The sequence below is a fragment of the Neovison vison genome, chromosome 6, assembly GCF_020171115.1.
Source record: "Neovison vison isolate M4711 chromosome 6, ASM_NN_V1, whole genome shotgun sequence".
NCBI classification, from domain to species: domain Eukaryota; kingdom Metazoa; phylum Chordata; class Mammalia; order Carnivora; family Mustelidae; genus Neogale; species Neogale vison.
Window position 1 is genome coordinate 208,263,231 of NC_058096.1, and position 72,089 is coordinate 208,335,319.

The window sequence follows — 72,089 nt, forward strand, 5'->3', positions numbered from 1 at the left end:
TAATGTATTATTAGCCCCAGGGGTACAGGTCTGTGAATCACTAGGTTTACACACTTCACAGCACTCACCATAGCACAAACCCTCCCCAATGTCCATAACCGAACCACCCTCTCCCTACCCCCCTACCCCCCGCAACCCTCGGTTTGTTTTGTGAGATTAAGAGTCTCTTATGTTTTGTCTCCCTCCCAATCCCATCTTGTTTCATTTATTCTTTTCCTACCCCCAAACCCCCCACGTTGCATCTCCACTTCCTCATATCAGGGAGATCGTATGATAGTTGTCTTTCTCCGATTGACTTATTTTGCTAAGCATAATACCCTCTAGTTCCATCCACGTTGTCGCAAATGACAAGATTTCATTTCTGTGTGGGCTGTGGAAGGGCACGTGGTTACTCTGGGAGATCTTGGTCAGATTCTTCACACATCAAGGATCCTTCTGGGCTTGTTTTGGCATCAAGAAGCTCAGGTCCCTACAGGCTGTAGCTCCTCATTGCCCATCTGCTGCTTAAACTAACTAATCCGTCCCAGTGTGTTTGATGTCTCCTATGATCTGGCATTAGCACAAGAGCTGGCCCCAAATCTGAAGCCTACATCCTCCAGGAATCACTGTGTTATCTCCTACGGCATTTCCACTCGAGGCTGTTGTATGGGAGCCCACAAGGTCCCACATAAAGAGGATCCTATCATACACTAGTGGAAAACACTCCTGGAGAGCCACAACACACTAAAGTCTCTGAGAAATCCTCTAGAATAGATCCCGTTTAAGCTTTGTTAACTGTTGGAGGCCACGGCACGGTTGGAGTCGTGGATCAAACCAGGCCCTGACTTGTGCCTCCTTTACAGACGCCTTGATAAGGGGTTAAGGACAGGAAAGCTGAGGAACACTGAGAAAGGGTCTGTGCTATGGGTCGTGCGCTCGCCTTTGTGACTTCCCACATGTTCTCCCTACAGAGGGAACAATACGGTCAGGGTCATAAATTCTTAGTTGGTCCTTGTTGTTCCTGTACTTCCCATAATCCACTCCCTGGTTGATTGTAACTTCTTGTATCCATAGTAGCTAATGGCACGAGCCGTGATTACCTGACATTCATGAGATTTGCTTGTAGTTAATGTAAAAGTTGTTATAGGAACTTGAGGTTATCTGACTAGATACTGATGTATTACTCCTTCTATTGTGGTCTGCTTGTAAGATGTGGAATAAAATCAGCACTGTTGGACATCCTCCTCAGTGCTCCTCCTGCCCCCATCTCTCCGCTTCTCTCTGCTTCTTTTCTTCAACCTCTTACCCTCACGTTCCTGGTCTATTTGTTGCTCCGGCCACGACCGTTAACCCAGCATTTCCCCCAAACTATTTTTAATGCCGGAAAAAAAAAAATTGTTTTCTTTCAAATAACACCTGTTCACATTCTTCAAGACTGGGATTCCTTGGAGCTCTGGAAGTTGGTGGTCTGATGGTTGCTGCGTACATGGACGCAGCACAGGGCAGCTCGCTGCAAACCGCCTTCTGGCCCATTCTGTCATTTTGAGGGGGGTCTCCAGAGCAGCCCACGAGGTTGTCAAGGATGCTCTTGTTACATCAATGCTGTAGATGAGACAAACGAGAGACGTCAAGGGACTTGGCAAAAGCCACAGGGAGGGTGAAGACCAGAGCTGGGCCACAGTGTAGACTACCCACTGAGTACTCTTTTCCTGTGCAGTCCCACCATCTGAAGGACAGGGGCCCATGGGACTTCAGCTGACCATGAGGATGACATTGTGCCAAACCCAGGGAGGTTTCCCTGAGGACCGTGGGGGCTTGCTCTGTCTTGACTCTTCCCAGGAAGGACAAGAGACTTTTGGTGCTTCCTTCAGGCCACTCTGGGCATTAAGCTCACAGGAAAACCTGACCCCAAATGCTAATACCCTATGATCTTCCATATTCTCAATGTCACATAAACTAAAGAAGAAACATTTCAGAGGAAAAACAATCCAAACCACCACCACCACCACCACAGACCAAACACAGGACAACTTAGGAAGATAGGAACAAGGGCAGGAGAAATAAACAAAGACCCTTCAGGAACTAGGAGAGGGCCAGAAGTCTCTTGCAGGAGAGGTCAGGTCAACCCCAGCGGTGAGCGTGTGAAAGGAAGTGATTGCCAGAGTAGCAGAGAGTATGCAGTTCCTTGAATTGCGCCCAGCTTCCGGTCAGCAGGTTCTGGGTGCACGGTCTTGGGGCCCACCTGGGGCACAGAGGCTGAGCTTGGACCACACACCTTCTGGGTCTCCAAACATTTTCCCAGTGGGGTTGTGGGAGGGCTGGGGTCGGCGGCTCCTTGGTGGCCCAGTGTTATCTCTGAGGTCCCCCCATCCACAGCACACTGCCCTTCTGTGAAGCTCAAAAATCTATGGAAGCAAGCCTTCCCCCTCCTAGACGGTTCACAGACTGGAGGGAGGCAGTAGACTTGGCAGGATGTACAGAAAACAGAAAAGCAGAGTCTAGCCTCCGCATTGGCCTCCAACTCAAAGCCAAGCTGGACCAAACCCCACCCCCATGGAGCAGCCATGAGCATGTACCCCGACCACCTCTGGCTGCAGGGTAGGGGCTTGACCTTGGTCCCCTGCTGGGCTCCAAAACCAGGGCTGTGCTTGCCCCAAGGCCCCACATCTCCTGGTCCCCATCTGCCCCAGACCAAGGGCAGTGCGGACGCTGAGGCAGGCCCATTCCCGGGACACCTTCCTCCTCTGCTGGCTGACTTCAGGGTGAGGACTCCTCAGTACGACACCAGACATCCCTCTGTCTGTGTCTGCGTGATGACCAGCAGGCTTCTGCCGTCCTGCCCTGTTCTTCTGTCCCAGCTGCCCTCTTCCCAAATTTCCCCTCACAAACCCTAACAGATATAAAACCTCCTTGGTGTCTGCTTTTCAGGATCTGGGCTAGCACTACCTACATATTCTGTTTAGCCTGAAAACAGACCCCGGGCCCCACTAGACCATTCCTATAAGGCTCTGGGCTCAGCTGCTACTGTCCCTCTAACCATTTTGTGTGCTTCGTTTTGTTCTTTTTTATTCCTCTGAATAAATAGCATAAATCTAATGGTGAAAATTAGTAAATAAATGGGGTGGGGAAGAAAAAACCATGCAGTGATGAGAAATGGTGCAGAAAATACAGTTTTCTCCCCGGGACTATGGACTAGAATACAGCCCGGAATAAGCAGGAGCAAACTTGTGTGACGTCAGTGGAGTAGAAGAGTGAATCCTTTCTTCCATGTTCCTTTATACTCTGAGATAGGCTGCTCTTGGAAATGCAAGTCGGGGGAGGGGAGGGAAAGAGGGGAAGAGAGGAGGAGGAGGAGAAAATAGATAAAATAGACAAGAGAAACAGGAGCTAGAAGGGATGGGAGATTATAGATCGTCACGCTCATTTCTTTCTCCAAACAGCATCCAGAAATGTTTCTCCCATTCGAGAATGGTTCATTTCTGCTTCACTCACGACCTAGGAGTATGGCATGTGGGAGATTTCTACGAACCCCAGGGGCTGGAGGGACACCCAGAGTGGGAGCTCAGGGTAGAGAGGTTTTTGATCGTTTGCTTTCACAAAACAAGATTTATCTGGACCCTTTCAAAATGTGTCAAGCTCCTATTTGGCCCAGTGCCAATCCTGCATGAATTAAGAAACGTGCCCGAGTCTCTGCTCTGGGAAAGATGAAAGAGCCAGTGTGGGGACTGGAGGAAGGGTCCATCAGTCCGGAATGCAGGAGGACACAAGGGACTCAAAGCCGCCGGGAGTGACAGGGCTCGGGGCTGTTGTCCACTGTGGGGGACTTGCTGGAGGGGAGGATGGTTTAAGAATGAAAACAGCTTTTTCTGAGCACTTATGTCACAGCAGAGCCTTTGCAGAGGGCTTCACGTGCTTGGTCTTGAGTAAAAGGTATCTCCCTGAGCCTGTGAGGTAAGTGAGCTTGTTTTTAACATTTCTCAGAGGAGGAACTGAAGCGAGTTGGTTAAGCAATGAGCCCAAGACCACACAGCCAGAACACAGTGGGGCTGGGGCTGGATCCCCCTGCACAGGATCCCCAACTCCATCCCCCAACCCCCACCAACTTTCCCCCCTCCCTGCCCCCTGCAGCTGCTGCCTCCCTGGAGGTCAGCGTGTGCAGCTGGCCAGGACCCCCATCCCCCTGCAGCAGCCCATGCCCAGGATCCAGCCGTTGCAGTCTATATCTGAACACCTGTGCTTTAATTCTACATCTCTTCAAAACCAATCAGAAGAAAATGTGTACATTATGTACGTGGGGCAAAGAGGGGGCTTTGCTTGCCATCACTCATGCTGATTTCCTCCTGGCCTGTCCTGCTTTCTCACTCCCTTGCTTGCTGGTTGCTTCTGAGAGCACTCAGAGAAGAAAGTGAGGGTTGTTGGAGGGATGTGGGTGGGGGATGGGGACTGAGGAGGGCACTGCTGCATGAGCCCTGGGCTTTGTGTATAAATGATGAATCACTGAATTCTACTCCTGAAACCAACATTGCATTCTATGTTCACTAGAATTTAAATTAAAAAAAAAAATCACTCGCATGTGACTCCTCACCTCAAGGGTCTGGGAATCTGATAGAAGAGAGGGAGTTTATCATAGATGGTGGTTGCTTTTTTTGCATCAGCTTATTCAGATACCATTTTTGGACAATCACCTGTATCCATCTGATGAATTTTGACACTTCCATGTATCTGGAAAACAACTGCCACAGTCAAGATACAGAACTTTGAAATATCCCCGAAGAGATTCCTTGTGCCTCTTTGCTGTCCAACCCCCACTTTGCCCCCAACTCCAAGCAACCACATCTTTCCAGCTCTTAAGATCAGTTTCTCTGCAGCCCACTGCCTGAACATAGAGCCAGTACTACATAGTTTAAGTTTTTGAATGGTACTCCTTCAAGGTACCGATTTCTACATCAGGTAAGAAAATGCTAGCTACTCACAAACACAGTCTAAAATGCATAATGAGCTTAAACACACATTTCTGGATCATGTGTAGCTAATCAGAAATCACTCATCAGTGGCGGTCTGCTTCTAGTCATTAATTCAGGGAGCAAGGCACCTTACATACCACCCTAGCTGGCACCAAGATCACAATATATGCAGCCGCCTCACCTAAGAGGTAGGTAAAAGAGTATGGAAGGGTTTTGTGAACAGTCCTAGAAGTTGCTCACATCATGTTTGTCCCATTGCATGGGCTAGATCCCAGTGATACGACCACACATAAATGCAAGAGAGGCCAGACGGGTGGTGTGTCAGTGTGCCCGCTATTAACACTCTCACGTCTGCATACAGCTCTCTGAAGGTGAAAGGAAAGCTAGGAAGAAGAAGGGGCAAGACATACTGACATACGGTGTGACAGCAACACACTACATCTAAGTAACACAAGATGAAAGCTATCATCTTTTGAACAGTCTCATGCCAAGGGTTTACCATGGTTTGTCAGGTTCTTGTCACGATTTACAGGTGTCCAGGTTACAGGTGAGAAAGCCATGTGAGCTAACACGACCCACAGTGGCTGCACGGCCATCCAGTGGGATGGCTGTGTCGTATGGGATATAACCATCCTCTATCAGTCAGGTTTTTTTGCTCATGGAAAAGGCTTCTGCAGGTCACTTTGGCCTGGAAGGGAACTAATATAGGATTTCAGTGTCTTCATATTTAGTAAATATTTTCCAGTGCCCATGGAATATTCCCCAAGATCCAGGGCCTCAAAACTTAAAAAAAAAAAAAAAAAAATTTTTGAAATGACACAGAATACATTCTCAGAGCAAAGCGGAATCAACTGAAAATGAATCATAGGAACGTTTCTAAACACTTGAAAATTAAAAAATGCACTTCTAGATCATGCATAGGTCAAAGAGGAAGTCTCAAAGGAAATAACAAAAATACATAGAACTAGATGAAAACAAAAATATAATGAGTCAAAATCAGCAGGGTGCAGCTGAGGCAGCTCTGAAGGCCAACACACAGCATGAAATGTTTAGGTTAGAAAAGAACAGCCCCAAATCAGTAATTTGTTTCTTTCTCAAGAAACTAGAAAGAGGGGGAAAATTTAAGGGAAAAAAAAAAAAAAACCCAAATCCCAAGGAAGCAGGAAGAAACAAATCAATAAAACTGAAAAAAGAAACAACACACAAAATCAATGAAACAAGAAGCAGTTAAAAAGAAAAAAAAAAGATCATTGAAAGTGGTAAACCTCTAGCAAGACATGAAAAAAGAAAAGAAACAGAGAGAAAACATTAATCACGAATCCATGTCAGGACTGAAAGGAGATATCACTACAGAACCTTCAGCCAAAAAAGGGATCAGAGAGAATACTTTGAACAACCTTATGCTCATAAATGCAAAATCTTACAGGAAATAGGTTCATTTGCCGAGTAGTAACACAGAGAATACATTTGGCAAAATAGTTCACCCATTCATGGTAAATAGTGAACCGTGAATATACATTTCCTTGACATGATAAACAACATCTACAGAGAGCCAGTGACTACATTGCACTTGCTGGTGAGAAACTGGGTGCTTCCCTCTGCCATCAGGAGCGGAGTGAGATGCCCATTCTCACCACTCCTACCCAACCACAGATCCTAGCCAGCGATAAGAAAGAAAAAGAAAAAGGAGGGGCATCAACTGAAAAGGAGGAAATAAAATTTAGTCCCTGTTTGAAGATGACACGGTCATCTGCGGAGAAAATCCAAAAGAATCTACAAAAAAACCTCAAAACAAATGACTAAGTTCAGCTAGGTTGTAGGAAGACAAAAACCCAACAAACAAAAATCCATCACGTTTTTATTTAATGAACTGGAAGCCAAAACTGAAAACACGATACCATTTACAGTTGCTCCAGAAGGCTTCGGGACCGCTCGAACAACACATTTGCAGGACTTGATGCCAGAAACTGCAAAATGCTGGTGAAGAAAACAAAAGACCTAAATAAACGGAGAGAGACAGGCTATGTTCAAGGGTGGGGAAACGCAACATAGTAAAGAGGTCAGTTCCCCTCCCCCCACTCTGCCCCGCAATTATCTATAGGTTTAAAACAATTAAGATTAAAATCCCATCAAGGTCTTTTTGTAGAAAAAGACATAGAGGAGCTGATTATTCTTACATTGACATGGATAATCACAGGATTTCGGACCTGCTGAAAACAATTTTGAAAACAAGGACTAAAACCAGAGGAACCACTTTATCTGATTTCAGGGCGTCATACCTGAAATCAGATAAAGCTACAGTAATCCAGACTCTGTAGTTTTGACAGAGGGACCGATGGATCAGTGGAATGAAACACAAAATGTAGAAATGGACTTACAAAGATGCCCAACTGATTTTTGAGAAAGACACCATGACAGCCTTTCCCGTAAATGGGGCTGGAACAAGTAGATATCCACGAGCAGGAAGAAAATAATAAGCCTCTGCCTCAACCTCATATCTTACACAAAAATTAACTCAAATCGATCACAGCCCTAATTATAAAACGTAAAACTAGAAAACTCTGGATGACATCGGAGAAAACTCTGGATGACATCGGCCAAGTGTTTGTAGACTCGACACTTACCATCCATAAGAAGAAAAACTGATAAATTCGCCTTCGTCAAGATGAAAACCTTTCCTCTGCGAGGGACGCTATTGAGCAGATGAAAAAACAAGCTCCAGACTCAAAGAAAATATCTGTGAACAACATATCCAGCAAAAGATCTGTATCTAAAATGTACTGCACTCTTAGAACTCAAAAGGGAAAAAATCCATTTAGAAAACGATAAAGATATAAACAGACATTTCCAGGAAGAAGACATACAGATGACAATTGGGCATATGAACACATCTTCAATATTATTAGGCATTAGGAAAATGTAAATGAGGGGCACTGGGTGGCTCAGTCAGTTAAGCATCTGCCTTTGGCTCAGGTCATGATCCCAGGGTCCTGAGATTGAGTCCTGCATCAGACTCCTTGCCTGTTAGGAAACCTGCTTCTCCCTCTGCTTGTGCTCTCTCTCTCTCTCTCTTTCTGTGTCAAATAAATAAATAAAATATTTTTAAAAAGAAAAAGAAAAATGGAAATGGAGACTACCGCGAGATATTTCCACACACCTGTCAGAATTCCTGAAATAAAACACAGGGACACAACCAGATGCGGCTCCCCACCCACCCCATTGCTGCTCGTGGATACAAAATAAAACAGCCACCCTGGAAAAGAGTATGGCAGTTTCTTTCTTTGTTGTTGTTGTTGTTTTAAAATAATTTTAATTTTTAATCAAGCTTGTTTTATTATTTTCTTCAGACCTTATTTTATTTTTTCAGTGTTCCAAGATTCATTGTTTACGAGTATGGCAGTTTCTTACAAAACTAAATCATGTGCTTATAGTACAACCCAGCAGTCACATTCTGGGCAATGTATCTCAAAATAAAAAAATATATATTTAAAGATTTTATTTTTTAAGATTTTGTTTAGTTATTTGACAGACAGAGATCACAAGTAGGCAGAGAGGCAGGCAGAGAGAGAGGACGAAGCAAGCTCCCTGCTGAGCAGAGAGCCCAATTCAGGGCTCCATCCCAGGACCCCGGGATCATGACCTGAGCTGAAGGCAGAGGCTTAATGCACTGAGCCACCCAGGTGCCCTATATTAAAAGATTTTTAAATTGAAATGCAGGATGCATCTAGTAAAATGCCTAAAGGACACTAATCTTGGGTTTTTGCAGACGCATACACCCCTGTAATCACCAGTCAGGACGTTGCCGGAAACCAGAATGTTCCTTGACTGGGTCTTCCCAGTCAGTACCCATGGAGGTAATTGCTATTTTATTTCTATCACCATGGATTAGTTTCAATTGCTCTTGAGCTCAATAGAAATGGAGCAATACAGAATACCGCAGCAGCAGATCATACTTTTATGTTGTTGGATAGCACTTCATTATATGAAGATACCACAATTTACCCATTTTATTGTTGATAGGAATTTGGAATTTCTGGTTTGGGACTCTTCTGAATGAAGTTCCTAGCAACACTCTTGAGCATATCTTTTGGGTTCATATGCTCTTCTTTCTCTAGGGTATGTAGCTTGCAGTAGCATTCCTGGCTCTTAGAGAAGCCCTATGTTTCACTCTATATAATTCAGTTGGTGCAGGAGGGAAGTTTTCAGGGTACTCCCTTGAGATACTCTCTCCTTCCCTTTCTCCGGCATGGAGGTGGGGGGAAGGGGACCCTAGGATAGTTTTTTTTTTTTTTGCACGTAGGAGACACTCGACCCATGTTTGCTGGTTCGATTGAGGCTTGTGTTGAAGACTTAGCTACGTAGCTCCCATCAGCCGAACACCCACCCAATGCTGGGCACTTAGGAAATCACATTTAATTCTTGCAACAATCCAGAGAAAGAAATACGATCATCCCTGTTTTACAGATGGGGAAACTGAGGCTTGGACAAGAGGTAAAGAAAATTGCCCATGATCCCCTTGGTTGGCATCTGATAGAGCTATCATTTGAACCCAAGTCTGGCATGCTGGGGTGCCTATTGCTGGCTGGGAGATGCTTGGACAATGAGGGGAGGCAGGGACAGTGTGCAGAGGGTAGAACCTATCCCTTAACCAGGCCTGGGGCAGCCAGTTCTCTGAGGCAGGGGCCCAGGAGAAGGGCACCCTGAAGGCTTTTCTCCTGAGCTCTCCACCAGCATGGTGGTACCCTTTGAAAGGAAGAAGCCTGAGGGTGCCTGACCAGTGCTCTGAATGGCAAGGCAGCAGCAAGAGAGAGACAATGAGATGAGAGAGCAACACAGCCAGGCTGTCAGGACCTCTCCCTGTCACATCCCAGAGTGGAATGCTTGACCCCTCACGTGCCCAACTGGGCTAGAAGTCCCCATGATGCCCCCATCAAGTCCCCTCTACCCTGCTTATCCAGGAAAGCTGGGGCCATGCTCTGGGCGATGGGGAAGGGCGGGGCTTCTGTGTTGTTGGGGAAGCCGTGCTGATGGCATGGCACTCGGTGCTGGTTCCTCGGGCCTCACCATTTTGGAGCAGGACCTTAGCAGCCCAGACCTCAGCAAGACCTTCCATGTCAGGGCCTTGGAAGAAGCCTCTGGCAGGCTCCAAAACTGTCCCCGAAAGGACTGGGTCATGGCGGGCCCGGGGAGGTCATGGCTCTTCGAGCCAGAACCACTGTCCTCTCTACTCTTGCACAGCTCTGGAAAGGGCGGTCCCTTGACTCTGTCTTTCCCAGGGGTAATTTGTTTAGACCACTCCCCTGGGCCCCCTTGAGCTCTGGGAAGAAGGATGGCAAGTCTTTGCCCCTTCTCCCTGGGAGAGTCCCTCCATGTCACTAAGACCACTAAAAATGAAAGTCCAGAGTAGACAGGCCCAATTGGCGTCGAGTCCACCCAACCTGGGGAGGCCCCCCCAACCGCCATCTTTGTAAAGGCCTTTGATGGGACTCTGGGTCCTCCTTACAGAGACATCAGGAAACAGGCAAGACTGGAAGTATCAGAGAGAGGACAGGAAGCTCCAAGCGGGAATTAAAGATAAGAAAGGAGAGCTGTCTGGACAGTAGGGAAGTGGGGGGGGGGGGCCCTGGAGCAGGAGGTGGGGGACATGTTGGGGACACTCTGCAGGGAGGAAATGCTGGTGCAGGACAAAGGAGACCAGGAGCGGCTTCCCTCCATGAGCTTTCCCCTTGGCTGTCCTGGGAGACCTTGGGTCTACAAGGAGTTGGTCTGCAAGCAAAAGAACCCAAGATTCTCAGAAGAAATATTTAAACATGCCCTTCAAAGACAGGGAAGCTTTCAGCGGGTGCTAGTGGGGAGAGGAAACACCAGAAATGAAGGCCAGAAAACAGAACAATCTAGAACCATCCCCCCCCCACTCCCCCTCGAAAGCCCACAGAAGGAAAAGGAAGACCGGAGGGAGGTTAGAAAGTCCAGAAAAGGGAAGTACAAAGTGAGTACAAGATGCCCGCAGAGACCCGGGGCTAGAACTTCTGTGTGTGTGGCAGGACCCCGAGCCCCTTCCCCAGCCGCCGCACCCCCAGCCCCACACACAGGGCAGCGGCCAAGGCCAGCGCCTCCCTTCACGGAGAGGACCAGGCTGATGAGTAGTGGTCTTGTGGTGTGGGTGCGTGCATCTCGAATGGGAGGGAATCCCCGTGTGGTGGGGAAACTGGGCTCCAGCTAGTTGTGCAAGGGGCAGACATTCAAATAAAAGCAAGTTTCTGCCCAGACCAAAGGTCTGTATGCATTCAGATGCAAAATTTCTTGTTAGGTCCCTCTGCCCTCACAGGTGTACCATTAAAGCCCTGCTAACATCCCCCCTCCACACACCCTTTTCCCCTTAGTGCATGGCCTGTGGCTGCCCTGCAGAGGCAAGCTGGTTTCATATCAGCTCTCTGGCAGGGAGGAATGAAAAAGGCATTGATGTGGGGCACCTGGGGGGCTCAGTGGTTAAAGCCTCTGCTTTCAGCTCAGGTCATGATCACAGGGTCCTGGGATCGAGTCCCGCATCCGGCTCTCTGCTTAGCAGGGAGCCTGCCTCCTCCTCCTCTTTCTCTCTGCCTGCCTCTCTGGCTACTTGTGATCTGTCTGTCAAATAAAAAACAATCTTTTAAAAAAAGAAAAAGGCATTGATGTGTATTGTTGGCCAATTCCCAGTGTGAAGACTCTCGGTGGGGCCAAGTTCAATCTGTCAACTTAATGTCACTGGAGGGTCAGCTGGGTGGCCTGAGTCGGCTGCGGGGTCTAGGAACCTATCATAACAGCATTTACTAAGTATATACCATGTGCTAAACATCTTACGTGCATCATCTTATTAATGCACACAGAGCAAAGCTCAGAAAAATAGTTAACTTGCCCTGGGTCCCTAATTACTCGTGGCAGAGTCAGGAATTCAGAAGAACATGTCTGTATCAGTCGGCCTGGCACCCGGGTTTGTGTCTTAGGAACGTGGGTACTCTACAGTGACCGCAGGCACCAAAGACCTTTTGTTTACACAGGTTATTAATATTTATTAATATTTGCAGAAATCAAAAACTGAGAACTTATTACAATGTCATTCTCTTAAAAATAACAGGAATGAAAACTGTTCCATAATAACATAAATAAGACTTTCAGGAAAATAGTTATATTCTCCCAGATGAAAAAAAAAGGTCAGTGGGAAGAGTGGCCGGATCCCCAAAGCTGCTTCAGCCCTCGTCCGTCATGACTGCTTTTGTTGACACCTGTGGAAGGAGACCAGCCGCCCAACAACTACACAGTTGGAAAAGGGAAGGCGTCAGGGGCCCCTGGGATGGGTTTGGGAGACCCCTTTGGACCACATTTTAAGAACAGCCCGGTAGATGCAAGCCAAGAGGTACCAAATAACACACAGTGAAAACTAAGCTTCCTCTCTCCCCACATCACCTGTTTCCCTCACAGGGCACCTGCACCAGCAGCCTGCCCCTCCTCCACCGGGAGCATCCTCGGTCCCTCCAGCCTGGAGGCATTTTGTACCAACACAGAAGTTTGCACACTATTCCTGAATCGGCCCCCACAAACCAGGGAACATCCTTGTCGCCTGTATCTTCTGCCCCCGGTGTAAATACTCGTAAGATCAATTCCTACGGGTGGAATTAGAACAAAAGAAGCACGCATTTGATTTCTTTTCCTTTTGAAAGATTTTATTTATTTATTTGACAGAGAAGGAGGGACAGTGAGAGAGGGAACACAAGCAGGGGGTGTGGGAGAGGGGGAAGCAGGCTCCCCCACTGAGTAGAGAGCCCGAGTCAGAGTTCAATCCCAGGACCCTGGGATCAAAACCTGAGCAGAAGGCAGATGCTTACCAGCTGAGCCACCCAGGCGCCCCCACATTGGATCTCTCTCTCTCCTTTTTAAAGAGTTTATTTTTTTTATTTGACAGACAGAGATCACAAGTAGGCAGAGAGGCAGGCAGGCGTGGGGGGAAGTAGGCTCCCTGTTGAACAGAGAGCCCATTCTGGGGCTTGATCCCAGGACCCTGAGATTGTGACCTGAGCTGAAGACAGAGGCTTTAACCCACTGAGCCACCCAGGTGCCCCCCCACATTGGATTTCTAATGGAAATAGCCAAACAGCTCTCCCTGGTGGGGGACCTGATTTCCACTCCCTCCAGCAATGGGTAGGCGTGACTTCCTCAACGTCAGCAACACACGAGGTCAGGGCCCAGGGCAGCCTCACTAAGCTTCAGGGTGGGGCTTGGAAGTCGTGTCTGTCTGTCTAGCTAGCCCAGCTAGCGCTCTCCTTCTGTGCGACAAGCAGTCCCCCAATGTTTATTGAGCATCTTCACCCAGATGGGCATCCGGACTAGGTGTCAACGTCTCTGCACGATGCTTTGGGACTCCACCCACCTTCCTCTGGGCATCTCTTGAACCTTACACAGATATAATCACTGGACCATGACATTCTAGAACCAGGGCGTCTCACACCATACTGTGCAAACAAATCCCCGGGGGGATCTGGTGAAAACGCAGTTTCTCCTTCCGCAGGCCCTTGGTCTGCATTTCTGGGAGTGCGTTTGGGTCTTGCCATCACACATTAATCAGCAAGTGTCTAGCTAGATTCTCAAACTCCAGCATAATAAATAAGATGCCCTGGAGGGCTTCCAGCTTCTTGGGTCCAACACCCAATCCTGGGGATTCTGATTCAGCAGGTCTGGGGTGGAGCTGGAGAATCTTTCTTCTTCACTTGCTCCCCTTGTGATGCTGATGCTGCTCTCTCTCTCTCTCTCTCTCTCTCTCTCTCTCTCTCTCTCGAAGACCACCCCCTGGGGGGAACACGGGAGTGCCAGGCCCTGCCTCACTCACCTGGGGCCTGTGATGCCCTGAGTGTGACACAGACAGAGGGCACATCCTGGGTGGGGGATGGACGGAGTGGGAGGGAACCAGTGCCTGCAGGAGCACCCCCCTCCCCCGCCCCACAGGGGTCAGCTTTCAGAAAAGGTGGCAGGTGCCTACGCCTCACGGTCTGCAGCTTTGATCCGAGGCACGAAAGGTGATGATCACCTTCTTCACAGACCCCTGCCTCCTGACAGTGAGTTACTACTCAGTCCTTGCCGGCGCTTACCCCTGCCACCTGCCGTGGTCTGGTGGGCAGCAACTATAGGCCTAGCGGCTGGGCTCTGGGGAGCTCTCGACCACCCCAGAGACTAGGGAGTCTGGTGGGCAGGAGGGGGAGAGGAAGGAGACTAGATGAGGATCATGGCTCGTCCTTCCCCTTGTCGGTTAGTTCTAAGCTTTCAAACCCTGCCCTCCAGTGTCTGTTTCCTGCTGAGCATTGCCCTCGACCTGTGACAGAAGAATGGGGAGGAGGGGCTCTCCCTCCGATGACTGTCACCCAGGTCCTGCCCTGGGTGCCCTGGAGAGAAGCGACCTCTCCAGGGGCTGTTTTCTCAAAGAACTCCCTGGAACTTCCTTTTTCTTCTAAACTGACGAATGGAAGAGGCAGCCTTCTGTCTTCTGGTACACGTCCCAAAGCCTGGAGATGTCGCCAGCAGCCCGCTCCGGGCCCGGGCCAGAGAGCTGGTCTGAGCCTGTTAGAAAGATAGACAGAGCCATCACACTGCCCATGGGTGACCGTGGGCCCTCCCATGGGGCCACCATTCCTTTCTAACCATCCCGGGTGGGATGCCTGCAGGGTTCCCTCTGGCCACGCTCAACTTTGTGGGTATGCGTGTGGCGCTGGTTCTGCCCGGGACTAGATGTTGCTGGGCGGACACCGCAAGGTCAGAAAGGAGCCCAGGGGGCGCCTGGGTGGCTCAGTGGGTTAAAGCCTCTGCCTTCTGTTCAGGTCATGATCTCAGGGTCCTGGGATCGAGGCCCGCATCGGGCTCTCTGCTCAGCAGGGAGCCTGCTTCCTCCTCTCTCTCTACCTGCTTGTGATCTCTGTCTGTCAAATAAATAAATAAAATCTTAAAAAAAAAAAAAAAAAGAAGCTGACAACCCACTAGGATCCAAGAACCACCGGTGCAGGAAAGAGGAAAGGTGGGGGTGGGGTCAGAGGCTGGGGTGCTGGGGGCCGAGGTATGAAGGCCGCGGATGGTGTGATGGGGAGAGCCAGGAGTTAGGATCACGGGAGGGAGCGGCTGGGGAATGTGGAAGACACGGCCGAGGAGGGGAGGACTTCAAGGAACCCGTTGGCCCCGGAGCTGGAGGAAACCTGCACTTTGCGGGGAGGATAAAATAGGGCTTCCAGGTCCCCCCTGTCTTGGGGCGCATGGCCTTCTACAGTGTACCCGATGGCTCTAGCTGAAACGTTCCTTCCATCCCCCTACTCCTTGGTTGTGGCTGGGCTCTGTGACTTGCTGTGACTGATGGGATGCAGCCGAAGGGACATCGGTGACTTCTGATGCTATGCCTGAAGACACTCTTCCGTCTCTGCTTATGCCGGCTTATGCCCCCACCCCCACCCATCACCACCACCACCAGGCAAGGAAGCTGGTGTGGCCAGACGGAGGACGGGAGGCTGTGTGGAAAACTAGGTCACCCCTCGTCGAACACCAGGACCCACTGCCACACAGGGACACCCATGCCCCACAGATTCACGCCACAGTGTCAGCGCGATGTTAAGCCCCAAAGTGTGGAGGTGTCAGGCTGCAGACATGTGTGGATTGTGAAATCATCAAGAATCATTACAAGGGAATGTTAGAGATTGTTAGCTAACATCTAGGTTCGTGAGACAAGAACAGTTTTTAGTCTTTTTTTTTTCCATTTTTACTTTGAACTATTTCGAGTGGACTGCCTTGCTATTTATTGTCAAAAGTATCCAACATATGTCATCAGGTGTAAACAAAGGGACCTCCACCACTCCCCCAAAACTCTCAGAGCTCCGGCGTCTGCCCCTCCCTGATGGACTTCCTGCTGCAGCGTGGAAGGCTTCAAGAGAGGAGGTGGCATCTTGCACGATCCAGGCAGGATGAGAAGGGTCATGGGTGTGGCCAACACCCTCAATGACATTGGGACGTGACACAGCACAATAGAGAAGCAAGCAGAACTTAAGGGAGAGAAGATGACACATTGGGCAGCAGACAGAGCTCCATGGTCCTGGCACCGCCAGTCCCTCTTGGAAATTTACCTACAGGTGTACCACTTGAACCCAGAGGGTGAGCCTCCATGAGAACCAGGCTCCACATAGTCCATGAGCCTGGCCTTGCCCTGTCTTGATTAAACAGAGCATGAGATTTCTGGGATGTTGAGGCTGAGACAGGAAAGGAGCGGCATAAATGGCGGGGTCAACATCCGATGTAAAATTCCACACAATGGAAGTGTGTGATATGAAAGGGGAGGGTCAGCAGGCTAGGTCAGGGGTTGACACAAAGGAAGGGGGTGCCAAATGGAGGAGTCAGAGACGTAGGCAAAATCAAGGTCAGAATCTTGGGTGTGCACCTTACTGATACTTCCACCTTTCCCCCTATGTCTAGGGCGATGGCCAGTGCCTGAAGGGCCAGCCCTGTGCCCCGATGGAGAATCTCCTGGGAATGATATTCAGTGACACAAGCCAATGAGAAGGAGTCCTCTGCCAGCGGTGGGCAGGTAGAGATTTAATAGATACATGCCTGGTTTCCTCACATCTGGTCCCACAGTAGGGGTGACTCTTGGGGGCTCCCTGAGCTCCCCCTAAGGCCAGGGCGCCATTTGCCTTATACAGTGCTACCCTCATCATCACATTCCCTTCCCTGGCCTGCTTTCCCCTTCCCTGCAGTGCTTCCTAGGATCCCCTGAACATACACTACTTGTGTCTGCGTTCCACTCCAGCTTTGCACCTAACCGGGAAACCCAAACTAAGACAGGCATGAACACGTCTCAAGCACTCCACTCAAATCATTCATTCACAGGCATGTCTCTGTCTTCATCTAATCCTCTAGAAAGCCAGCATCATTAGCTTTGTTTTACAGAAGAGGAAAGAGACAGTCAAAAGCATAAATAATACACTCAAAGTTACCAAGAGGTGGACCCAGGATGAGATGCAGGTCTGGTTTGCCAGGCTCATCAGAGCCCGCCCCTCAGGCCCTGCTCTCCCCACATAGGCAGCAAGTTCTTGGGCCCATCTCCCTCTTCTTTCATCTGGTCACCTTTGGCCTCCCTCTTGCCCCATCTCTCTGTGGACAGGCTGCTGAAGAGGGGAGACCCGATCCCAGGAGACTCATGGAATGTTCCTTTGAAGACCTTGTCTAATGTCTTCATTTTACGGATCAGGAAACAGCCTTGAGGGGGCAAGTGACATTTCCAAAGCACACAGGCATCCCTTTCTGAGTTGGTGCTTTGCACCATCTGTGAAGAAGGCCTAGCGGAGTCCTGTGTTACGGAAAAGGAGCAAAACCCCAGCGGGCTGCAAGCTCAGTGGCAGAGCAGGTGTTGGCTGCCGAGGGGAAATTCACAAGAGGCATCTTCCATCAGACATTTTCTCTTGGACCAGGTGCTCTGGGACACCCCTCACCTACAAGCTGACCTGGGGCATCCCGCTACGAGCCGAAGTGTTCAGCCTTCTCATTCGATGGAGCGGGAGCCAAGACTTATCAAGGCATCCTTATCTGCCCTTGTCTCCAGGACCCAGCTGGGATTTGGCCCTGGCCTCTGGTTGGATCATCACACACAACAGGAACCTGGAATCAGAAAGGAACGGCCAAAACCCAACCTAGAGACCTGGGCTCACTCCAGGCTGTGGGTTCCTTGAGGTGAAACTGTTCAGTGGGGTTCGGTCCCACAGGGAATGGGGTGCAGAGAGGGACAGCAAATGGTCAGAGGTGAAGGACCTAGGGGGCGCCAAAGAGAAAAATGCCACCTCTCTTGGGCTATCAGCTCTCTCATTTTTTTGAGGAACAGGACCCAGACTTCTGGTTTAAACCCTTCCATTTGCAAGCTTTTAAAAAAAAAAAAAAGGCTACTCACTGACCACAAGACGTCCACGCCCCGCCCCGCCCTCCCTCAACCCTCAACACACATGCATAATCTCAGCCTTCAATTGCTTCACAAATTCCCAGAACACCTCATACCACCTCTCCCCCACTCAACTCCACCCAACCCCACCCAGCCCAGTCCCCTTAAGGCAAAGCTCCCCAGGGAGAAGCACAATCCTTTCTCTGTGCTTTCAATCACTCTCACGATCTCTGTGAGCAGAGACAATCCTTCGAGCAAACCCAGCATCAAGGAACAGCCACTGGCAGGTGTCGTGGCCACCCAACCAGATACAAAAAGAAGAACTCTATCCCCTTCTTCTCATTCTGAAAGACTGTGAACCCTGGAGTCCTCAATCATCACACAGGAAACAGAAGACTTCCTGCTCAGTAAGGACGTTGAACCTTGAATTCATAAAGATTCTAAAAGCTCCAGAAACAAAGACTTCGCGGACAAAACCCCTAGGGACCAGAGTAAGTGGCACTTGTCTGTTCTGTCTCCTCAGTGACCATGAGGTCACTCTGGTTTGCAGTCATGCACGCATCCAGGTGGGACTGTGGTCCTCGTGTTGCGGGACATTCTTTCCCTGTCTCCTCAAAGGTGAGGCGTTCTTCGAGGGTGAAGCAAACGCCTAAGTAGACCATCAATGCACCTATAAGGCAATTAATTGTACAGCAATTCTCAAAAGGGGTGAATTTATAAATTGGGTGCTCAGATGTAAAACGGGGGTATTTTTTGCTAAAAAAGGAAAGCTTTCCTGAATGATGGGTTTTTGGTGACTGATTGAGATAATCTGCCTTTCTAAAGTCAGTTAAGAACAAGAGGATCTCTGAAAAACCATTCAAGAGGAAATCACTTGCCAAACTGCTCTGTGTAAACAAAAACCAAACACGGTGTATGAAGAAATTGTAGCAAAAGGGAAATACTAATTAGAAAAAAAAGTTGCAGATACGAGGATGATTTGATACTGGACCAGTTTCTTGAGAAGACTTAGACCCAAGGAGCCTTACAATGGGACTGCTGGTTTGTCTTTCGAGGAGGTAGGATTTTACCCTCCTGAAGGCAGGGAGATGTCCTCTTGGGATGCATCCATTCTGCTCTACTAACAAAGAGGCAGGTCAGAATTTTCTCTGAGGAGAGAGGGGCATGGGGGCTACTTGGAGGTATCTATTTCAACTTTTCCTCCATAAACTCTGGAGTGGCCCAGATTTTCAGACTTAGAAACTCTCGGAAGTTTGCATAGGTTTTCGGCAGGCTGTGTACCACTTACTGGCACTTCAGTCCCCAATCTGACTAGCAGGACAGCTCTAGGCTATGCAGACTGTGGAGAGTTGAAGGACCAGTAAATGTTTAACAAGTGGCTTTCCTGGGGATGGCGGGGAGCCCTGATTTCTAGTGTTTGTGGATTTCTATGTTGTAAATATCCTCACTATGGTTTATTTCAAGTTATGGAGCTCCTGAATGTTGAGCTGGGGAGATAAGCACACGATTGGTTTTTTATGAACCAGGATAAGCCAGCCTCTGCACACCACCACGTTTGGGTGTCTTATCCCTACAGACTGCCCTTTCTCTGCTCAAGGCCTTCACCAACTCCCAGGCTAGAGGATGCTGCCCCTGCAAGGTCCCAGGTGGTGTCCAGGGCTCTAGCTGTCTGCTGCGCAATGACCTTGGGGTGGACTTTGCAGCAGACTCCAGCAGGGCTGGATGGCAACAGGGTCCTTCTCCCTCCCTCCATGGCCCCATGCCAGGCCATCTCTCTCCCTGAGTTGTTGTGTGGTGCCTGGCAAGTTGGCAAAATAGTTAAAGCAGTTAGAAGTGGACGGGGGGGGAGGGGACTGGTGTAAGCGGTTCTCTGTTCAAATGGCATGAGCAATGCTGACTCTGTTTGCCTTCACCTTTGCCAAAATTCCCCCAGAAACTGGGCTCCTGGGCTCAGTCTTGGCACCAGTTGTTCCTTGGGCTTCCAAGCTGCTTGGAACTTCTGCAGAAAACCTGCCAGCCCACCCCAAAATGCTATCCGCACCCGACCTGTCCGTATCCGGACGGGAAATCAGAAATCGTCCACACAGCGTGTACGGTCAGCCTGGGTTTCTCCAGAAGTAGGGCTGCTTGGGTAGAGGCAAGTCCAGAGCTGGAGGAGTCGGCCATAAGGGGGGGGGATTTGACTGGAAATAACAGTCCCCCAGCCAGGGTGTACGACACTGTCATTCCCCCCACCCCCAACCCCAATCATGTGCCTCATTTTCCAATGGCCACTGCAGAAATGTGAATTTTGTAGGAAGGAAACATTCATTAAGCAATTTAGAAGGAAGAGTGCTAGAGGCCCCAGATTCAGGGTGGGAATTATGATGTGGGAACCGGCTACTTTTCAGACTGGTGGGAACCTACTGAAAATTTCAAAGGGCAGTTCGCATGGAAGGGACTGTCTTGGTTCATCTGAAACTCTTGAGTAGAATTCATTTTCCAGATTAACTACAGAGAGAGCTGGTGGGGGAACTTGGGGAGCAGGGTACATCAGCCAGAACAGGACTGGAGCTGGGGACTGGCCCCAGAGAAGGATCAGTGCAGGGAAGGAGGAACCCCAATATTTGCTGAGGGCCCGGTAAGTACTAGGGGGTAGCTTTTCTCACACATTACAGTAGTCCCGCAAGATGTTACTTTCTCACATTATGGATGAGGAACTGAGGTGCTCGCTTCGGCAGCACCTATACAGATGAGGAACTGAGGCTCAGAGAGGTAGATTAACTCATCCAAAGTCACACACTGGTAGATTCTACGAAAGCCCATGCTCCCTTCAGGGAGGTTTCTGTCCTAAGTGAAAAGGATGGAAAATGAATGCGGAAAATCGGGGCCTGGGAAAGTCCCATGAAGGCAAGCTCTCTAGTGGTTCTTTTGTTTTTCTTTGTTTCAAGCCAACCCTGGGTAAAAATATCTCAGAGCGAATCTCTCAGCAGAACTCCAGCTACCGGTCGTCACATGATGCCTCCTGGCTGGAGGCTGTTCTGAGCTCTTCCCCTGCCCACCCCCAACCCTTCTTCTCATGAGGTTGCCCCACTCCTCCAAGACTATACTGTCCTCTGAATCCTCCTCACGGCCCTCATGGGAGGTCTACTGAGTGACCTGTAGATCCACGTGGACCCCATCAAGGCTGTATGATGTGAGCCAAGCTGACCTGCTCTGGTGTCCTCAGGGTCCTCTTATACTAAGGGTTGGGGCTGGCCTTCTAGAATTTCACTATGACAGCACTATGGGCCTTTGGGATATGATAATTTTTGCATTAGAGGACATCCTCTGCCCTACCTACTGAATGACCGGACAGTAGCATCCCCTAGTCACAGTGGCAACCAAGAAATAAAATAAATAAAATAAAATAATAACCCTACACACTTTCATGTGCCCCCATTACGCTACATAATCCCTGGCTAAGAACCTTTTTAGCCCCCTCAGCCATGAAGACACATTCGCAAGTCTGGGACTCTCAGCTTCCTTCCAGAGACCCCACAGTGCAAAATCCTTGCTCCGTGATTGGACGCAAGGATGCATGTGGCTTCAGGAATGCACGCGAGAACAATTTCAGCTCTCATTCTCCTAGATACGTGTCCTTACCACTTCTGACTCTCGCATCATCACCTCTAAACCAGGGAATGATAGCAGAACCCCCTCTGGTCGGGGTGGGAGGAGTTATCTAGCACTAAGTCCAGTGCCAAGGCTGTGGACAGCACTGGTTTGGGACAGCGTGGCGGGATCTCGCTCTGATGGTGCTGTGCAGCCAGTGGCCTTTTCCTTCACAACACTTAGTGCCAAAGTAATTGAATTATCGACTGATGGGCCCATTTGTTTACTGCCTACCCCCTCTGTTAGACCACAGGGTCCACGAGGGCAGAGAGGAACTGGATCCTACCTTGCTCAAGGTCGAGTCCCGGGGTCTGGTACATAGTCGGTACTCAGTGAACAGTTGTCAGGTGGGTGAAAATCTATAATCACCGCCTCGTCTTTGTGTGTCCGCAGCCCACCGCCTTTCCTGGCCAAGTAACCGCAGAAATCATCTTCCTTGACTCATGGAAAATTCCACGATGGAAACCTTGGCCCCCACAAAGAACTATGACATGACGACGGAATATGACTATGAGGGCATAACCCCATGCCAGAAGGGGGAGGTGAGGGCCTTTGGAGCCCAGCTGCTGCCCCCCTTGTACTCTTTGGTGTTCATCATCGGCCTCGTTGGCAACATCCTGGTGCTGCTGGTCCTCATGCAGCACAAGAGGCTCAAAAGCATGACCAGCATCTACCTCCTCAACCTGGCCATTTCCGACCTGCTCTTCCTCTTCACGCTGCCGTTCTGGATCGACTACAAGCTGAAGGATGACTGGAGCTTCAGTGATGGCACCTGTAAGTTGCTCTCCGGGTTTTATTACACGGGCTTGTACAGCGAGATCTTTTTCATCATCCTGCTGACCGTGGACAGGTACCTGGCCATCGTCCACGCCGTGTTTGCCCTGCGGGTTCGGACCGTCATCTTTGGTCTCATCACCAGCGGTGGTGCGTGGGCCCTGGCCCTCTTGGCCTCCGTCCCAGGCTTCTACTTCTCCAAGATCCAGTGGGAGTTCTCCCACACCACCTGCAGCCTCCACTTCCCTCATGAAACCCTCAAAGCCTGGAAACAGTTCCAGGCTCTGAAACTGAACATGTTGGGTCTGGTTTTGCCCCTGTTGGTCATGATCATCTGCTACACCGAGATCATACGGATTCTCCTCAAACGACCCAATGAGAAGAAGGCCAAAGCTGTCCGTCTGATCTTTGTCATCATGGTGGTCTTCTTTCTCTTCTGGACCCCCTACAACCTGGCCATATTGGTCTCTGCTTTCCAAGACAGCCTTTTCGCCGACGAGTGCAGGCAGAGCAAACAGCTTGACCTGGCCATCCAGGTGACAGAGGTGATCGCCTACACTCACTGCTGCGTCAACCCCGTGATCTACGCCTTCGTCGGGGAGCGCTTCCGCAGGTATCTGCGCCAGCTGCTCCGCAGGCTGCTGTCCACGAGCATGGTTAAAAGGCTCCCCTTCCTCTCCACGGACAGACTCGAGAGGGCCAGCTCTGTGACACCCTCCACCGCAGAGCACGAACTCTCCGCTGGGTTCTGACTCGGGGCCCTGGAAGCTGATCCGGGACCCAGCAACGGTGACCTGCCAGGCACGCTGACCCAAACGGAGTCAGGCTGGGACACCTGGCACAGTGTGGAATTGCAGCCGTGTGGGGGTGAGTGAGTTTCAAGGCAGTCTAGACTAAATCACTTCTGGGATGACTGAGCCATCTCCAAGAACTCCTCCCTGGTAGAAAGGAAGTGAATGAGCGAAATGGGACATTCCAGAAGACTGGAACAGAGGGTGCCAGGGAAGAGCTTGGGCCCAAATGGGATTTCATGATTTGTGAGCATTAACATTTGTAAACAGAGCCACTGAGCATCCCGGGGCCCTTGTCCCTGCCCCCACCACCAGGGAACTTGGAAGTGGGGATTTCCTGCTGACTCCAATCTGAGCGTTGCAGGAGCCAGCAGCCTCTCCCCACATTCACCTACCCCCACCCCACGCTCCACTGCAGGTTTCAGGCTCTTAGAAACCCCGAGGAACTGAGGACTCTAGGATGGAACATCTCGAGCCCTAGTGGGAAATAGGATTGGGGAACAGCCCTCGGCAGTGGAATGGAGAAAGCCCTTGGCCAGAATCATTACGTTTGCAAAAACCAAACAATCCAGGCCGTGGGCTAGACACAGACCACATGCATAATACATTTGACTTCTTGGTGGGGGGGGAGTCATTATTTCCATTTACCAGTTTCTTCTTTCTGAATATTTTCCAGAATCTCCCTTCCTTGTAAATTGGATGAGGCGGGAGTACATTCTGCTGGCTTTATTGCAGAAACTAATATGGGGCAGAAGGAGACAGGGTCGATTTCCCTGCTCCACTTCCCCATGCGAGCATCTGGTTTTACCAATCAGAGCTCCGGCTGTTACCCTGGACCCATCCGCAGGAAAAAATGACCTGGTGTGCAAGCTGACAAGTGTCTGAGGCTGAGAGGGAAGGGGGTGAGGTGGGGACTCACCCTCACGAGGAAGGTTGAGAGGACCCTTAACTCAAAGAAATATATTTCCCCTCCATGTCCTTAACACCTGATCTCTCACCAGGGACTGCCTGGTCATCACGTCTTTCTTCCCTTTTCCCTGGGACGTGTACTTCTTTAAAAATCATTTTGCAAATAACAACAACAAAAAAACCCAAACAGCTTAAAAACTCAAAGGGGGAAAAGAAAACGCCCAAAGCGCCCAATTCTCACTACCCAAAGACAACGACTGTGCCCACTTCTATGTATTCTCTGTTAGTTTGGTGTTTGCTATCTCCTGTGTGGATTTACGATGATGACAAAGACGGACTTCAACTGTACCCCTGCTGTTTTTTGTTCTTAAGTCGCAGTATGTTGGGGTCACTTTCCCAGGTGAATAAATCATATTAAAGCACTTTTTCTGAAGGCTGCACTGAGTTCCACAGCAGGGCTACACCCTAATTTATGCCACCCATTTCCCCATTATTGTTTGCACAAGTCAGTTCAATCTGGCAGTGACCAGTGTCAACTTTTCTGAGTTCTCTGAGCCGTGGGAGGCACACAGGTACAGGGACACCTGGAGACCCCAGCCGGGGTGATTGGGGCTGTGGTGGAGTTCATGGCACTGGACAGCAAAGAGGAGGAAGGAATTCATCAGCCAGAAAGTACCCTGAGGGAGTGGGTGTCCCATCTTACAACACAGTGACATCATTGGGCTGGCTGCTCTCTTTTTGGACCCTAGAATTGTGCTTTTATCCAGCCACCCTCCCCATCATGCAGGGACCTACTAGGTAGGCATGCTTTCTTTGTGTAAAGAGGCTGGTATCATGAAGGTCTGGATAGTTTTTATCTGGGAAGGAGACAGTCACACCTCCCTGGGCTTATGTTTCCACCCAGAAAAAGGGGACAAATCCAAGCTTTGGGAGTCAACGGGGAAGTCAGTTTTCCACTTGCAAACCTGCCAGTTAGTCTCCGCAGCGTGGAGAGAAGAAGGTATAATGGAATTTAAAAAACATTTGTCTGCCTCTTGGGTCAAATAAGACGGCATCAAGAAACAATGTTTGAGCCACAAAACTACCCTAACGAGAAAGGTTGTCGTGACGATGTCCTCCAGGTCCATTTCTGAAAGAACCCTTGTGTTTTAACTTGTCACAAAGGCAATAATGTTCTTTGTAGAAAACTGGAAATGGATAAGAAGGCCAAAGAAGAAACCAGAAGCATTTGTAGTCAGTCGGCGCTACCTGCATGCAGCGTCTCTTAACACACTAATGTCGCAGGACATCTCCTTCCTGTGTTGGTTTACACACACACATCTGCAATCACACAACATTTTTTTGCGTGGCTGTGGTAAAACCGGACCGCAGTGAGCACTTACTAAATGCTGGTCGAATGGATGGATCTCGGAGCCCCCCCCTCCCCGTTTCTTTATAAAGGGAGGCTAAGATGAGTATCTACCCCCACGGGGAGCAGATTTAACCTGAGGACTGAATGAAGCAAAGCAAGGAAAGTGGCTGATTACTTTGTAACTTTTTTATTTTTATTTATGTATTTGTTTGTTTATCTTTTTTTTTTATTTTATTTTCATTCCAGCCAGTTAACATACAGGGATACGATAGAGGGATTCAACACTTGCATACGGCAGCCAGTGCTCACCCTCAGTGCCCTCCTTCATCCCCATCACTGATTCACCCACCCCCTCATCCACCCTCCCCAGCAGTTTGTTCTCTGTAGTTAAGTCTGTTTCTTGGGTGATCTTTCTCCAGATCTATCAGATAAGAGATCTGACGCCCCCCCTGCCAGGGCTCCTCCGCAGTCACTCCAACCCTTTCTGAGATGCCTTCCTGCCTCCAGTTCAGCTCCTTGCTCCTGGGGGGGGGGGCGGGGGGAGGGTCTCGCCCCGGTTATTGCTGTTTCTAGCATTTCATCCTTCAGAAAGGTTGTCAGAAGAGCCCAAAGACTTCTGTCGTTCTCATCCAGATTCCCCACCTGTCAGCATTTTACCACCTTTGCTCTAATTTATCATTCTCTCGCTCCCTCCCTTTCTGTTTCAAAAGATAGACAGGGAGATAACTAGATATAAATGTACTACTTTTCTCCAGCACCATTTGAGAGCAGGGTGCAAATACGATGTCTCATCAGCCTTTTGTACTTCAGAATGATTTTACTAGAAACAAGGATGCTCTTCCACGTGATCAAAGCAGAAACGGACTGACAGAAGATTAACCAGGTAATCGTACCTTCTTTCCAATTTTGCCCACTTTGCAAATAATGTCCTTCATAGTCCCAAGACCTAGAATTGTTTAGTTAGTTGGGATTCCTTCTGAGTTGCTTTCAATCAGGAACACTTCTTCAGGCTTTTCTTGTCCTTCCTGACCTCAACATCTTGAATGCCATGGGTACCCGGCTGATGGTTCCTTGTTGTGGGTTTCCTGATGTTTCCTGATGATTAGGGTCAGGTTATGCAACTAGAGCAGGAATCTCACAGAAGCGATGCTGTGTTGTTCTTAGTGTATCATATCAGGAGGCGTTTGGTGCCAACCTGTGCCATCATGAAAGATGTTAAACTTTATCACCTGCTTTAGAAGTCTCCACCAGGTTTCTACACTGTAAATTATATTTAATAACAAATAAGTGCCCATTATTAGTGGGCATTTTGCTGTAAAAAGTAAAAGCATCTTTTCTCCTCCACCTGTGTATTCATTCATTCAATTATTTATATCATCATGACCTCATAGATTCCCTTTTTATTTAATGGGATAGAATCTGATACTATCTTTACTGTTTTGATGCACGAACTGTCCCAGACTTATCTACTGGGAGCCCTTCAAGCTGCATCCCACCTCCTTTTGTTATCTTTTCTACCAATTTTTAAGCCCTTTCTTATTTTTTGGCATATAAGGTATAGGTTCTGCACAGCACAAGGAAGCGTCAACAAAAGGAAAACGTCATCAATGGAGCAGGAGAAAATATTTGTAAACCACACATCCATAAGACATTAATATCCAACTTATACAAGGAACTCATACAATTCAAAAGTAAAAAACCAAATAACCCAATACATAAACAATGAACCTTGGAACACCAAATCAAAAGTAATGACGTACTGTATGGTGACTAATATAACACAATAAAAAATAATTTTAAAAAATAAACAAAAAACCTGAATAGACATTCTTCCAAAGAAGACATACAAAGAGCCAAAAGATACATGAAAAGTTGCTCAACATCACTCAGGGAACATCATCGTCAGAGAAAGGCAAGTCAAAATCACAGTAAAATATCACCTCACACCCATTAGAATGTCTATTATCAAAAAGACAAGAGATGGCAAGTTTTGGTGAGGATGTGGGGAAAAGGGGACCCTGTACACTGTTAGTGGGAATGTCAGTTGGTACAGCCACTATCAAAAACAGGGTGAAGTTTCCTCAAGAAATTAAAAATAGAGCTACCATATGATCCAGCAATTCCACTTCTGCATATAAGTCCAAAGGAAACAAAATCCTTATCTCAAAGAGACATCTGTATTCCCCTGTTCCCTACAGCATTATTCACAGTAACCAAGGCATGGAAACAACAGAAGTCTCTGTCAACAGATGAGGGAAGAAAATGGAATGACCCAAGGTAGAAGTCCCATTCTAAGGGTATTTCCCTTCAGCTTTACCGAGAAATAATTGAACATAACCACATGTTTATGGCACACAGCATGATGGCTTGGTTTACATATATTGTGAGATGATGACCACAGTAGGTCTGGCCAACATCTACCTGCTCATACAGATAGAATTTTAAAAAACGAAGGAGAAGAAAAGAGGAAAAAATTTTCTCCCTGTGATGGAAACTCTTAGGATCTACTTTCTTTTCTTTCTTTTTTTTTAATTTTTTAAATTTATTTTCAGTGTTCCAGAACTGATTGTTTATGCACCACACCCAGTGGGATCTACTTTCTTAACACCTTGCCTATATACCCTACAGTAGTGTTACCTGTGGTCACTATGTCATACATCATCACATCCCTAAGACTCATTAATCTTTTAACTGCAAGTTTGTAACTTTTGACCCCTTTCCTCTGATTCCCTCTTCTCCACCCTCTGCCTCTGGTGACCACAAGTCTCATCTCTTTCCATGGGTTTGTTGTTGCTGTTGTTTTTAGATTCCACATGTAGGTGAGATCATACAGTATTTGTCTCTCTCTGTCTGACTTATTTCACATAGTATCATGCCTTCTAGGTCTATTCATGTTGTCACACATGGAAGGATTTCCTTGTTTTTAATGGCTGAAAAATATATATCACAATTCTTGATCCATTCATCCACTAATGGACACTCGGGTTGCTTCCATGCCTTGGCCATTATAAGTAATGGGGACATGGGGGTGTAGGTATCTTCTTGAGCTTGTGTTTTTATTTCCTTTGGATATATTCCGAGAAGTGGAATTGCTGGATCATATGATAGTTTTATTTTAATGTTTTGAGGAAGTTCCATACTGTTTTCCATAGTAACTGTCCCCATATAAAATCCCAATGGTGCCCCAGATGTTCTCTTTGTGTCATATCCACACTGGCATTCGTTATTGCTTGTCTGTTTGATGATGGTCTTTAAAACAGGTGTAAGGTGATAGATCACTGTTATTCTAATTTCCTTCTCCCTGATGACACTGATGCTGAGCATATTTTCATACACCTGTTGGTCTTGCATACATCTTTTTTGGGGAAATAGCTATTCAAGTACTTTGCCCATTTTTTTTCACATGTGTACATTTAAATTTATTGAGTCCATCAGCATTAAGTACAGAAGACCAGATGAATTTCTCACTAAAACTGGATGCATGTGACATAGGAAAAAACTGTCTATGGGCTAAATATATGGTTCCTAGCTATTTTTGGAACATTAGTCAATACAGATCTCCCCATGAAAATGCTTCTAGATTTTTAGTAAGTAGGAGACACAGTTTTTTTTTTCAATTTATTTATTTTCAGCAAAACATTATTCATTATTTTTTCACCACACCCAGTGCTCCATGCAAGCCGTGCCCTCTATAATACCCACCACCTGGTACCCCAACCTCCCACCCCCCCCGCCCATTTTTAATTGGGTTCTTTCTTTTTGTTTTTGCTTTGTTTTATTTGTGATTGATTTTCATCAGTTCTTTATAGATTAGATACTAACCCCTTATCAGATATGTGGTTTGCAAGTATTTTTTTTTCCATTCTGTAACTTGTCTTTTCACTTGTTTATTTCTTATTTTGTTACTTATACTTAGGTATAATATTTTTAAAAATCATTACCAAGACCCATGTCAAGAAGCTTTATTCCAGGACCACCTGGATGGCTCAGTGGGTTGAGCTTCTGCCTTCTGCTGAGGTCATGATCCCAGGGTACTGGGATCGAGGCCCACATCAGGCTCTCTGCTTGGCAGGGAGCCTGCTTCCCCCTCTCTCTCTGCCTGCCTTTCTGCCTACTTGTGATATCTCTCTGTCAAATAAATAAAACCTTAAAAAAAAAAAAGAAGAAGAAGATTTATTCCAGTGTTTTCTTATAGGAGTTCCATTGTTCGGGTCTTATATTTAAGTTTTTAATCCATTTTGAGTTAATTTTTTTGAGTAGTGTAAGATATAGATTCAGTTTCATTCTTTTATGTGTAATATCCAATAAGTTCTGGTATGTTGTCTTCATTTTTGTCTCAGGGAACTTTTGTATCTCCCCCTTTAATTTCTTCCTTGATCTATCAGATGTTCAGTACAGTGCTGTTTAATTTCCATATGTTTGTGAATTTTGCAGTTTTTCTCTTGTTGATGATTTCTAGTTTCATGCCATTGTGGTCAGAGAAAATATGTGGTAGGATTTCAATCTTCTCTGATTTTCTAAGACTTGTTTGTGTCCTAACATATGGTCTGTCCTGGAAAATGTTTCGTGCACACTTGTATTCTACTGTTGCTGGATGGAATATCCTGTATATGTCTGTTAGGTGCATTTGGTCTAGAGTGTTGTTCAAGGCTGTTGTTTCCTTATTGATTCTCTGTCTGGATGATCTATCCATTGTTTGGAGTAGGGCAACAAAATCCCCAACTATTATTGTATTCCTGTTTAGTTCTCCTCTTAGCTCTGTTAAAGTTTGCTTTACATAATTAGGTGCTCTGATGTTGGGCACATAAATATGAACAACTGTTTTATCTTACTGATGTATTTACTGCTTTGTCATTATATAATGACCTTCTTTTTTTTTAATTTTATTTTTTCAGTGTCCCAAGACTCATTGTTTATGCACCACATCCAGTGCTCCATGTAATATGTACCATCCTTAATACCCACCACCAGGTTCACCCATCCTCCCATCCCCCTCCCTTCCAAAGCCCTCAGTTTGTTTCTCAGAGTCCACAGTTTCTCATGGTTCATCTCCTCCTCTGATTTCCCCCAATTCACTTTTCCTTTCCTTGTCTCTTTTTGCCATTTTTCATTTAAGATCTATTTTGTGTGATGGAAGGATAGCTACTCCAGCAATTTGTTTTGGTTACCACTTGTTTGAAATGTCTTTTTCTATCCCTTTACTCTCAGTATGTGAGTGTCTTTAAGGCTAAAGTGAGTTTCTTGCAGGCATTATATTGTTCAATCTTGTTTTTTATATATTCAGAATTCTATGCCTTTTAATTGGAGAATTTAATCCATCTATGTTTAAAGTAATTATGATAGGTAAGGGCTTGCTATTACCACTTTGTTTTCTGTTTTTTTTTTAAATAGATCCATTGTTTTTTATTTCTTATACTGCTGTCTTTTTTTGTGGTTTGATGTCCTTGGGTATCAGTATCTTTGATTTCTTTATCTTGTTCTTTTGTGTAATTACTTTAGGATCTTCCTTTGTGATTATCATAACACTTACATAAAACAAACCCTAACAACAACCCATTTTAAACTGATGACAACTTAATTTCCATAGAATTCATAAACATTACACTTTTACTTCTCCTCCCTCTCACATTATAGGTTATTACTGTTACAATTTACATTTTTTTAATATTTTATAACTAGTAAGTTATTATAGTTATAACTTTTTCCCTACACTTTTGTTTAACTTTTAAACTAGAGTTGTAGATGAATTATGCACCATTATTACCATATTGCAGAATCTAACTATATCTTTACCATTGCCATGAAATTTATGTTACCTCTTTATGTTTTTACGATGTTAATTAGCATTCTTTTACTTCCACTGAAATAACTTCTTTTAGTATTTCTTGTAAGGTAGATCTGGTGATAAAATTTTTAATATGTATCATTTTCTTTTCTTCCCCATTTAAAAAAATTTGGTAAAATACACATAAAACTTACCATCTTAACTATTGTTAAGTGTACAGTTCAGTGGTACCAAATACATTCATAATGTTGTGTTAGCCATCACTATCATCCATCTCCAGAATTCTTTTCATCTTGTAAAAATGAAACTCTAAACCCATTAAACAACATCTTATTCCTCCCTCTCCCTGCCCCAAACCCTCGTATATGTGGAACTGTGCATAAAATAAGTGTATTTTGTCCTTTTTGTGACTGGCTATTTCACTCAGCATAAAGTCCTCAAGGTTCATCCATGTTATAGCCTGGGTCAGAATTTCCTTTTTATGGGTGAATAATATTACCCTGTATTGATGGACTTCTTTTCTACTCTATTTATTTGTTAACAGACACTTGAGTTGCTTCCATGCTTTAGCTATTGTGAATAGGCTACTATGAACATGAACTTTAGCTATTGTGAATAGGCTACTATGAACAAATATCTCCTTGAGACCCTGCTTTCAATTCTTTTGGCTGTATATTCAGAAGTCAAAATGCTAGTAATTCCAGATCATTTTTTTCTTTTTATGTATTAAGGGTAAGTATTTTTGTTTTTTATGTATGTGTTTTATAGTAGGTGGTTTTCAAGTTCATCCAGTTCCCACCACCAGGCTCACCACCAGTAGAATATCCAATCCATTTCTTTCCCCTGTTGCCACTACTCCATAGAGTGTATCTTGCACTAATCTACTCTCCTAAAGATGGGTGTCAAGATTGCCTCCAACTCAGTGCTCTCATAAATAAAGCTGCAATATCCTCATATAGACTTGGACTTGAAATGCTGGATCACGAGAAGGCATAAATTAGTTCGGTCCACATTGCTACTCCCTACGCCTGAAATTTCCTCTTCCCACATCCTTACCAACACTATGTTATACTCCTTTCTAATCTTTGCTAGTCTAAGTAAAGGGATACTCACAGTTGTTTCATTTTACATTTCTCCAATTATTGGTGAATTAGAATATCTCTTTAAAGGCTTGCTAGGCTTTTGAGTTTCTTCTGTAAATTACTTGTTTTTTTTTAAGATTTTATTTATTTATCATAGAGAGAGGGGGAGAGAGCAAGCACAGGCAGACAGAATGGCAGGCAGAGGCAGAGGGAGAAGCAGGCTCCCTGCTGAGCAAGGAGCCCGATGTGGGACTCGATCCCAGGACACTGGGATCATGACCTGAGCTGAAGGCAGCTGCTTAACCAACTGAGCGTCTCTGTAAATTACTTGTTTTTATCATTTTTTCAATTGGGTTTGCTGTCATTTCTTGTTGATTTGCAAAAGTTCTTTGTATATTTTGAATTTTAGTTTCTTAATGCCTTAGACATTGCAAATGACTCTTATCATTGTCTCAGCTGCATTACTTTATATGTAACATCCTCTGTTTAATAAATTCTTGATCTTGATGTAAAAAAATCCATGAAACTTTGTCTTTTGTTTTATGCCATTTACATGCGGTTTAAGAACTCTTTCTCTCCCCTTATGTACCAATGTTATTCCATTTTGTCCTATATATTATTGCCTTTTAGCATAATAATATTCCCTTTCTCATTTAGGTCTTTAATCAGGTGTGTGACTATGATAAGTTGCTTAATGTCTCAGAGACTCCTTCTTTGAAATGGAGATAATAGTTGTATCTAACTAATAGGGTAGTAATGAAGATTAAATGAGTCAATGCATTTGGAGTGCTTAAGAGAGTACCCAGCACATAGTACTTTATAAGGGATAACTATTACAATGAAAATACATTTATTTATTTAAGTGCCACATTTAGTAAGTTATTCAACGTGTGAAAATGTAGTAAAAATTAAAAAGGTGGTTCTAATAACTAAAGCTTGAGAAACACCAACCAAATGGAATATATTTTGATTTTTTTCCATATGTAGAGGACTCAGTATTGGCAGGGGCAAATAGAAACCCTGATATTGTCTGATTTTACATTTCCTTCCCTGTCACACTCACTCCTCCTCTTAATGGGGCACCCCAAACTCAGTGCAATAACTAACACTTTCTACCATGAAACTCTCTGGATAAATTTTTTAAAAAGAAAACTGATTTTCAAGTCCATAGCTGTCACTCTGTTTAGACATTGTTCAATGCAATCAGATCTCTGTCATGCAAGAATCTGGACACAGTTGGGTCTTCCTGCTCTGAAGTTGTCCAATCTTAATTCCAGTCCTTCATTTCCCATTCCTACTTTCTGTGGTAGAAGCTGAGGAATGGTGTAAAGACTGATACCTGGATGGCAGCAAAAGAACAAAGGTCATAACTGTCTAAGGAGAGCCAGTAGAGCTTCCATTCTGTCCCCACTCCTGGGCACTGTGCCTCTTGGAAGAAGGAAGGGGTTATTCAGGTCCCCCCCAACCCCCTGCCATCCCCTGTGGGAGGGAGTGCCTGCCCATACCTCAGCCAGAGTTTCCCTCCAGTTTTAGCCTCATGCAGCTGCTACCCTGCCCCATCCCTCTGAAGCATCTGTATCCTTTGGCCACCATGAGTGGGTGGGCTTGTTTGCCTTGTGCCAAGACTTTAGGATCATTTAAAACACAGGGACCCTGGAATCCTGGAGCTGTAAGATGTTCTTTTTTTTTTTTTTAAAGATTTTATTTATTTATTTGACAGACAGAGATCACAACTAGTCAGAGAGACAGGCAGAGAGAGAGGAAGGGAAGCAGGCTCCCCGCTGAGCAGAGAGCCTGATGTGGGGCTCGATCCCAGGACTCTGGGATCATGACCTGAGAGGAAGGCAGAGGCTTTAACTCACTGAGCCACCCAGGCCCCCCTGTGAGATGTTCTGAAGCCATCAGCAGAAGTTTTGGATATTGTTAAATTATAGAATCCCTGTAAGTCTCTTTTGCTACCTGTCCTCATAGGAAAGCAAGAGGAAACAGTCCCTGGAGCAGGGCAATGAAGGGGGAAAAGAAGAGCTACCAGTAAACTTCATTTATCCATTTATGTGTTTATCCACTCATCCAAATGCCCCTACTCACATGTGCATTCATTTATTCCTTCATTCAGTATAAGCTCCTTGAGCAGATACCTGGGGCACGTGGACCACTGGGAGAAGCACCTGCCACCCCCACAGGCACTGGAGCCTTCCATGTGCCAAGATGGGATAGGATTTGCATAATATAGTCAGTTCAACACAGGGGAAACAGGCCCAGTGAATTGATTTTGGCTTGAGACTGGAAGTTCAGCACCAACTGACCTTGTAGTTTTTGTTTGACCTCCAGAGCGTTTTTCTTGGCTCTTAATTTAACAAATCTAAAATTCACTTGGAAAAACAAGGTGTGAGGCATTCTAAGCAAATTTCGAAAAAGGGAAGTATTTTACTGAAAGAGAAATGTGCCTGCTTGTATAATGACACACAATACAAAGCATGCAATACAAAGATGTCAGGCAAAAAAACAAAAACAAAAATAAACCCACCCAAAATAAAAATTAAGATGCCAAAGTTCAAAACCTCTAATACATAAGGCAATCTTACAAAATCTGTAGGAAAACCACTGGGATTTTCCCACCACACAATCATTCCATATACCCAATGATTTTAGGTTATGAACAGAGATATAGATAGATAGGTCATAGAAGAAATGCAATAGTCATTAATATAAAAATACTCATCACAATAGTAATAAGAGAAATGTTAATGAAAGTGAGATACTTCTTTTGCCTGATAATACAAGGGAGAGAGTTTATTTCATTCCGTTCATGAAAATACCCAGTGCAAGTAAGGATGTGGCGAACAATGTTTAACAATCATCTGTGAAAGCCATCTGCCCCAGAGTGTTCCCTACTTTTCTTTTCAGTTCTTGTAAGTTCTCCTCGGAAGGAAGGTTTGGTGCATTTTCTTTGAAACAATGTCACACTTCAGTGATTTCCTCCTGTTACTTTGATGCCTGAGACACTTTAAGGAAGCTATGGCTCTGTGGTGTTCACACCTGACCTCACTGTGGTGCCTTGTCAAGACAACTCTGTCACCCTGCAGCATTTGGTTTACTTGGTTCCCAAAAGGGAGGGGAGGAAAAAGGAGAAGTCACTCCCATAATTTAAATTTTGAACATGCGTCTTTGTGAAATTGCAGAAGTTCAAGCAACTTCGTACTTCTGTTTTGTCAAAATTCAATTTTCTTTATCTTCACCAGGAAGCAAGGCTCAGAGCTGTCCTGAAAGTAAGTAGAATAGGCACTACTAAATGTGACCACAGAAAAGCTGCAAGGATGTTGTCCACAGCTGTGTTCATCATGAGGGAGAACTAGAAACTCCCTGGAGGGCCAGCATTCATTTATAGCAGTGAATAAAATAGCCTGCTTCTTCCTGCTTTGGGGGGGCACCTCTTATATATTGAGGGTAAACAAGGGGACAAAAAAGAAGCAAACCAAACCAAAACAAAAAAAAACCAACACCTCATAATGGGCTACAGTCAGCTTAAAATAACTCAAAAAACCAATTGTGCAATCTCTTCCCAGTTCCGTGATGAATTATGTAACATCAAGGTTAGGTACTCTGAATTGAAATCAGATGTGGTTGGAGTATTTACACCAGTGAAACTGGCAAATGCTACAAATCAGGGCTTATTTTGAAAGCCAGCTGTCAAACACTTTCCAGGTCCCCAGTGTTTATAGCATGTTTGTGAAATGGAATATTAAGCTGATATCAATATTCACATTATGGAAAAATGTCTCATCATAAAACAGTATGTGAATGCAAAAAAAAAATGAACTTAGGCCCTTACCTCACACCATACATGAAGATTAATTCAAAATGAATCATAGACTTAAATATAAAAGCTAAAACAAAAAACCTGTAGAAGAAAACAAAGAAGAATTATTCAGACTTTGAGCTAGGCTAGGGAAATAATTCCACTTACAACAGCATCAAAAAAGAATGGAATACAAAAAAAAAAAAAAAAGAATGGAATACTTAGGAATAAATTTAACCAAAGAGGTGAAAGTTCTATACATTGAAAATTACAAGAAACTGAAGACACAAATAAATGGAAAGGCATCCTGTGTTCGTGGATCAGAAAAATTAATACTATTAAAATGTTCATTCTGCCCAAAGTCATCTATAGATTGATCAAATAAATCTCTAGCAAAATCCCAATGGAATTGTTTACAGAAATAGAAAAAAAAGTATAATTTGGATGGAACCATAAAAAACCCTAAGTAGCCAAAACAATCCCGAGAAAGCAGAATAAAGCTGGAGGCCTCACAATTACTGATTTCAAACTTTATAGCTCTTTATTTCAGAGCTATAATAACCCAAACAGTATGGTATTGGCACAAAAACAGATATACAGACCAAATGAACAGAATCAAGAGCTCAGCAATAAACCCACAGGTACACGATCCACTAATATTTGACAAGAGGGTAAAGAATAGCTAATACTTCAATAAGTAGTACTGCGAAAACTGGACATTCACATGCAAAAGAATGAAACTGGACCCCTACCTTATAGCACTCACAAAAATCTGCTTGAAATGGATAAAGACTTAAAACATCCGACCTGACACTGTACAACTACTAGAAGAAAGCACAGGAGAAAAGTTCCTCGACGTCGATCTTGGGGAAATGTTTTGGATGATATGAAAAGCACAAGCAACAAAGCAAAAATCAACAGCTGGAAGTACAGCAAACTTTATAGCTTCTGCAGAGCAAGAGAAGTAGTCAGCAGAATGAAAAGGCAACCTAGTGAATGGGAGAAAATATTTGCAAGCCATCTAACTGAAAAGAGATTAATATCCGAAATATGCAAGGAATCAATAGCACCATGAACATTCATAGTTGGACCTACCTGTTCAGGTTATTGATAGGAAACTTTAATTAAAAGTGTGGAGCTTTTTCCTTCTTATTCCAGCCTGCTGCCTCCCTTTCTGAAAAAAAATGCATCTCACCTGTGCGGTACAGGGATGGCTCTGCCAAAAGATCTGAGCTGGGGGTCCAAGTGTCCCCTTCCTCCCTTGACTGATTTGAATCTACCCACATCAGCTTTCATGCCTCTGCCTCCCCTTCTCCCTGAGTTGATCCCTCTGCAAATGATCTCAGAGTTGGGGCGCCTGGGTGGCTCAGTGGGTTAAGCCACTGCCTTCAGCTCAGGTCATGATCTCAGGGTCCTGGGATCGAGCCCCACATCGAGCCCCACATCGAGCCCCACATCGAGCCCCACATCGAGCCCCACATCGAGCCCCACATCGAGCCCCACATCGAGCCCCACATCGGGGGGGTCTTTGCTCAGCAGGGAGCCTGCTTCCTCCTCTCTCTCTGGGCCTGCCTCTCTGCCTACTTGTGATCTCTGTCTGTCAAATAAATAATTTTTAAAAATTATTTTTTTAAATAAAAATAGTTGCAGAGGCTCCTTTCATTCTACAGGACCACCAAACCAAACAAAACAAAAACAGATTCCTTTCCAAAGACTATTACATATCAGGACACAAGGAAATAGCAGATTAAATTAACATTGTGAATGATGAGCTGATAAATAAAATGTGGTGTGTCTATACAAAATATATTATTCAGCAATAAAAAAAAACCCGAAGTTCTGATATATGAAACCTTAAAATGTGCTAGGCGAAAGAAGCCAGGCACAAAAGACAACTTACCGTATGATTCCTTTTATGCTAAATATCTGGAATAATTGGCCAATCTATAGGGACGGAAAGTAGGTGAGTGGTTGCCTAAAGCTAGGGCAGGGGTGGAGGACTGGCTGTAGGTGAGAAAGGAGGAGCGTCTGCTAATAGGGACGGGGCTACTCTTTGGGATGATGAGCAGTTTTTAAAATTGTGGAAATGGTGGCACAACTCTGAATGTACTAAACACCACTGAGCTTTACCCTTTCTATGGGTGAATTATATTGTATGTGACTCATATATCAATAAAGCTGTTATATTGAAGGAAGGAAGGGAGGGAGGGAGGAAGGGAGAGAGAGAAGGGAAGGAGGAAGGAAGGAAGGAAGGAAGGAAGGAAGGGAAGATAGAATACTAGCTGACAGGAGTTGAGATATAAAGAAGAATACGGCAATAAATGGGGTGGAGTAGGGGCGCCTGGGTGGCTCAGTGGTTTAAGCCGCTGCCTTCAGCTCAGGTCATGATCTCAGGGTCCTGGGATCGAGCCCCACATCAGGCTCTCTGCTCAGCGGGGAGCCTGCTTCCCCCTCTCTCTCTCTCTCTGCCTGCCTCTCTGCCTACTTGTGATCTCTGTCTGTCAAATAAATAAATAAAATCTTAAAAAAAAATCTTTAAAAAAAATTTTTTAAAAAATGGGATGGAGTAAAGGATGTGTGACATCAGCGAACGCAAAGACCTGGAAGTGAGAGGGAGATTGGCTCATTTCAGGAACTAGAAGTAGCCCACAAAGACAAAAGCACAGAGTGGAACAGGGACCTGACCACCGGAAGCCTTCTAGACCAACTGAAGTTTAGGACCTTACCCAGTCAGCAAAATAAGTCTTAAGCTTAGGAGGGCCATGATCAGAGTTGCATTTTAGAAAGATCATTTTGGGTGTAGAAAGGATTAAGAGAGGGTAAGACAGAAGATGGGGACTCGTTTATCAAGAGGAGGTTGTATTTCCCAAAGGATGAAATGATAGTGGTCCAACATAGGGAAGTGGCACTTCCTATGAAGTCCACTTCATAGGAGAGCCTGATGTGGGGCTTGATGTGGGGCTCGATCCCAAGACCCTGAGACCATGACCACAAGAGGGTAGAGGCAGGTAGGTAGGAATTTAGGAGGAAGGATCAGCAACACAGTGCTGATGAGGTCTGTGTGAAGGGCAGGGACCCCCAGGTGTCTGTTTCTAGTGGAGGGTGTCGCCATTTGCTGAGACTGTGAACCCAGCTGGGGGGGGGGGCGCTGTACTGATGAATTGGGTTCCGGGTGGACACATTTCCAGTGGCTGCAAGATGTCCAGGGGGTACCTGGAGACAGGTGCTCCCAGGAGATCTTCTAAATGTCAGCATTTGGTAACCAAAAGATTTCAAACAAAATCTGGGTTTCTGGCTTCTCTGGAAAACCAGAAGTTCTAGCCACCATGGTCTTACATTCACTCTTTACCAGGGCTTAGCAACCTACAGTCTGCACGACAAATCTGACCCTTGGCTTGTGTTTGCATGACTTGTAGAGCTAAGATTTTTTTTTTTTTACACATAGGGTTGTTAACACAAAGAAGAATAGTGACAGATGACACGTGGCCCATCTACCTGCAGGGCTTGCTATCTGGCTTTTTAAAAAACGTTTGCTGACCCTGCTCTTGGAAGTGATCTACTCATGCTGAGTTGCTGTCACCACCTTTCCAAGGCTCTTGTGCTCCCCGATTGCCCCAGACCCCACTACTCCCTATCACTACCACCCAGCCTAACTCAATTGTGTACAGTTTCTCCCTGGCCCCTGGCCAGACCCTGACTAAGGTACTGTGACAAGTGAGAACAGGGCCAGAAGCCAAGGCAAACAACCTTCCAGAAATAGCCAGGGAGAAGCCTGAAAGAACAGTCAGGTAGGTAAGAGGACCACTAGGGAAGGTAGTTTCCTAGGTAAGAAGTTTCCTAGGTAAGAACTTAGAGCATTTCAGTTAAAAATTGGTGGACAGGGTGTTGGGTCGGCTGAGCAGCTGGGCTGGGGGTGGCTTGCCGAGGGAGTGTGGGGCCATGAGCTTCTATGGGATGCAGAACACCTGGGAACACAGATGTCATATTGGAGTGGGTTGGGGAACAGGTGGCTTGACGTATAGCTGTGAGGAGGAGGTGAGGAGATGGGGCAGCAGGTAGAGGAATCAAGGGAAGGACTTCATCAGATGGAAGAGGCTTGAGCTCAGAGAGGGAGAGGTGGAAGCTGAGGGCAAAGTTGATGGGGCATAATCTGCAGAGGGGACAGGGACAGGCAGGACTCGCCCTCACTGTGTGTCCGGGGAGAACAAGACTGGGACGGGTAGAGGTGCAGATGAAGTGGGAGGATTTCTAGCAAAAATTGAGCGTTTTGTCCTGATGGCTTCTATTTTCTTGGTGAAATAAATGATGCAGTCACCTGCTAATGAGGGCAGGGGGACAGGTGGAGAATTCTAGGCTGAGAAGGTTTAAGACACGTGTGACCCAGAATACCCAGAAGAGGGAAACTCAGAAGGGTTGCTAGATAGCTCTGAGAAGTCCACCAGGCCTGGAGGCTGTGGCTTGTGGGGCTCTGACTCTTCTAGGCTTCACTATGTTCCCCTGTGCCCAGGGAGCAGCCTGGGCATGCTGGGCAGGAGCCTGAGAGTCACCGAGGCATGACTATCTTCCCCTCCCTCTCTCCAGGGACACTGTACGTGCGAACCGGCAGGAAGTCAGAGCTCTTGGCCAACACAAATATTTGAATCTGCCTACTCCAACCCGAATTTTCAGCAGAATAGGAGCTATAAGTTCTTTCTTAGAAATGTGCTATGTTTACAATTTTAAAAGCAGAAGAAAAGAAAAGAAAAGCAGAAGGAGCCCTTTCTTAAAATCTTCCTTAAAACCAATGCAATTAAACATGAGTTCCAATTATCATTTGCCAAGTAACTCATCATTTTTCTTCAGTTTGCTGTATGTCGTTTTCATGGGTCTTCCTATGTACAAATGGTTGTTTATATTTATTTATTTGTAATTTGAGTATGATTGACATACAATATTATATTAGTTTCCAATGTACAAGTAGTGATTCAACATTACATACATTATTAAATGCTCACCATGGTAAGTGTACTTAGCATTTGTCACCATGCAAAGTTATTACAATTGTATTTACTATATTCTCTATTCTGTACTTTACACCCATGGGACTTAATTTATTTTATAACAGGAAGGCTACAGTTCTTAATTCCTTTCCCCCATTTTGCCCATTCCTCCAAACCGTCCCCTCTGGCAGATACCAGATTGTTCTCTGTATCTGTGTCTGTTTCTGTTTTGTTTTGCTTATTCATTTATTTTTAGATTCCATGTGTAAGTGAAATCATACAGTATTTGCTTTTGTCTGACTTATTTCACTGAGCAAAACGTCCTCTACCTCCACCCAGATTGTCACAAAGGGCAAAATTTCATTCTTATTTATGGCTGAATAATATTCTATTGTGTATATACCACATCTCCCTTATCCGCTCATGCATCGATGGACACTTGGGCTGCTTTCACAATTCAGCTACTGCAGATGATGTTGCAAGAACATGGCAGGCGCAGATAGCTCTTTGGATTGGTGCTTTGGTTCTCTTGGCATAGATGCCAAAAAGTGGAACTGATGGTATTTCTCCCCTTTTCGAGGAGCCTCCGTTATCTCTTTGCTTTAATGAGAGAGGTCACACTTAGCAACAATCACACAGATCTGGTGGCACCTGCTCTCCCATTTCACGGCACAATGGCGTTCGTTGTGAGGCAGAGAAGGCAGGGGGCAGGGCAGAGGCACAGGAGAGAAGAGTGTGATATGCCGCAGGCAATTATGTTAAGCTTCGGATAAACCCAAGTTACCCCAAGTTACCCTGTGAAGGGAAAACTAAAATCAGAATTCTGAACCCTCCCCGCTCCTGTAATATAGGAAAAGTCCCGTTGGCACCGGGAACCCTGAGGTCAAATTCCAGCTTTGACCTTGGTGTGAGGCTTGGTTCCCCTGTCTGGGAGGTGGGTATTGACGGTGGTATTGACTACAGAAGGTGCAGGGAGGTTCAAAGGCGCTGGAGTGCATGGCGTGTGGCAAACAGTCAATAGGGCTGCTGTTTCCAGTTATGATATGGAGACAGGAAAAGGGGGTTTCCGAAGGCCTGGCCCTCTGTCTAGCTTTAACACCAGCTTCGGGACCCGAGGGGGGTCATTTTCCCGCCCTGGGCCCCCATTTCTTCATTTACAAGAGGAAGCCACCGGATCCAGCACTGACACCTCTGGGTGTCTGAGCCCCAGGTTCGGGAAGCTGCAAATGAGGAAACAGAGATCAGGGGTGTCCTGCGTCCCTGCTGGTAAGTAAACTGGAACAGTCTGTCACCGAGCCTTAAGCGGCTCTTAAGAACCTCATTATTTAGGCTTCTTTATATTCTCTGTCTCATTCATTTGACCCACTTACACTACTGTGTGTTTGTTGTCAGTTGCCGAACTAAAACAACAACAAAAAATCCCTAAAATTTCGTGGCTTAAATTAACCAAACTCTTATGTGTCAGGATCCCGCAGGTGGTCGAGGGCTGCTTCTGCTTCGCGAGGTGCTGGCCAGGGTGCTGGGATGACTGGAGGGTCCACACTGGCCCCCCTCACATAGCTGGCAAGTTGACACCGGTTATCCCCCAGGAGGTCAGTCCCCCGCATGGCCTCTCCATGCAGCTAGCCCCTCTGTGCAGCTCAAAGCAGGGCACTGGCTTCTAGAGGCGGCAACTGAGAGCAAATATTCTAGGAAGACGAAAGCAGAAGTTGACAGGCCTGCAACCCCAGGGCCCAGAAGTCCCCCCACTTTTGGCCAAAGCATCACAGGACCAGCCTACATGTGAGGCAGGGGAAATACGCTCCATGCCATTGATGCGTGTGGGGAATGACAGAACTGATACTGACCTCCTTTGAGGATTAGCCACCACCTGGGACAAATGCATATACATATATGTTTTTTTTTTAATTTCTCCCATTAATGGTCAAGAAGACTCAGACACAGCATCTGCCTGAGGTTCCCCCTCAAATTGTGCAAGAATCCTGAGGACTTGAAAGGTTCTCATCTTTCTTCTGAACCCAGGCTGGGAGAGAGCTGAGAGGGCCACCCTGCATTTGTGTTCAAGAGACACCCCACGGGTCAGAGTGGAAGCCCGATGGGCTCAGCTGTGGGGACACCTGCCTGCCCATGAAGGGTTGCCCCAGCTGCTCTGGCTCCATCTAGACCACAGTGCACGTGCCGCACACTGGCCTCCAAGACTGCGGCTCTTTATACTCACACATGCTCGCCCATTGTTCCCGACCCATGACACCAACACCATGCCACAGTCACTTGCCCTGGGGGCTGCTGGTCTCAGTGGCTTGGTATTGCAGAATCATACACCACACACACACACACACACACACACACACACACCCCAGAGCCCAGAGCCTTGCGCTCTTGTATTAACCTCTGATCTCCCTCCCTCTGATGAATTTGCCTTTGACCTTGAAACCCTGGTCCTTTCCTGTCATCCCGGGCCACTTTGCCAGATCTCAAACATCAAAATCTGCAATTCATCCCCTCCCAGGACTACTGGCACCTCATATGTACTCCCTACAGCTCCAGGCACCAAGGAGTCCCAGAAGGGACTGCTTTCATCAAATCCCACAAAGCACATGTATGTCACACCTTCGAAAACCAGTGCTTCTTGCCGCCATAAATTTACATGACCAAACAGGGACACTCCAGAAAGACGGCTCCCAGGTCACCATTCTGGAGGCCTCTGGTCAAAAACTACTACATAATGTAAACTCTGTGAAGACGATAGCATAAACAAGACTACATGGGAGTCCGTAATGATTAACATCATTACTGATTAATTATTATCATTAATTAATACCATTATTAATAAGTAGATTTCAGTCGATCTTCCACAGAGGAGGATTTTTAAGAAAGCAAGACAACAACAACAAAAAGACCAACGTTTGTTCTGTTGTCTCCTCATAAACTTAAGTTATTCTCAGCCCCGAGTTGAAGTCCCAGCCATCAACAATCCGACCCCGAGCCTTGCTTGGTTTCCTCGTAACTTTTACATCTGATGTAATTTCACATTTATACTCAAATTTCGAGAATAGTTCAAAGAACTCATGTTCAATGAACGTTTCGTCCAGATTCACCAATTGTTCATATTTTGCCTCCTTTCATGTGTTCTTTCTCCTCCGCCTCTGTATGGAATGGGTGTGTGATTTTCCTGCACTGTTTGAGAGGAAGTGGCACACCTTGAATTCCAAAGACTTTCTACACAGTCCGGCGTGCGGTTTCGAAGAACGAGGACATTCTCTGAACAGGGGTACAGACCGGTGACTGAAATCGGGAAATTCAACAGCCATCTGATGCGGTTTTCCAACCCAGAGCCCATACGCACATTTTGCCAGTTGCCCTAAAACACTCCCTCGGGGACAGGTATCTCCCTATCATCCAGATTCGATCTGGGGCCGTGTTTTGCACTAAGCTGCCATGTCTCCACAGTTGTTGTCCATCTGGAAGAGCCCTGAGCCTCTCTTGGCTCCCACCTTGTCTTCGGGCAGGTGGGTTTCTGTGCTCAGAGCCCCATCCCTCCCTGCCACACCTGCGGCGGGCCTCAGTTAGAGGCGCTTGCCTTCTTAGTCCTCTAATCTTTCTTAGGGCATGGCAGGAAGTCCTACCCAGAAGCTTCCCCTTGAGGTGAGAGAAGAGAGAGAGACCCAAGCGTTCTGGGTTTTGCTGTGACTTCTTTCCAGCCAGGAACACGTGATCTTGGTAACCCCATGCTTGTTCCCTTTTTACTTTAACCACATTTTGTTGTAAAAACAATGAGCTGGCCATGAGGAAGGTAACTTCCTGAAAAGGAAAGAACATAATCTGTGAAGCAGTCTTGCATTGTATAGTTGCTCACTGTGCCTTTTGTTGTGGTGGTTGCCGTTGTTGCCTGCTTTTCCACGTCATCTAAAATGCATATTGCTCCCCGTTCCTTCGCTCCACGCCCAACATGCAAGCCAAGGCACAAACATGACCTAGATGGCTTGTGACGGCCCTGCTGGCCCTCACCCGCCCCCCCCCCACGTGCCTCCTGTGCTCCCCACACTAGGCCACTTGGGAGCCTCCGAACACACCAGGCTCTTTCTGGGCTGTGTCCTTCCCCACCCACCGTGGCTGCTGATCCGCCATGTCCACCAGGGAACTTCCCTCAGGCTGACCAGAGCATCGCCTCCTCACTGCAACGGCTGTGGCACCCAGCAGCTGTTATTCCGTTTGGTTTTGGGGCTTCTAGATGGGCCACGCACCTGCCTCGCACCCTGGGCTGTGAGCGCCACATCCCAGTGCAGGGCACAGCCCACAGAGGCCGTGGGAGTGAATGGTGCTGGTGTGAGGTCCAGCCCCGGTACCCTCCTGATTTCACTTCCCAGAACTGCTTACAAACACACCTCTTTTTTGAGAACCTCCATGGGGTTTCAGGGTTTGAGAACCCTCCATGAGGGATGCCTGTGCCTCCCTCCACGGCTCTCAATCACTCCCACCCATGCTCCGCCCTTTGACAGCTTTTTCTGGATTTCCAGGGGGGTTTAAATCCTACAAAAACTCTCACTGTCTGCTTGACTGGACTTTGTCAGGCTCCTGGACCTTCCCTCAGGCCTATCTGTGCTCTTCCTTGTAAGATCCCATTTGAGCAAGGACTGCAAAGTCATTTGAACAAAGACGTCCATCCTCCACGTCTGAATGAGCCCCTCTGAGGCACCATTCCCGAGTGGCATCTGATCACCCTGAACTGCCTCAGCAAGAACCGCACCCCCCCACCACCACCACTGGTGTTTCCTCTTTGTGACTTTCCATCTGCCTGCCCCTGCCCTGCTCCTCCACTCCAGACTCCCTCTTGCCCGTCCAGAATTTGAATGGGAGCCTTATCTCTCTCCCTCACTGCAAAATTCCATCACACCTATCTGGATTGCGTGTGTTGAACAAGAGTCATTGAACGTCCTTTATCCTCTCCAGCAAATCCAACCTCTCCCAATGAATGGCTGTGTTGTCTTGGGGAAGTGACATTACCTTTCACCCTTGGGCTTCTTGACCTCAATTCCTTTGCCTCCCCCTTCAACCACCCACACTCTTAGACCTTGTCACCTCCAGGATCTGCCTTACCAAGAAGTCTTTAACTCAACGTCTTCTTCTCTAACCACAACTTCCTATGGTTCCTGTTCTCTTATCCCCGTACACTTAACCTCCCACCTGTTTTCCACCCTGTCAGGAGTTCTGGCCGCTGGCACCTGCCATTTTCCCTATTATCATCCCTAAATTTCTTGACTTAACTCTTGATCCAACGGGGACCCACGGTCACTATCTCAGTCCATCTCTTGCCAATATCCTTCTGACACTGTCCTCCTGACACATCTGCCTGGAAGTACCCCAACCTGGACACTATCTAGCAATTCCACTTCTATTTTTATGCCCAGCCTTCTGAAGAAATTCACTCAGGTGTGAGGACACCACAGATCCACGATGTCTAATTTCAGCTGGGTTCCGAGCACCCAAGAGAGCTGGGTCTATAATTAGAAACCATGTGGTCAAGTCCTACCTCTGCCATTTCAGGCCATGAAATGCTTGTTACCTTATCTCTGTAAGGCTTGGTTTTCTCACCGCCAAGTGGGAATCCCCCAGCCCTGCTCCCCTCTGCAGTCTCCATGAGGATCCGGGCCTGGCGCACAGCCCACCTTTGGTGATGTCAGCGTCCCTGACTGTGATCACCGTCGCTGGCCAGCCTGCTACGTGAGCAAGCAGAGGTCTCCGTGAAACTCCTCACAGCTGTTCCCAAGTTTTATCATTGTTCCTCAGTCCCTCACTCCGCCTCTTCCTTCATCCTCTACCCTCAGCCTCTGCCTTTATGAAGGAGACAGAGCCACTAAAGCAGGGTTTGGCAATCTGTCTCATTCCCATTTCTCTGCACCCTCTGCCCATTCTTATCTCCACTTTCAGAGTTTATCCTTCCCCTGCCTAAGGTTAATCCCTTCCTGGGGTCTGCAGATCCATCTTGCCCATTTCCCCCAGCATCAGCTCCAGTAACAGACCCCCAGGGTCTTGTTATGCCTTCAACCTCTCCCTCTGGGACACGGAGCGAGCGGACTCACTCCTCTCCTAACAAAAAGCAAACATCTAAAGAGACTTTCACATCTATGAAGATGGAGTCAACATCGTTTTTCCTATTCTCTTTTCTAAGCACAATAGAAAGCCCAGGACACTGTATAGAAGACAGACATTAAGACTCTGGAAGATGGAGAGAAAAAAGTCAGGGAGGCCAGGACCTCAGGAATGATGTGATGGTGAGTTCTTGTGTTTTCTCTTTGACTCATATATCCTCAGATTAAAGCTGAAGAAGCTGTCAACCAGAAAATACCAACAGGCAAGTAGAAGGGAAAAAAAAAAAACCTGGCCAAAGTCTGCTCTCCCTAACTCCCTACTGGGGTGGGGTCAGAGGAGACCAAGTAGGTAGAAGAGATTCTTATCTCCACTGTACTGTCATGAGACTTCTCCACTCTCCCTTAGTGTCAGTGGAGACCGTGTGGGGATCCTGGACCTCCACCCCATCTGACAGGAACCAGGGGGCCCTTCCATTCCCACCACCCTGACAAAGGGGACCTCCTGGAGAGTCAGGACTTTCACCTTTGCCCAGGGGTGGCTACCACCCCATCCCCCTGTTGTCAGCGGAGGCCACATGGTGGGCAATAAGGAGGCACTTCCATTCCTCTGGGCCAGGAGTATCAATGGAGGCCTCTCAGGTGGCTGGAACTCCCACCTCTGCCCAGTAATGAGGAGCCTTGCCCCCTTCGGTATCCGCAGAGGCCTAATGGGGAGCCTGGGCCTCCACACCACTTGGCAGAAATCAGGCCGTGCCCTCCCTCCCCCTGCCAAAGCCAGGTCACACAGAAGGTTGGAATAAGTTCCAAAGTCTCCTGACATAATGCCCCAAGTTTTCAGGTTTTAGAAATTGTGATAAAACATATATAAGACTTTTCACTTGACCATTTTTACATGTTCAGTGGCATTAAGTACCTTCACAGGATTCTACAGCCATCACTACGACACATCCCCAGAGCTTGCTCATCTTCCTGGTGAACTGTACCCATTACACACTAATAAGCAAAGCATTCAGAGACCTCATGACCAGCCCCTGGTACCCACGATTCTACTCTCTGTCTCTACCAAAATGACTATTCTAGGAACCTCACATAAGTGGAATCATATGGTATTTGGTTTTTGCGTGTCAGACTTAGTTTCATTTGGCATAATATTTTCAAGGTTTAACTATGTTACAGCGTGGGTCAGAACCTCCTTCCTTTTTAGGGCTGAAGGATAGCCCCCATTTCGTTTATCCAGTCATTCATCTGTGGGCATGTGGGTTTTTTCCACTTTGGCCAATCACGCTATGGGGATGGTTGTACAAATCTCTGATGCCTTGCTTTCAATTCTTTTGGATGGAAGTAGGATTGCTAGGTCATAGGGTGTTGTGCACCTCTCCCTTTCCATCTTCCCATGAATCGTCCTCTACTTGTAAAGGACACCAGTCATGTTGGATTAAGGGCCCACTCCCAAGACTTCATGTTAACTTAATCACCTCTTTAAAAAATATATATATTTTTAATTTATTTATTTGACAAAGAAAGAGATCACAAGTAGGCAGAGAGGCAGGCAGAGAGAGAGAGAGGAGGAAGCAGGCTCCCCACTGAGCAGAGAGCTGGACACGGAACTCGATCCCAGGACCCTAAGACCATGACCTGAGCCAAAGGCAGAGGCTTAACCCACCGAGCCACCCAGGCGCCCAATATTCACCTCTTTAAAGACTTTCTCTCTAAATGGAAATTTACCTTCTGAGGTACAGGGAGTTGGGGGCGGTTAGGAGTTTAACCTATTAATTTGGAGGGGACAGAACTCAGCACTCCTGTTGAAAAGGCTTTTTGAGAGTTTGATCTTAGTTCCTCTACTCTATTCAACTGATCTATATGGCTGTTTTTATGCCATTACAGTCCTGTTTTGATTATTGTAGACTTATAGTGAGTTTTGAAATCAGAAAGTGTGGGACTTCCACCTTTGTTCTCCTTTTTCTTCAAAATGGTTTAACTATTCAAGATCCCTCGAGATTCCAAATGAATTTTAGAGTAAAATTTTCTGCTTGTGCAAAAGAAGTCTTCGGGATTTTTATAGGGCTTATACTGAATCTGTGGATCATCTTGGGCAGTACTGACATGTTAACTGTATTAACCATTCCAACCCATGACCATGGGATGTCTTTCCATTTATAGTGTGTCTTCTTTAATTTCTTTCAGCAATGTCTGTAGTTTTTAATGTGTGAGTCTTTCATCTCCTTAGTTAATTCCTAAGTGTTTTATTCTCCTTGATGCTACTGTTAATGCAGCTGTGTTCTTTTTTTTTTTAAGATTTTATTTATTTATTTGACAGGCAGAGATTACAAGTAGGCTGAGAGGCAGGCAGAGAGAGAGGAGGAAGCAGGCTCCCCGCCGAGCAGAGAGCCCGATGTGGGGCTCGATCCCAGGACCCTGGGATCATGACCTGAGCCAAAGGCAGAGGCCTTAACCCACTGAGCCACCCAGGCGCCCCACAGCTGTGTTCTTAATTTCATTTTCATGTTGTTAATTGTTAATGTGTAGAAGCGCAACTAATTTGGAGGCGTTGGTTTTATAACCTGCAACTTCGCTGAATTCCTTTATTAATTCTTACAGTTTTTGTGGGGGAGGGCATCTGTAGAGTTTTCTACATAAAAGATTAAGTCATCTGTGAACAGAGATCATTTTAACTCTTTTCCAATTTGGATGGCTTTTGATTGTTTCTTTTTCTTCCCAATTTGCTCTGGTGAGGACTTCCAGGACTATGATAAAAAAGAAGCAGCAAAAGCAAGCATCCTTGTTATATTTCTTTCTTGTTTCTTTCTCTCTCTCTCTCTCTTTCTTTCTTTCTTTTTTTTTTAACTTTTTTAAAATCAGCGTATAATGTGTTATTTGTTTCAGGGGTACAAGTCTGTGACTCATCAGTCTTACACAATTCACAGCATTCACCATAGCACATACCCTCCTAATGTTCATCGCCCAGACACCCCATCCCTCCTACCTCCCACCCCTCCAGGAACCCTCAGTTTGTTTCTTGAGATTAAGAGTCTCTTATGGTTTATCTCCCTCTGTATTTCTGATCTTTGAGAAAAGAAACTTTATTTTTTTCACCACTGAGTCTGATGTTAGCTGTGAATTTCAGCCTCTGTTATGTTGAGGTACTTCCATTTCTAGTTTCTTGGGTATTTTTCTAATGAAAGAGTGTTAAATTTTGTCAAATCTTGTTCTACACCAATTGAGATGATTGTGTGGGTTGTTTCCTTGATTCTGTTAACGTGATGTATTATTATCGATTGAGTTTTGTAACTTGAGACATCCTTGCATTCCAGGAATAAATCCCACTTGGCCTCTGGTATATAATCTTTTTAATATGCTGCTGAATTCAGAGTGATAGCATTTGTTGAGTGTTTTCACAGCATAGATACACAGGGATATTGGTTTGTAGTTTTCTTGTCTCTTCTTCTGGCTTTGGTATTGGGATAATGCTGGCCTCACAGATATGAGTTAGGAAGTCTTCCTTCGTCTTTAATTTTTTTTTTGAAAAGTTCAAGAAGGATTGGTATTACTTCTTCTTTAAATGTTTGGTAGAATTAACCACTGAAACCATCTTGTCCTGGGCTTTTCTTTGTCGAGAGGCTTTTGATGACTGATTCATTCTCCTAACTAGCTAGTCTATTCACATTATCTGTTTTTTCATTATTCCATTTTGGTAATGTTTGTCTTTAGGAATTTATCCATTTCATCTAGGTTATCCAATTTGCTTGCATGCAGTTGTTTATATATAATTTTCTTATAATCCTTGTTTTTCTGTAAAATTGGTAATAATGTTCCCACTTTCATTTCTGATTTTAGTTATTTGAGCTTGTTCTCTTTTTTCTTGTCAATGTAGCTAAAGATTTGTCAATTTTGATATATTTTTTTTAAGAACTACATCTTGGTTTTGTTGATATTCTCTATTGTTGTTCTGTTCTCTCTTTTTAAAAATTATCTCTACCCTAATCTTTATTATTTCCTTCCTTCTACTAGTTTTGAGTTTAGTTTGCTCTCTTTTTTCCTAGTTCCTTAAGGTGTAAAGTTAGGTCGTTGATGTGAGATCTTTCATCTATCTTAACGTTAGCATTTATAGCTATCAAAACTTCTAGGTCTTAATAAAAACAATCACTAATCTTACTCAAGACAAGGAAGATCTGAAACTGAATTTTTTTTATTAATTATTTTTACTAACATAAAATGTATTATTTGCCCCAGGGGTAAAGGTATGTGAATCGTCAGGCTTACACACTTCACAGCACTCACCATATCACATACCCTCCCCAATGTCCATAACCCTAACCACTCTCTCCATACCATACCCCCCTCCTCCAAGTGAAACTGAATTTTTAAATAGATATTACAATTATCTGACAATGATTTCAAGCAGCTATCATAAAATGCTTCAACAAGTAATTACGAGCACCCTGGAAAAGAAACAAACTAAGTCTGAGCAAAGAAATAGAAAACCTAAGAACCATGTGGAAATTTTAGAACTAAAAAATACAATAACAAACAAACAAAAAAAAACAACCTTAGAGGATGAGTTCAACAGTAGTCTGGAAGATGTCAAAGAAAAATTGCCAGACAGAAATATAGGCAAGAAAGATTTTATTCAAGATGACCCTGTTAGAGATCAAAACTGTTGCATTGGAAGATAGATTGAACTCAACTCTGTTGAAACAAAAGGCAATGAGTTTTAAGTGCTGGAGTGAGACAGTGAAAAAGTACTGGAGAATGTAAGATGGGTGACTGGTCAATGGGATTAGGACTACCTATGTTTGCAATTGGTGCTTATCAAGGTTAGGCTCCTACTTCTTTCTTGATGATGACATTTCTAAGGGATGGCACCAAGTCCTCAAGACAGACATTCCTGGTTCATAAAACACATGAGGCTGGGAGAAGATTTATATAAGAAATATTGTCTATGTAGTTTGTTTCAGCATATTTCTGTTGTTGACATACTAATGGAATCATGTGTTGAGACTTAACAAGGCAAGAAAGCAGGTGTCAATGAGGGGGATGGTTTCTATGGAAAGAAAAAGAAGACTAATGATTGGAACATCATAAACCCAGTTTCTGGGTTCAGAGGACAGCCAGTTGAGGAATTTATTTATTTATTTATTTATTTATTTATTTATTTTTACAATGGACTCAAACAATCTTTGGACAGTTGAATGAGGATGGCAATGTGACAGATTTCCCTATTTGCAGCTTGAATGCTTTTGGTGATGGCATCAACATTAAAGAAGTTTTGATAAGATTGCCCACAGTCACGAGTATTGCCTGGAACAGAGCATAGATGAGGTGGGAGGTAACCTTCTTGAGTGGTCCACAGAACAGCAGCTCCAGGCACAAAGACAACATGTTCTCAGGCTCTGCTGTGGGGATGAGTCCTATGTCGAGCAATCCAAATTCAGCTCATGGGGCTTCTTTAGATCCTGAAAGAAAATCCAGATACAAGGCAATGGAGACTCTCAATGATCTGGGCAGTCAGGTTTTAGTTCTCATTAACACCAATTCAGGAGGATGGTAGAAAAATTGGAAACATTAGTTTGGATAGTTGATCCAGACACTGAGGTATAGTAGAAGAATTGAGAATTTGGTAACGACTGACAAAATGTCTAAGATAACATGTTCCAGTCCAATTTACAGGTAGGTAACAAAACCATCTAGTTTATAAAGAGGTTAAAAAAAAATAGCTCAAAAACAACGAACAGGATGAGGATCTAATAACCCAGAGGTGTGCTATTGTTTTTTATTAAAATATAAGATTTTTATGGTCACTTCCCTTTGGATCAGATAATCAAAATAAGTTTATTCTTTTTTTTAAGATTTTATTTATTTATTGGACAGAGAGAGATCAAAAGTAGACAGAGAGGCAGGCAGAGGAGCCTAATACGGGGCTCAATCTCAGGACCCTGGGATCATGACCTGAGCCGAAGGCAGAGGCTTTAACCCACTGAGCCACCCAGGCGCCCCAAATAAGTTTATTCTTGTTTGCAAAATATGTAGAACCTCCTCATTTACACAAGTGCAGAAAGAAAGGTTATTGACCACATAGGCTTTTTTAAAAGTTTATTTTGCTATGAGAAATCTCAGATTAAACTTTTAAAAGCCTCTGAAGGCTAAGACATTAATCCAAGAGCTCGCCTTCACCTAGGTGAAGGAAGTCTAGGTGAACTAGACTTCACCTGCAATACCTACCGATTTAAGTGGATTCCTCACTTCTTGGGGACCCCAAAATATCCCGGGCCTGCCAGAAAGTGACCTTTTTACTCACTCATAAGTCTTGAGAATACTGTAAGCCAAGTTTTCCCAAGAGAGTTTTATAAACAAGGACTGTTTTCTCAAGAGGGCTTTGTAAACATTGATTCTATAAAATCATCATTCACTCCTTAAAACTGTCAGGTCATATCTGATTCTATCCATTTTTCTTAAATATGACATTCCAGTCCAAGTCTTGGTTGTGCAATCATTTTTCCCCAATGGTTACAAGAAAGGCAGATTCTTATTGAACCTATGCAAATAATTGTATTGCTATACAAATGAGAATATTTGGGCGCCTGGGTGGCTCAGTGGGTTGAGCTGCTGCCTTCGGCTCAGGCATGATCTCAGGGTCCTGGGATCAAGTCCCACATCAGGCTCTCTGCTCAGCAGGGAGCCTGCTTCCCTCTCTCTCTCTCTCTGCCTGCCTCTCTGCCTGCTTGTGATCTCTCTCTGTCAAATAAATAAATAAAATCTTTAAAAAAATAAGAATATTCAATAAGAGTATTTCTGAATTCTGGCAAGGAGAAAAAGATACATGTTTCGTTTCTGCTTACAGTTTCACTTACTTGTGGAGCGTAAGAAATAACATAGAGGACATTGGGAGATGGAGAGGAGAAACGAGTTGGGGGAAATTGGAGGGGGAGAAGAACCATGAGAGACTGTGGACTCTGAGAAACAAACTGAGGGTTTGGGAGGGGAGGGGGTGGGGGTTAGGTGAGCCTGGTGGTGAGTACTAAGGAGAGCACGTATTGCATGGAGCACTCACTGAGTGTGGTGCATAAACAATGAATGCTAGAACACGGAAAAGAAATAAAACAAAATAAAATAAAATGAAAAAATATATAATCTACTAAATTGTCATGAGTTATAGGTAGTATAAGAAAAAAGAGAAAGGAATTCTTTATATCCAGAAAATAGAACACTAAAGCATCACTGATATTCCAAACAAAAGCGAGAAATCATCTGTTATCAGTTAATTTCAGCTTTATTATTATTTTTTATTATGTTATGTTAGTCACCACATAATACATCCTTAGTTTTCGATGTAGTGTTCCAAGATTACCTCCTCAATACCCATTGATTCCATTTACAGTAGCACCAAAAACCACAAGATACCTTGGAATAAACCTAACCAAAGAGGTAAAGGATCTATACTCTAGGAACCACAGAACACTCAGGAAAGAAACTCAGGAAGACACAAAAAGATGGAAAAACTTCCCATGCTCATGGACCAGAAGAATAAACATTGTTAAAATGTCAATGCTGCCCAGTTAATTTAGTCTTACGTTATTAATTCTTGTTATGTTTGATCTTCAGTTAGCAGGTTCATGAAACCATCAGTTTATGTCTGAGAGTTCTGGACATCCTGATTCAGTCCAATGGTACAGGTTGAAGTTATTTAAGTAACCATCAGAAGCCTGTGCTCCAGAGTACCTGGCATAGTTCTTTCCATGGGTTTCTGAGATGAGACAGTCCCTTTTGGCTTATGACAAGCACTTTGGCCTATAGTTGATTGTAAATGTTCTTAGGGAAGCATCAGAGTAAAATAAAAACTGTAGATAACAGAAGACTTAAAATGATGTGACAAAAGATCTGATTAGTGTTCATTTGACAAAGAAATATGGTTGTTTCTATGGCATTCAACTTTTAAAAATAATAACTATAATTATGGCTAGTAACTGTTGTCTAAAATCAGACAAAGCAGCCCTTGGACATATCATGGACTGAGAGGGCACTAAAAATTTTAGGAACTTCAGACAATTTATACAATATTTGTATATATTTTAAAGATTTTATTTATTCATTATTCATTTGAGTGACAGAGCAGAGATGGAGAGGAGAGGTAGAGGAGCTGGAGAAGCAGACTCCCCACTGAGTAGGGATCCTGACATGGGGCCCGATCCCAGGACCTGGAGATCACGACTTGAGCTGAAGGCAGACACCCAACCACCTGAGACACCTAGGTGCCTCCAGTATTATATTAATAATATTTTATCCATATGAGTATAACCTAGTGAAGTTTAAAGATTTCTTCTTATGTGACAAATTCTTCCCATGCAACTCAACCTATCAAATAAATCTAATTACTTTTAACATCTCTCTTTTTACAAGGTGAAAAAACAAATTCTTTTTTATTTTCCAAGGACCCTGTAGGAAATCTCAAAGTCAATTTGAAACAAGATTTCCTTTAGGATTTGATTTGGGAATGCAAAATATCAAAAGTTGTCAAAACTTTTGATAATATAAAAAAAATATTTTAAAAATTTCAAGTATTTAAAAACTAGGAACATAGTTCCTAGTTTAAAACTAGTTCATAGTTTAAAAACTAGGAACATAGGAACACTAAGAATCTGCCTGGCTCTCTCTTTAACCAAACTGAAAATAAAAAAATTTAAACATTTGATAAAATTCAATACTTGTTCATGGTAAAAAAAAAAAATTTCTCAGGAAAGTAGTAATAGAGGAAAATTTCAACTTTATAAAGAGCATCCATGAAAAACCTACAGCTAACATTATACATAATGGGGAGAGACTGATTGTTTTCCCTAGAAGTTTGAGAAAAAGGCAAAAATGTCCACTCTTGCACTTTTAGCTAACATAGTTCAGGAAATGCTACCTGTGGACTAAGCCAAGCAAAGGAAATAAAATGCACAAAGATTGGACTGAAAGAAATAAAATGGTCTCTATACCTGCAGATGCCATGATTGTCTATACAGAATATACCCAAGGAATCTACCAAACAACAAACAAACAAACACCTCTGAAACTAATAAGTGACTTCAGCAATGTCACAAGAATCAAGACAAATATACATAAATAAGTTCTTTTGTGCATTTTAGCAATAACAACAGTCCCCCAAATTAAAAATACATACTATTTATAACCACTCAAAAAAAAAAAAACCCCAGCAACTACTTAGGTGTAAATCTAACAGAGCCTGTTTGGGTGAGTATACTGAGCACTACAAAATATTGAGGAAAATAAATAAATGGAGAGACTTACCATATTCATGGATTGGAAAGCTGAACTAGTAAAGGTGTCAATTCTCCCCAAATTGATATACAAGTTTAACATAATTCCTTTCAAAATCCCAGAAAGATTTTTACAGATATAGACAAGATTGTTCTACAATTTATATGGAAAGCAAAAGAACTAGGATAGCTACAATACTTTTGAAAAAAAGAATAACAAAAGGAGAGGAACAACTTTACCCTATTTCAGGACTTATTATGTAAGTACAGAAATCAAGATTGTGTGGGATTGGCAGAAGGAGAAACACATATGATAACGCACCCAGAAAGAACCTGCCCAAGTACAGCCAACTGACTTTGACAAAGGTGTCAAGGCAATCATTAGAAGGAGGACTATCTTTTCAACATAATGAGTTTGAGTAATTTTATATCTATAAGCAAAACACTAACCTCAACCTAACCTCACATTTATTTAAAAAGTAACTCAAAAATCCCAGATTTAATGTAAAACATAAAACTATAAACTTTTATTAAAACTTCTAGAAAATAACATAAAAGAAAGCCTTTGAAACCTATAACTTGTGAAGAGTTCTCAGGCATGACACCAAAGCATAATCTAGAAAATGAAAAATTGAAAGGCTAGATTTCACCCAAATGAAAAAACTCTTACTCTTCAAAAGACCCCGTTATGAGGATGAGAAGTCAAGCAACAAACTGGAAGAAAATCAGCAAACCACATAGCTGATAAAATTCCTATCTCTGATATATAAAGCTCTCTCACAACTCAACATTTTAAAAAATCCAATTTAAAAATGGGCAGAGACATGAAGACATAGTTCACTGAAGAGGACACAGAGATAGCAAACAAGCACATGAGAAGATATTCAACATCACTAGGCTTTAGGGAAATACAAATTCAGACCACAAGGATATGTCTCCATACCTCCCGCTGGCCAGGATGCTGAGAAACTGGACTACTCATATAATGCTCGTGAGAATGCAGATGTTGCAACTACCCCGGAAAAGAGTTTGTTGGTTTCTTTAAAATCAAAATATGCAACCACCATGTGACATAGCAATAGAAATACTTGGCATTTATCCCAGAAATATAAAAACTTATGTCCACAAAAATTTAAACAAGATTGTTAGCAGCAGCTTTATTTGTAATAACCTCAACCTGGAAAACATCCAAAATGTCCTTTAATGAGTGAATGATTCAGCTGTGGTCTGTCCATGCCATGGGGTGCTACTTAGCAATTACTAGGAATGGACCACTGATACATCCAATTTGGATATGGATCTCAAAGGGGTATCCTGGGGGGGAAGAGGGGGAAGAAAAACTCAAAACATTCTATGCCCTATGATTACATTGGTTTAACATTCTTGAAATGAGAAAATTACAGAGATCGAAAACAAATTAGTGGTTACCAGGGGGTAGGGGATTGAAGGCAGGGGGCACTCAGTGTGATTATCCATAGAAGTAGTATTTTTGTGGTTTGTGGTAATGGAACAGTTCTGTATCTTGATTGTCATGATGATTTCAAGAATCCACACTTGCAAAGAAAATGATATCAAAATGTTACATAATTTTAAAAATGATCATAGGGTTGTACCAGAATCAGATTCCTGTTATTGTTATTATACTACAATGACCTACTATGTAACCATTGGAAAAACTGAGTGAAGAGTCCTTGGACTTCTCAGTACTTGCTATTCACTACCTGAAATCTATAATTATTTTACAGTACAAAGGTTTTTTAAAGCTTTTAAAAATAATAATAGTTTTGGAATAAGGTAGACCTATTTTTTTTTTTAATCACCTTCCTTTCCCCCTAAGTTTTAGCCCAAACCTTGTCTTTTTTCTTTACATGGCCCACCAACTTTTCCACCCTCATACTCAACACTTCACTGGCAACTTCCTCATTGCAAAATGGGATTAAAACTGCTTGGTACTTGTTGCTCCCAACTGGTACAGTAAGAGAAAAGAAGAAACGAGCCGAAGATTACACTTTAGAGTGTAATCCAACTCTTTCTCTCCAAACTAGAATGTCTTCAATGGATCCTCATCTTTATGACAAAATTCTCCCTTTGGTTCAACAAATTCTTATAAAGCACCTACTATGCATTAGACCGTGTTGTGGGCACCAGGAATAGACTATTTGGTAGATTTTATTTGGTTGAACAATGAAAAAGCCAAATCCCCATCTTCATGGAGCTCCCATTCTACTAGACGGTAGTCATAGGAGACAGACAAGAAACAGAAGAAAATGATAGCAGGGTTAGAGGACAGAGAACAGCAGCATAAGGGGCCAGAGTGGCAAGCCATCTGATATGCTTGTCAGAGGAATTGCCTCTGCTTAAGCGATGACATTTGGGGCAGAGGCCTGAGGGAAGTGAGGAAGAAAGCCTTACATCTACCTTGGGGAAGAGCGTCCTGGGCAGAGAGAAGAGCAAGTACAGCGGTCAAGGTCGGGATGGAAGTATCCTTGCAGAATAGCAGAGACACAATGTGGCTAGAGCAGGGTTTTGGTTGGGGGGGTGCATGGTGGCTGAAGAGGGATGGACTCAGAAAGGTGGTGGAACCAGATCTGATAGGGCCTGGAAAGGATAAAGGGCAAGCCACAGGAAGCTTCCCATGACTTGACCTTTTCCACCAAGCTCTCCACCTTATACCCTGCAGTCTGTCTGTCCTGTCGTTACCACAAACACCTGTTCCACTCTTGCCTGGCCAAGCAAAGATCCACCTGGACATGCAGTCTTTTGGGAGACTGTCCCTGATACCCATGCTACGTGGGGCACCCCTCCCTGTGCTTTCTTAGTTTTCTACAGCTGGATCCTACAAGACCTCTCATCTCTGGGACAGGGAAATTTCTCTCTAGGCTGGTCACATTTGTGTTCCCAGCCTCTGGTGCGGTGACGGTTAATAACAGACACTGACATGTTAGAATGAGTGACCATTTGGCCCCTCGGGCTTCTCCTGAGCCCCAGTGCATTCCTCTTTTGTTCTGAGCAATAGCTCAGTCTGAATCCTTCCTATGTCCCAAACATCTGTACCTGGCTCTTGGTTCAGACTCCACGTAGCAGGGTGTTGCCCTGGGCAGGAATGGCCCCTATGTATTGGTGCAATTTTTGTGTTTGTTTGTCAAATAAATTTAAGAGGAAGAACTGAAGCTACCATGTTAATCAATTACTACTTTTCCTCTTGCTACTTTTCCTCTTCGCTTCTTCCAAATTCTGTGTTCTCATTAGCGTGTGATCCTGTTCTGACTTGATGAATCATCCGAGATTGGATCATTCCTTTATTTCATGAAAGGCATGAGGATGAAGCATGGGGATGAATGGATCTGTTCACGCACAGCTGTTCAAAATGCATTTCAGATCTTAACATTGTTCATATTTTGACCCCAAAACTTCATTTCTAGATATAATCCTAAAGAACTAATCAGAACTATTTGTACAAGAATATTCGGTGCTGTGGGGCATCTGGGTGGCACAGTTGGTTAAGCATCCAACTCTTGGTTTTGGCTCAGGTCATTATCTCAGGGTTGTGAGATAGAGCCCCGCGTTGGGCTCTGTGCTCAGCAAGGAATCTGCATGAGAATTTCTTTCTCCTTCTGCCTCTGCACCGCCTCTGACTCACATGTGCACACTCTCTCGCTCTCTCAAATAAATAAATAAAATCTTAAGAAAAAAAAGAATAGTCAGTGCTGTGCTAGCATTCATACTGAAAAGTTGGAGACAGCCTAAGTAAGTGCCTGGTTAAGTAAATATGCTGTCCTCATAGGACAAAACTATATGTAATCTTTAAAAATTAGCTTGCATAATTTGGCTATAGAGAAATACGATGCTATGCTAAGTGAGAAACAGTTTGATCTCAATTTTGCCCCTCCCCCTTCACAAGATTGTAAGTGGTTATTGTTAAGTGGTGTTATTATTGGTGACGTTTTGTTATTTTTGTTGTAAATCTATAGCAGCCACGTCCTTTTAAAAAATGACTGTTTATTATGAAATATTTCAAGTATTTAAAAATACAGAAAACAATCAAGTTAGGAGAAATGCATTAGGTCTCTACCTCACACAATAAAAAATTAATTCCAGATCCATTATTGTATGTAAACAGGGAAAGCAAAATGGAGAAACCTTGAGAATAGAGAAGATGCTTTAGGGTCTCAAGAGAGGGAGAACTCTCTTCAACAAAACATGTCTTGTTTAAATATTGCTGCTTAATGAACCAGCCCAAAAACGTAAGAGTGTAACAGCCATTTTTAATTGTCGGTGATTCCACAGGTCAGCAATTTTGGCTGGGCTTAGCTGGGCAGTTCTTACGGTCTTTGCTGGGCTCACGCAGGCAACCATGGCCAGCTGCCAGGTTGGCTGGGAGCCGGCTGTTGGCTGGGGCCACTGGGGTGACAAGGCCATCTATCTCATTATCCAGTAGGCTACCTTGGGTTCATTCACATGACAGCTGGCGGAGCTCCAAGAGGGAGCAGCACCAAGGTCCTCGGTGCTCAGAACAGCCTCAGCATCATCACTTCTGCCATCTTCCTTGGGCCGAAGGAAGTGTGGAGACTTAAGGCTAGAGATAGCTCGTACCTCCCAACGGGAGGAACTGCAAAGCCACACTGCAAGGGCATGAGTACCTACACTGAAAATACTACTACAGCCATTTATGCAATCTATCAAGAGAAGTAAAAATAGACAGACCATCAAGGGCAAGATGGATACAGTCAGATACATTAAAATGTAAAACTCCTGGATGGAAAAGGATACCTTGAATGTATATTACTTTCATAACCTCAAAACAAAGTTAAAAACAAGATTTCAGGATGCTACACCAGACCCCATTATTCTAAAAAAAAAAAAAAGCCTGAAGAAAATATCTATGTAAGTATCTGAACTTCAAATTGGGGAACTTATTGGATCAATAATGTCATTATACCTGGATACTTTCTCTGCAGATAGGTATATCACAAGACTAAATGAAATAGGAAAACCCACTTCCTGCATTTGAAAAGCTTCCTTCCCCAGAAAATTGCTAACCCAGGGTCTATCTACTATACATAAGAAGGTGTGCCTATTTGAAATTACATTTATCTTTTTTTTAATTTTTTAATTTTTTTATAAACATAAAATGTATTCTTAGCCCCAGGGGTACAGGTCTGTGAGTCGCCAGGTTTACACACTTCACAGCATTCACCACAGCACATACCACCCCCATGTCCATATGAAATTGCATTTATCTTAATTCTTCTCCTTTCAGATAGATTCCCGAACCAATCACCAGAATCTTCAGCTCTCTTTTTTAGAGAAGCAGAAAAATAGAGGGAATGGATCTTTTCTGTCTCCGGGAGAGGGAAGAGCAAGGAACTTTGTCAAGGAACAGATGGAGGGAGTCATGATCTTTTTTCCTCACCTAGTACTGGAGACCCCAACCTCACCCGCTGGTCTGACTCTGGATGCACCCCAAACACCAGACCACCCCATGGCCACTCTGAGGCCAGGTATGAACAATTTAAGATCAGACTGTGTAACGAGTCATCCTAGTGGCTTATGCCCCTTAACAGCGTGGGGAGTGGGGGATGTCCTTGTTTCTCAAGGACGTTTGCACAAATGCACCTCTGCAGCCAAAAGCTGCTGGGTGTGTCCGAATGACTAGAAGGGAAACTTCTGGCTGAGAAATGCAACCTTGGTCCCAATCTGGTTCATCTCCACAGCAGAGAAAAGAGAAAGGGAAAAAAACAGAGAGAGAATGGGGTGGGGGGAGGGTGCAACCAAATCTTCCAGATGCCTCTGTTTCATCTGCTCTCTCTTGAAACCACCGCAGCAACCAGATTCCTGGAAAGAGCCTGCTTTAGGCTCAGAGACCTCTACGTAAAGAACACAAGTGACTCACCTCTGACTCTGAAGGACCAACTAAGGTGACAGCTGAGAGCCGATGTGGTCTCTTTACCCAGCTGTGCACAGCCCCTTCCCGACAAAGGGGGATGGGACACTCATCACACCCCCTTGCTACCTGTGGGCCCAGCATTCCGGTGGGGGACGGGGGCGGGGGAGAGATGGGCAGGTGCCACCTCAGTTGCATATGTCAGGGCCCGGTTTGCAGGGATCCTTGGCAGCATTGTGGCTCTAGGACAGCTGGCCCAGACCAGAGAGCCCTTGAAGCACGGTAGGGAAGGCCTGGGAAACAAGGGAGGACCTGGTCACTGACCCAGACACAGAGAGCTGCTCCCAGGCACATGGTCCCGTCTATGCAGGGCCAGAGAGTTGGGGCCCAGGGCTGGCCCTGGGGGGAGTGGGCAGAAAAAAGTGGGTGGGGAGAGGGATTCACCTGTTCAGAAACACACATGCTGGGGAACTGGCCCCAAATTGTCACTGTTCGTACCGCGTCACAGATGGCCTTCGCATCCAGCTGGTGCTCATCAGTGTTGGGGGCCGTGAAAACCCTGCCCGCCCCCCTCCAGAGAGCCTTCTCCACAAGAGTGAGAAGAGAAAGGAAACCATTTTATTATTGAACAGGCATTGAAGTGGATTACAGTGCGGTCCACCACCATTACAAAGCCAGAAAGAGAGCATGCCATTTTCATGGCCACCGACCAGCCACTATCCATTAAGAACAGGAGTCCAAGGCTCAGGGTAACTGGCCTTCCCACAGGAGGGCCTGACGGCGCCTTGTGAATCTCCCATGGTTCACCTGGGTTCACCTGCCCACGGCGGGAGCTGGGGTGCTCTAGCCGATCGTCTCTGCCTCTATGACAAACAGGGGGTTACCCCTTGCTTCATGGTGACAGGCAATGTCTGACCACAGACACTGAGGTTTGCATTTCAAAGAGATGTAAGGTACATTAAACCCTAAAAGAATATGCGGGGGTTTGAAAGCTGGCAAGAAGTTTGCCAATATCGGGGTGCCTGGGTGGCTCGGTGGGTTAAAGCCTCTGCCTTCAGCTCAGGTCATGGTCCCAGGGTCCTGGGATCGAGCCCCACATCAGGCTCTCTGCTCAGCAGGGAGCGTGCTCCCCCCATCTCCCTGCCTGCCTCTCTGCCTACTTGTGATCTCTATCAAATAAATAAATAAAATCTTAAAAAAAAAAAAAGAAGTTTGCCAATATTTACCTACCTATCAAAGGCACAGGGGAAGAATTCACAAACACCAGGATCCCCCCACCACCACCCCCATCTGCACCCTGGGAACACTCTGTGAAAGGGAAGGCAAGGGTCTCTTTCCCTCTCGGCCACTAGGAAAGGTCAGTGTTAAATTTACCTTTACATGGCTGATGGCAAGGTACTGAGACATGGGTGAGGCACGGGCCTCCTTCCCCCAAGTTCTGGGAGACTTCACAGCCAGCTGCCTTCCGCATTTCCAGAAGCAAATGACTTAGGAAGCATGTGATGACCAACAGCTGACACAAGGGGAATTTCTCCGTGAGCCGGGAGGTGGGAACTGCTTTCCTACTGGAGAGATGGATGCCTCTGGTTTGGCTAGCGGTGATGTTTTTTTCCAAGGAAATTGCCAGGTGCAGTTCGGTGTCATCTCTGTGAACAATGTCTACAATCCTCTGTGGGGTCAAGTTGCTGAGATGCTCTGGTGGGGGCTCTGTGTCCCGGAAGTGCCTGGCCAGGTGTGAAACCGACTCTCATCACAGAGCCGGCCTCAGAAGGACCACTCCATGGGCCCTTAGAGGGTCTCTTTCTGCGGGCTCAGAGTCCCCGGGGTGGGGTGTGCTTTTTGACATTTAAGCCATCTCACCTTTCTGCGTGAAGTGTGCAGTCATTTCCAGCAATAGGAAATTGCAGACATCTCTAAAGTGGCTTCTACAAACCACAGACATGCCCCAACCTACCACCTTGAATCATGGGTGTCATGGAGACCACCATGACCAAAGCAGGGGGAAACATACTCTCTCACGGACGAGGGGTGCACCCACCCGCCAACCCAGATAATTATGGAAATCATGCTCCTGCATCCTGGGAGCCCCTTCTCCAAAAGAAAACAAGCAGATATGGCAGCACAGACACTCATAGACCCCAGGGAGATAATATGGCCGTAGGGCTCCAGAAACAAGAGGATGTATTCAGAAGCAGCAGAAAACCATCATTCTGTCCTTGGTTTCTCTGTGTTAATTTCATACCACTTTAAGACCCAATTCAAACACCTCCTCTTCCCTGAAGTCCTCCTGCTTCTCCCAACTCCCAGCCCAGAGCCCGCATTTGACCTCATATATGGCACTCTCATATAGCTGAATAACTGAAGGACAGTGATACATTAAAATTTTCCTGACTTCAAAAGCAAGAAATGGTTATTATAGAAACATCTGGAAAAGCAGGAAGAAGAAAATTGAAATCACACATAATTCCCCCATCTTGACAGACATTTTCTTTGTCCTGTGCATTTTATAGATACTTAAAAAAAAAAGAACCAAACTGAATGTATTGCTTTATCAGCTGCTTTTGTCCTCTTAATCTTACCATGTGCGTTTTCCTGTGTCCTTCAAAATGGCATCATTTTGTTGATTACGGACCACAGTTTATTAGGGGCAGTAGAGCAAAGCGATTAAAAGTGTGGGCTCTGGTTTGATTGCCTGAGTTGAAATGCTGGCTCAGTGACCTTGGGCAAATTACTGAATTTCTTTGAGCCCCAGCTTCCTTATCTGTAAAACAGAGAGCTTCCTCACAGCAGGTGCCAAGAAGAAAATGATCACTGCCTACAGTTTTTTGTACAATATGCATTACAACATAATATGTGCATTTTATCAGCTTATTAACCTTTATTTTCATAACAACATGAGTGTCCTTTCTCTTTACAAGGAGAGGCTAAGAGAGAAGTGCATCTCTGGAAAACCATGGGTAGGACACAAAGTGGTTTATTGATGAGTTATTTTTAATATTGAAAAATCATGGAAAATATCCAGCAATTAGGAAATAAGTAAATTATGGTATAGTCAACAAACACTCTCTAGTTCTTGAAATGATCTCTGTGGATAATTTCCAATGATGCGGGATAAATTTTATGATGGACTACTCAGTGAAGAAAAGCATACAAAATTGTATGTAGCACAAGATTTGGGTGATGCGTAATAACACATGATAATATATTATGGTTGTCAATATGGGAAGAGATTATAGGCAATGCTTGGTTCTTCTTTGTACTTGCTGTGAGTTTGTTTTTATCTTCAATATGCTGGTAGGAAGGGTTTCTACTCTAGAACCCGCCCTTCCTCATCTGTTGCCTTACAGCTGGGGATTTCAGTAATCCTTTTCAGAATCTGTACACTTACCTTCCCATCCACAGCCTCCAGCACCACCCACCACCCACCAACTCCCAGTCATACCATTTCTGGGGGGAAGCCACTTGATGATGTCAAGAATTTTCCCGCTCTGCTTTTGACAGCACTTTGTACAGTAGCATCCACTGTGGCATTTTCTCCTTCGTTGGTTTGAGACCTACCGCAAGTGTACCTCTGTCTGTTTAAAAAAAATAAAACAAAATAAAAACCTTTGGTGTTTATTAGATTTGTAGGCAAGGGAGAACTTCAAATCTGTTTCAATTCCCACACCTTCCCTGCCACATCCTATAATTAATATTGGAAAGCCCAGACCACTCTCACTTCCCCCTTTCAATGAGAAGAATCCCTTTTTATGTGGCTTTATTTTGTTTGGTTCTCTTTGTGTGTCATAGCTGTTTACACAAGTGTACTAGCCCGAATGGGGTCTTGATTTGACCTATAAATAAACAGGCGCATGAGCAGGGCACTAAGCAGCTTTCTCTTAATTACGATGGGACCTGGTGGGTAGGCCAGCCTAAAGAGTCGGGCCCTTGCTGTGGGTCTAAAAGGTGACCCCCGGTCCGGGGCCGGAAATGATGAAATGAAGTGACATCAATCTGGTTACCTAGAGACCTAGGTTCTAGTTCCATGTCACCTACCTATCAAGTGTGCAACAGTAGGGGCGAGGGGGTCATAATGTCAGTGTCCTCAACTGTAAAATAAGTGGGTTGGCTCTGATGTTCCCTTTGCTTCCTTTCAGGTTTTAAAACTTCATGAGTCTTTCTCTAACAGGAGAGTAAGGGAGCAGGTATGGAGTGGGAGACCGTGTGAAGTGGAAGAATTTGAAGATCGTAATTTGTTTAGGAGGGTTTCATTAATAATGGATGTAACAACTACCACTGATGAGAACCATTTATGTTTCTGGACCAGAAACATTTCTTGCCTGTGGAGTTAATGCTGCCAAAGGAGTAATTTTGTCTGGAGTATGGACGGGGAGCTCAGACCAGAAGCACAGAGTCCCAGATTATAGAACAGTACTTTGAATTTTTTCTTTTTTTTTTTTTTTTATTTAATTTTAGGGGCGCCTGGGTGGCTCAGTGGGTTAAAGCCTCTGCCTTCAGCTCAGGTCATGATCCCAGGGTCCTGGGATCAAGCCCTGCATCGGGCTCTCTGCTCGGCAGGGAGCCTGCTTCCCTTCCTCTCTCTCTCTGCCTGCCTCTCTGCCTACTTGTGACCTCTGTCTGTCAAATAAGTAAATAAAATTTTTTAAAAAATAAATAAAATAATTAATTTTATTTAATTTTTTTCAGTGTTCCAAGATTCATTGTTTATGCACCACACCCAGTGTTCCATCCAATACGTGCCCTCCTTAATACCCACTACCGGGCTCACCCATCCCCTCACCCCTCTCCTTTCCAAAACCCTCAGCTTCTCAGAGCCCCCAGTCTCTCATGGTTCATCTCCCTCTCCGATTTCCCCCAATTCACTTTTCCTTTCCTTTTCCTAATGTCCTCTCTGCTATTCCTTATGCTCCACAAGTAAGTGAAACCATATGATAATTGACTTTCTCTGCTGGACTTATTTCTGCTGAGTGAATGCAATAAATGATTATTAAATACATTAATAGAGGCACGTCCTAATTAGCTATTGCTAATGTGTGCTAATGTGTAACAAACCACTCCAAACGGTGGTTTAGAGCAAAAGTGATCTCGAGTAGCTGGGCTAAGCAAGGCATTTCTTGCTTTGTCTGTCATGCAATTGCAGAAAGACAGAGTCCAGGCCAGGATCATCCTGCAGGGTTCTTCATTCACACGTCTAGAGCCTAGGAAGACTGAAATAACCAGAGGTTCAATCTATTCATTCCACCATCTGTGGGTCTATCCAGCCACCTAAGAATCTAGCGCTTCATTTCTGGATCGATCTACCTACCCAGCTGCCTATCTTTCTATGCAGTCTCTCCCCAGAGAGGTTTCAGCACAGCCAGACCTCCTATGGCACATGGAGCCTCAGAGTCCGTGTCCTAAGAGAGACTGGCAGAAACTGCATGACCTTTACTGATCTAACTTCGGAAGTTGCACAGCACCACTCCTGTCACTTTCTGTGCATTGAAACAGTCGTAAGAGCTTCCCTAGGTTGCAGAGAAGAGGACACAGACTCCACCCCTTCCTGTGAGGAGCATCACAGGTGTTTCAAAACCACCACAACGCACAAGGACGAATTAATCAGTATCAACTCATGTAACATCAATATTATACATGTACAAAATGAAACCTACAAATTCTGACAATCACGCAAATAATATGCTAACAATGAGGCTGGAAAAAATTTTAAAAAAATAAACAAAAGCTGGCCTAAAGGGCTAGGGTTTACAGCACCAGTGGGGGGGGGGGTTGAGTGGTGGGGGTGGGCAGGGTGTGGGGTGAGGGTGGAAGCTAGATGCCTCTGCCCGCCTCTGCCCACTCTCCAGCTTACACTGAAGCCTGTTGGTCAATGCCTCCTCCACGGCTAGAGAGCGTGCAATCAGCTCTTACTCACAGAAGAAGAAACACTCCCCAGTTACCTCAGTTAACAACACCCAGCCTGGTGTCTGTAAATGATAAAGGCTGCCCCAATTACCATTCACAAAGGAAAATAAAAGACAAAGACCAAGGTAAGTAAACAGAATACATGAACCTCAAGGAGGCAGAGCTAAGTAATGGAAGGCAGAGCTAGTAAAAACCCCAAATTCTAATGATCCTCATGGAGAGTCAAGATGATACATCCATAACACTGAAAAAGTCTATTTAAAAGGAGCCCCAGGGTGCCTGGGTGGCTCAGTGGGTTAAAGCTTCTGCCTTCGGCTCAGGTCATGATCCTGGGGTCCTGGGATCGAGCCCGGCATCGGGAGCCTGCGTCCTCCTCTCTCTCTGCCTGCCTCTCTGCCTACCTGTGATCTCTGTCTGTCAAATAAATAAATAAAATCTTAAAAAAAAAAATAAATAATAGGAGCCCCACTTGGAAACTCAGAGCCTCTTTTAAATCCCTTTGGAGGGGCAGCTGGGTGACTCAATGGGTTAGGCCTTTGTCTTTGGCTCAGGTCATGATCTCAGGGCCCTGGGATGGAGCCCTGAATTGGGCTCTCTGCTCAGCGGGGAGCCTGCTTCCCCCCTCTTTTTCTGCCTGCCTCTCTGCCTACTTGTGATCTCTGTCTTTCAAATAAATAAATAAAATCTTTTAAAAAAATAAATAAATCCCTTTGGAAATGTACTTTTAAATTATTATAATAAATTTTATATTCTATTAAATAATTTATTATAAAATAATGTGTATTATTTCAAATAAATTTTAATTTTAATTATTTAAGATAATTATTAGCTTCATTATTATAATATACTTCATGCCATCAAAAAAACAAACAAACAATAGAAAGATGACACTGAAACATCAAGAAGATCTTGCAGAATCAATAGTAAAATAACAAAAGGTGGATAATTGGAGAAAAAGAGACAGAAAGGGTCAGCGGAGATGGGCCAACATTTATGGGACAGGGGCTTCAGAGAAGGAGGAAAGTGGAAATGGAGAGCAGAAAATTATCGAAGAAATAATGCCCCAATTGCATTATAATGCAAATAATGCCCCAATGGCATTATTTTCTTCCCAGTGTGGAAGAAAGGCAAATGTTTCAGATGGACGGACCCCAGGGACCCAGAAAGGGAACAGAGTATGATCCACAGAAACCACCTCGTGGAATTTCAGAGCTCGGGTAACAAAGACGGTCCTAAATACATTCAAGAGAGACAAGAAACAGAAAGCCAACAGAAGAATAAGAACAAGACTGGCATTATCCTCAGCAGCAGCGCCTGATTCTGGAAGCCAGTGGAGCAAAGACCTTCAAAGTTCAAAGGAACCATTTTCTACCTACAATTTGACATCTTGCCAGACTATCCATCCAGAGCAGAGGAGAAATAAACTCTTGCTAGACATGCAAGAACTCAGAAAATTAACTCCTGTATATTCTTTTATTTTTTTATGCTTTTGTTATTTTATTTTATTTTTTTTAATTTATTTTTTATTTATTTTCAGCATAACAGTATTCACTATTTTTACACCACACCCAGTGCTCCATGCAATTCATGCCCTCTATAATACCCACCACCTGGTACCCCAACCTCCCACCCCCCCCCCTTCAAAACCCTCAGATTGTTTTTCAGAGTCCATAGTCTGTCATGGTTCACCTCCCCTTCCAATTTCCCCCAACTCCCTTCTCCTCTCTAACTCCCCATGTCCTCCATGCTATTTGTTATGCTCCACAAATAAGTGAAACCATATGATAATTGACTATCTCTGATTGACTTATTTCACTCAGCATAATCTCTTCCAGTCCCATTCATGTTGCTTCAAAAGTTGGGTATTCATCCTTTCTGATGGAGGCATAATACTCCGTAGTGTATATGCTTTGTGGAAGTAAACAAAATCACTTGATGATGTGTTACCTAAGAAAGAGGAAGACAAGAGAACTTAAAAAAAAAAAAATATTAAACCAGCCTAGAAATACAATTAAAAGAAACTCAAACTTCAGTACAGTTGGTTTCGCTGGAAGTCCGTATATTTAGGAGTACCTATTAAATGATATAATCAAAGAGGTGGACAGTATATGTGGTATGAAGAAGGCATGTACTTCTATTGCCAACCAATTAAAAACTTCAGAAAACAGTAAGCTGTGCAAATATATATGTTTTATTTATAATATATAATGTATACTTATATATCATATGCATTTATATATTAGAATATAATATACATACCTACATCATGGCCCACATTAAAACCGACCTTCCCCCCAAAAATCGTGATTTTGTATAATTGATGGAGTCTAAGAAGACCCACTTGACCTTGACATTGGAACAACCCCTTCTACAGATCTCACCATAACACCCGCTTCTTAGAGAATAGTATTAGCACTATCTTTGTACTTCACATAGTACATTTGTTTGTTCATTGGCTTTCCAGGATCAGAATTCACTTACTGACAAAGCATGGGGGACACATTTACTAAAAAGAATGTCTGTTCTATAAACTTGACAAGGTAAAAGAAGTGGGATAAATGAGAGAGGGTGGGCAACAGAAGAGAGAGAGGAAGTAGAGGGAAATAAGGAGTATTTGTTACCTGTCTTACACCATGAGGAACCAAGAATTATTACCTGCAATTAGCGGGTCGGTATATATATAAAATCATAAGGTTAACCATCAGAAGAAATAAAAATACACACCTATCAGCGATTTGGAGGGGGAAGAAGAGGGTTCATAAGTGAGTAAGTTATTCACCTGTGACAGCTGAAAGTCTGTAGACTGTGCTTAAAATTGCCATGTGAAGCCTTGAATGGAGTATGTTATTTCACATTATCAGTCAAGGTAAGTACCCCCAAAATTAGAAATAGAATCAGTGAAAAGAAGTACCAATCAGAAGGAAAAGTAGTAAAGGACTGGGGAAAGATTTACTTTTTATAGCATTCTATACTGTTGGAATTTTTATTTCCAAGCACCTGTATTTTAATAATTAAAAAGCAAAATTAAAAAAAAAATACCAAAGGATTTGAAAGTAAAAGGCACTGGGTCAAAAAGAGATAGTGTGGATGATTTATTTCCCTCTGTTTTCCAGTAGACTATAATATGGTTTGTGTTATTTTCATAATGGAAAAACTCATAAAGAAAAGAGAGAAATAGTTAATACATTATTCTTATCATACGGTGCTTAGACGTTGCAGGAAATGGCGGGGGCGGGGTTGAGGGGGAGGGTGTTGACCAAACAAAGCAATTCACCTGAAGTATTTGTGGTGTGATTCTCAAAGACCATGAAGGCAGGGCTAGCTGTGTGACCTTGGGCAAGTCGCTTGACCTCTCTGGACTTCAGTTTTCCACCGCTGAAACATAGAGGAGCTGGCTTTAGTAGTTCTCAGGTCCTGTTCAGCTCCAGCAGGTTATGAATCGCTGAATCTAGCAACTGTGAGCGCTGCCATAGAAATCGTGCGACCCAGGCAATCCCAACTACAAAAATGGCTGGCTTCTACTTTCTGAAATCATTGAGGAACTCTTGCTCACCAGAGTTCCACTTGAAAGCTAAAGCTGTCTCCAGTAGAAATTAAAAGTCCACGCTAATCTTAACCCCGCTGTGCACTAAATGGAAAAAAGCCAAAGGCCTCACACACGGAGAACCGATGACATGCCCCTATGCCCTGCTCAAGCCCTTGAGGAAACCTGTAATCATTTGGGTTTTGGCCAGCAGCAGAGGGGTAAGCAGTCTTTGTTTTGCAAGAAAAGCAGGAAGTGTGTTGAAAGACAAAACCACAGCAAAACTACCACATCAAACTGGAGAGGCAGCCTCGAAACAGGAGGAAATCGGGCACCACAAGAAACGCAGGGGGAGCCAGATCCCGCCATCATCCCTCCCTGTCTGGCCAGGAAATAGGCATTTTATCCAAAATGAAGTTCTGCCTTTAATACGTTATGAACAACAAAACAGAAACAGAAAGCTT

At 44.7% G+C, this 72,089-nt stretch overlaps 1 protein-coding gene across 2 annotated transcripts; it reads left to right on the forward strand.

The window, feature by feature from the left end:
• The first annotated feature begins 17,968 nt into the window (after nucleotides 1-17,968).
• On the forward strand, nucleotides 17,969-24,400 carry LOC122909493 (C-C chemokine receptor type 1-like). Of its 2 annotated transcripts, none has more exons than XM_044253729.1 (2): nucleotides 17,969-18,362; nucleotides 21,898-24,400. In XM_044253729.1, exon 2 carries the CDS (start codon nucleotides 21,948-21,950, stop codon nucleotides 23,028-23,030), a length of 1,083 nt encoding a protein of 360 aa, XP_044109664.1. In that variant the 5' UTR covers nucleotides 17,969-18,362; nucleotides 21,898-21,947; the 3' UTR covers nucleotides 23,031-24,400. The 2 variants fall into 2 exon arrangements, with proteins under 2 accessions (XP_044109664.1, XP_044109665.1); XM_044253730.1 differs by lacking the exon at nucleotides 17,969-18,362 and adding an exon at nucleotides 18,633-18,929.
• The last annotated feature ends 47,689 nt before the right edge of the window (nucleotides 24,401-72,089 follow it).

Bases quoted from the DNA above. Each gene is read 5' to 3' on its own strand.
- LOC122909493 (XM_044253729.1), top strand. From the start codon at position 21,948: ATGGAAAATTCCACGATGGAAACCTTGGCCCCCACAAAGAACTATGAC.